Raw genomic sequence first — 72,089 nt, 5'->3', positions numbered from 1 at the left:
TGGCTAATGTATTTGGGTAATTAACAGGGCCAATTCTATTGGTTAGTGTATGAGTCATGTGTTCGACAGGGCCAGAAATCTCTTGAGACTTATGATAGGCTTGATGCAGTGACATGCGAAAGCAAATTTAAATAAAGAAATGAACTCCGGGAAATATGCGGGTAGAAAAACAAATAGAACAATTATTTAATTGAGGCTAACATGTATTTTGACAATTAAAAGCGAATGTTTAAGCCGTACGTATTCTGCGGGTAAACACAAACACGGACATGAATAAAGTTTATTGCATTGTGTTAAAAAAAAAAAAAAAATTTAGCGAATTGATATATTGATTGGCATGATACGATTGAGGGAGGTAGGCAGAATAAACGAGCACTTAATCGAAATCTGACAGTCCAACTTCCTGGTAGTACTAGTGCGTGCGTTCCCTTCAAGCCACTTCGGGGATGTACGCTCGCTATGTGGCACGCTCGTTAGTTAGAGGAGGGGTCGCTTGAGTTTGGGGAGGATGTTTGTCTGCGTGCGAAAATACGAGCGTGTGCTTGAATTGAAATATTTTTTTACGTACGCCGAATGTACGAACGGTCACTTGCGTCCGGGTCTGAATGAGGGCCTTAGTCTAAATTGCCTTATACTGTAACAATCTGAATGAATGCCTTTCCTCATATTCTAATAGTAGAACTAATAAACTTTTGAGGTTAGAACATCTTACTACTAAGGAATTAACATTAAAAAGGACATTGAGTGGACCTAATTGAATAATACAATAAAAGGAAGGAGAGGGGGACAGCAGCATCAAACACGGTAAGGGGGACAGAGTCACACATGAGCAGTGGGTCCCCAAGCCACAATTGGGTATGAGGGTGCAGAATCACATATGGATAGGGGGTGGGCATAGTCACACATGGTCAGGGGAAGAAGAGTCACATATGGGCAAGGGAAGTCAGAGTCACACATGGACATGGGGGAGACATATATGGTCAAGGGAAGTTAGAGTCACACATGGACATGGGGAGAAGGGACACACACATATGGGCAAGGGAAGTCAGAGTCACACATGGACATGGGGAGAAGAGACACATATGGGCAAGGGAAGTTAGAGTCACACATGGACATGGGGAGAAGAGACACATATGGGCAAGGGAAGTCAGAGTCACACATGGAAATGGGGGAGAAGAGACACATATGGTCAGGGGAAGTTAGAGCCACACAGAGGAAGGGGGTGGGTAGAGACAATTATGGGCAGGAAGAAGAGCTTTCACAGAAGAAGAGTAGAGAAGAACATGTAGGAACTTAGGGCCTGATTCAGAGCCGGACGCTATTTGCGCTCGCTCGTCAAGAAAATAGGGGTGGCTATTCAAATGAACCGTTCGCTGTTTGCGGTCTGTTCACGCCTCTAGGTCTGAACGAGCGTACAAAACTTGCGGTAATTTTTTGGGAAACTACGCCCCCTGGCCGCTCGCATCCTACGTCATGTCCGCTGTTTATTAGATTAATCGAGTACATCGACCAGGGTATGAACTGCTCGCTATTCTTGTGGTTGGTTTTTGCTACCACAATTTTGCGAGCAGTTCTGGCTATAAAATAACCCAGTGATGTGGTCAATGACGCTGCTGTATTAATTATGCACACCCATAAAACGCCCGTTTTGACCTTTAAGCACGCCTGCGTTCGGATCTCCACTCCCCATTTTCAAGCACCTTCCCCTGTTATCACCCACAAACGCCTCATTCTGTCAATCAAAATAGCAGGCATTCGCAATTTAGCGAACAAACGATTTTCGGCCGCACTGACTGGTTCGCGCATGCGTATTATGATCCGTACGCATGCGCAGTTGGGCAAACATCGCTCGGAGCGAACAAGCAGCCACTTGCGTCCGGCTCTGAATCAGGCCCTTAATCCATACCACACCTTCCGGTTATTCAGAATCGCAACTTTTGGATGGCATGGCTTATCTCCCCTTCACAATATGGAGATTGGCTGAGATTAATGGTATTAGATCACTAGTATCTATTGACAACAAATGTCAATACACGGAACTATCTTCAAAATATGCTGGACTAAGGGCCTGATTCAGACCCGGATGCTAAGTTGCGCTCGCTTGCTCTGAGTGATGGTCGCCCGTCTGTGCATGTGTATAAGTCCCAGTGCGCTTGCGCAAACTAGTATGAGATATCTGATTTTGCTCGTTCGCCCTGATAAGACTGCCCAGTGGAATGAGTGACAGCGCCGTTTGTGGGTGATAACAGGGGAAGGTGCTTGTGAACGGGGGAGTGGTGCTGTGAACGGAGTTTAATGGGTGTGCATAATTAGCAAAGCTGCGTCGTTGAACATGTCACTTGGTTGTTTTTTACCCTGAACTGCTCGCAGTGCTTGTGGGAGGGTAAGGTCTACCTCAAACGCTGCGAGCAGGTCCTATGGCTCTTGATGTTAACGATTAATCCTTCAAATACCGGAGATGATGTGTGTTGCAAGTGGCAAGGGGGCGTCTTTATACACTAGCGAGCGCTTATTGCCGGAGCTCGCTAAGACATAGAGGGCATCCTTACGAGACGCAGTGAGAGCGCTTAATTTAAATATTCGGCCCCTTTTTGCCAGCGAGCGGCCGCCATTTTGCGAGCGGGTCTGAATCAGGCCCTAAGTCCATATCCCTTGGCATTTCTACAGGCCCACTTATGTGTAACTCATGTTCTTCGGCATTTTTCAGGAGGGGATTGGGAAAATTCATTGGATGGTCTTTTGATGCAAACAGCACCAAATTACAAGGCCATATCAGTACATTATACTCTCTTAATGGAGGTATGTCTAAGTGGCTAACTCATTTCCTTCTTTAACTATATGTATCTTGGAAAAAGCTCTTCTTCCTTCCAGGAAAACATACCGGCCAGCATGTATATGGAGCTTTTCCTAAACTTCTATTATAATACATACCTATCACCTCTTAGATTATTCCAAATGGGAACTTCATATAATCATTGCTGCCCCAGATGTCACCAAGAGCAAGCGGATACTTATCACTGACTCTGGGCTTGTCCCATTGTCTCCATTATTTTTGGCATCATATGCGCAGGTAGAGCTCATAGAACCATGTTGAATATTATGCAAACAAATATACCAGAAATTATTCTATATCCATATGTAGAGTTCTTTTTAGTGAAAGCAAATGTAAGTGTGATAACCACTATTTTGTTTGATGTCAGTACTATATATATATATATATATATATATATATTGCACAATTATCTAATTAGTATGTTACCTGCATTCCTGTAAAGAAGGCAATGATACTATGTACCTATGTTCATTATGTTGATCTGTAATGCCTCAATAAAAGAATTTATAAAAGAACATGTAGGGAAAAGTGGAGTCGGTGGGCAGTGCACTGCATAAAGACCAGGGTAAGCCAATGCAGAATGTGGGAAAGGCTGATTGACTGCCTGGCACCAGCAAAGATGGATAACAAGGCAAATTGAAAAATGGAGCCCCCCCCCCCTATGTGCGTGCGCCGAAAAATGGTCGTGGTCACAAGGGGCGTGGCCACTTAAAAATGGGCCATGTCAACATGACATACCCCTTTCTCGTCACTCTGAACAACATTCCTTTCCATTCCATATGCACCTTAATGCAGTGCCCCTTATACAGTCCCCCCTATGCAGTGCCCCTAGTAGTGGTCCCCCAGTAGTACCCCTTATACAGTACACCCAATATGCAATGTCCCCAGTAGTGGTCCCTCTTATGCAGGCCCCCAGTAGTGCCCCTTATACAGTACCCCCAGTAGTGGTCCCCCTTATGCAGGCCCCCAGTAGTGATCCCCCTTATGCAGTGCCCAATGCAGTGGTCCCCCCTATGCAGTGCCCCCAGTAGTGTCCCTTATACAGTGCCCCCAGTAGTGGTCCCCCTTATGCAGGACCCCAGTAGTGATCCCCCCTATCCACTGCCCCTTATGTAGTGCCCCCTGTAGTGGTCCTACCTATTCAGTGCCCCCAGTAGTGGTCCCCGCTATGCAGGGCCCCTTAGTGCCCCCAGTAGTAGTCCCCCCCCCGCAGTGCCCCCAGTAGTGGTACCCCCTATGCAGTGCCCTTTAGATAGTGCCCCCAGTAGTAGTCCCACCTATGCAGTGCCCCCAGTAGTGGTCCCCCGATGCAGTGCCCTCAGTAGTAGTCCACAGTAGAGGTCCCCCCCGATGCAGTGCCCCCAGCAGTATTCCCCCCCCCCAGTAGTAGTCCCCAGTCGATGCCCCCCACCAATGCAGTGCCCACAGTAGTAGTCCCCCCCCCAGTAGAGGTCCTCCCCCCCAGATGCAGTGCCCCCAGTTCTGCAATCACACAAGTAAAAAAAAAACACCTACCCGAATCCCTGCTCCTGCTCCTGCTCCTGCCACCGGCCGCAGTCTTCCGGAAGTGGACAGATCCTACCATCCACGTGGGCACAGAGTGGGAATATAACCTTGTAGCGAGCCACCAAGCCCGAAGCGTGACTGTCACAGCGTGCCGGACACCGGCGCGCTCTTACCGGCAGCGTCCGGCAGCACTGGTCCATGATAGGGCAGTGGGCGGGGAATTCCCAGTGCCCGCTACCGTGCAGTCCTTCTCCCCTGGTGGTGTAGTGCAGGCGGTCACGGCTCCCTGCTGGAGAGCGCCAACCTGAGAATATTTAAAGGCACACACACACATGTGGGTGACGTCACAATGGCGCCCTATTCAAGCCCTGCCTATATAAAGAAGTCCCTGGGAGCACTCCTGTGCCAGAGTATAGGCTCCATTACCATACTCCAGTGTTCTTGTGCATATCCTGATTATTGGTTCTGACCTTGGCTTGTTCGTGACTCCAATTCTGCCTGACCCCTGGTTCTGCGTTGTTATCTGGTTCTGACCCCGGCTATTCCCTGTGACCCGTTTACGCCTGCTCCCTGGTACCGTCTCGTCTGTTTGGTTTTTACCTGGCTTGTCGACTACGCTAAAAGTCTCTTGCACTCCAACCAAAGTTCACGCACACCTGTTTAGGGAAGCCTAACCTGTGGGCCGCGACCTGTGTGTCGGACGCAGCCAAGTCCATACCTTCTTGCGAGGGTCCCTGGTGAACACCGCAGGCACATTAGACTCTGCGTCTCAGGAATAGGTCTAAGATAATTCCCTGAATACGGGTTGCATCCACAAATCCGTCCAAGAAATCGTGACAGTGACAAGCGAAGGGCCAACTTTCTTTTTTTGGTGGACTGTGTTGGCAGGAAACTGCACTTCCGCCCTCAGTCCACGGCACTTCCAGGTACGGCTATTGAAGGGGAATTATACCTTTCCCTCAGTCTTCCCGGGCTGGCACGCTCTGCATTATAGGAGTGACGTCATGATGACTCTCCTATAACCCACTGCAGGAGCCGGAAGGCGGAGCTCATGAGTGAGCTCCAGCCTGGCTCTTGCAGTGGGCGCAGCAGCAGCCAATGAGAGTTTGGCTGACTCTCATTGGCTGCTGAAACACACACATCGCAGCCGCGTCGGCTAACTAGGATGGGCCGGTACTGTAGCCGGCGGCTCCCCACGCGCTGCTGGTTCCACGGCGTCAGGGCATGAGCCATAGTTACGCCACTGGATGGAGGGTTAAGGCATTCAGGGGCTAGGAAGCATGGAAAAAAACACTGCCTTGCTATGGTGCAGAATGGATAATGTGAAATTAATAGAGCTCCCCAAAAGGAAAGATCCTGATTCAGAGGCGCTCGCAAATATTTGCAAGCGCTTGCTCTGAATCAGGGCAAATTTTTTTTTTCAAAAAATCCGCCTTCAGGCCGCTCGCATAGCTGTGGGTGACCACCCACAGCTTGTGCGGGCGGCCTGGCGATGGTCACGATTATCGTCACCATCGGGCTTGCGACGAGACCCTTGTGGTAGGGTCTCGTCCACCGCATGCCCCAGTGAACTTCCTGCTCTAATAGAGCATGAAGTTCACTACTGACATCACATGTGATGTCAGTAGGACCGCCAACAAATGGCAGACGCCTCGGTTTGTGCAGCCACCCCCCGACCTGCCTACAAAACGGGGCGAGCTGTCGATCAACATCGACAGCCATCCAATTTTGCTGCGAGCCCCGAACGAGTGAAGTTTTCACTCGCTCCGGGGCTCGCGCAGGCGTGCGCACTGCCCGGCCATCGACCCGCTTGCGAGCGCTTTGCTCCTAAATCTAACAGGATGTTTTATTGAAAACAAAGAAGTTGAGGAGATTGATCAAGCTATTAGTTGAGGTGAAAAACCTCTATTAACAGCATATGTTACAAACAATATAAGCATCTTTCTCTTACAGGAAAAGAGAGTAAGCAAATAAGGTTATTTTAAAACGTAAAGTAGGGTACACACTGATAGATATATTGCCCGTTGCATTGAACGGGTGATATATCTATAGTGCATCTGTGTGGCTATGCCTGTGAACGGTGTCATTCACAGACGTATCTGATCTGCTGTGCTATCGTTTCATCAGCTGCTATGTACAGGCCACCTGCTGATCACCTGTACATAAGCTGCAGGTACCCGGAGATGAGTGACAGCTCAACTGTGCGGGCAAACTTAATTGCCTGCCTAGTTGTGACGTCAGGCCCGGCACATCGGGCAGACGATTGGTAAGTGTGTATACACTTAACAATCATTAGATAGTTTGGCGGGTCAACTAGAAGGCCGACCCGTCATCCTAGTGTGTACCCAGCTTAACATACCTTTAATTCCACAAATTATTATATAAATTGGCCTTCGAAAAAAGTGTTGATATTTTATGACATAATACTGTTTGTGTTGTAAAACTGGTGCACAAAACCCAGCAGATAACCTCCAGCTGACTCCCTTTGTTAAGCAGTGTTATAATTACAGGTCGCCACATTGTGATACAGTCTGGTGTTATCTAACTCTGAAATCAAATCAGATGGAGCAGAGCATTGTCTGTAACCTGATGCTAAGCCCCTCGCTATCAGATCCTCTAGCTAGGACGAACACTATAGGAAAATACCATCATCTGGAGGTTGAGTTTGCACATATTTATGTGTTATTCATTGGATATGTACCAAAACCATTATTTTACATGACTATCATGATCAATTTGATATATACACATAGACAGGTGAGAAGAGGTCCTGGTGAAAATGCTGATTATTATGTAGCTTGATATTTATGTTCTCCTCAGTTTTTCTCCATTAATCCCATAGGGCATTATGTTGAAGAACTCAAAAGAAATGTTTAACTTAAGAAAAGAAGAAGGAGTAAAAAATGAAACTGCTCAAGGAGAAGTAATGTTGCCTACTTTTGTTATTGTCTCAATATCTGCTTTGGTTATCAGCACAGTGATGGGATTTATCACCAATTCCTTAATCATTACGGCCATAGGAACGGACAGAGCTAAAAGTAGGAATATTAACCCAAGAGAACTGATACTTTTCACTCTAGGTCTCATCAACATAGCCTTTCAGTGTACCATGGTGGCCAATGACAGTCTTCTTTTTCTTTGGCGTGACCTGTATTTCTCCAACAATGTTTATACAATCTTCTCCATTCTTTTGCTCTTCACAATCTTCTCCAGCTTCTGGTTTACATTCTGTCTCTGTGGGTTCTACTATATAATGCTTGCTACAGAGGCTCAAACATTCTTCAAGCGTCTCAAGCAAAGCATCTCTAAAGTCGTCCCATGGATGCTGTTCTTCTCGGTGTTGCTGTCACTTGTCATCAGTGTACCGGTTGCATGGAACATTAGGAAAGAGGACTACGCTGGTCAATTAAATGACAATTTCATTGATAACTTAACAGACTATCATGGTATACCATATATGAATCTTCAATACCTACTGTTCGCCAGTATAATTGGCTGCTGTATTCCTCTCATCATGGTTGCCATTTCCAATGTCCTTATTATAAAGTCCCTCTATGACCATGCAAAGCACTTGAGAAAAAGTGCAGGAGGAATAAGTATGCAAAGTGTGGAAGCCAGTGTATCTGCGGCCCACACTGTCACCTCCTTACTACTGCTATACATCAGTTTTTATGTTTCTGAAACTTTGTTGATTATGGACATCTTAAAAGTGGACAGTCCATGGATCTCAGTGTGCTTGGTGATTGTTTATAGTTATGCTCCTATTCAATCGTTCATAATCATTATGGGCAGTCCAAGTCTTAAGGATATGATCAAGAGAACGTTATTTCCTTGTAAGCTTACAGAGACCACGTCTGCAAGTGTTATTACAGATTCAAGCTCCTCAGTTTCCAGGCTGAATATGTCACTTTCTATAAACATTAGACCATAAAGGAACCTAGAAACACTCTCAATGCTCCTGTGTCACACTTTTCCTGAAGCAATCCCAATTTGTCCCACTGGAAAAGCTTTAGACTGGAAAGAAGATTTTACCAGAAAGCAGATTCCTGATGTAACTTGAATGATGTAGTGGGATTAGATGTATATAATTTCTGAAACGAAATCCCTCATTGATACTCTTGACTAGTGAAAAAATATATTGTACTGCTTTTATGGTAATACTTTTAGAGATTGCAATATTATCAATCAGCATTTAATTTCTGAACACAATTCTGAGATAAACTCCCACTTTTTTGATTGTGATGTCTAAGAAGAGGTGGTGGCCTGTAGCCCATGGGGATTTTGTCTGCAAATGTGTTCTTTGTAGAGTTTTGGCAACAATCTGATGTGTTGCAAAACTATCTTTTCTCCCCAGTTAAATTAAAAGTCTGGTTTCTACAGGCATAGGTGGTTGGACTACCTAATAATAGTCACAGGAAGCACCCAATGGCTGGTGCACTGTACAATATAGAATAATTCAAAGAATGTGAGTGTAATCTGTTCAGTGGCAGAGTCAATAGTGACAACTATTCTAACTAACAGAAGCAGTATGAACAGACCAGTACTCCTGCAGAGTATGTTTAATAAATGGTAGATGCCCAGCCAAACAGTAGGCAGAGAAGAAATGCACTTGAGAGCATAAGGTTGTATTATAAGTGTAGTTTAATAAATCCGGTTTAGTACACTTGTGAGCAAGTAATGTACAAAGGGTTTAAGCAAAAGCAAAATCTGAGCTCAGTTCAGTGTCTGGTACAATGAGAGGCGAAATTAGGGATCAGGCACAATATTAGTGGCCGTCCCCCTTCACAACTGCCCACAGCCTCCACGGGTATAGCAGTTAAGCATAGCTGCAGTGCTGCCCAACAGCAGTGACAGGTGGCTCAGGCTCCACCACCTGGTCCCAAAGCTGTAGCCTCCCATCAATGAACAATTATACAGGCTGCCCCAAATCGCTACATATGACCCACCCTTCCCCCGCTGGTGCTATATAAAAAAGGATCAGAGGTGCCTGCTGTGCCACCCCCAGGTAGTGGCACCCCTAGGCATGTGCCTAGCAGAAAATCTGCCATTGGGTACAATTGCAGGTAACCTGTGACAGGCTAAAAGGTAGTAACCAGGAAGTTGTGGTCCGTACATGGGTATCCTAATCAAGAGAACACAGTGAGATATAACTTGCGGAAGAGCATCAGGGAGTGGGCTGGAAGCAGTGGTTGGTACACGGGTACCAGAGTCAAGAGAGCGCAACGTGATGTGCAAGAGCTAGACTTCGATAATAACCTAGAAAATGCTTGCCAGGTCCGAAAATCCTTTAACTCTGCTTGGAGGCAGAGAACAGAAGTTACAGTCAGCTGTCAGTTCTGCCACCACATATGCCTAAATCACATCCACAGATGCCAAGAACCAGTGTGGGTGAGTCTGTCTTCTCACTCTCTGGGCGATGTTAGCTTGCTGTTGTTACTCAAACCATCAGTTGGCCATAGTAGCTGGTACAGATTGCAATGCCGCAGGCTTGGACAAACTCCCTGAAAGTATCCATGAATGGGTATCTTAGCTTCAGGTGCTCTGATCTACATCTCTAATCTTATTAAGATAGATAGATAGATATATAGAGAGATAGATAGATAGATAGATAGATAGATAGATAGATAGATAGATAGATAGATAGATAGATAGATGCTTTATAATAATAATTGGTGACTCTTATTCCTCTGACAATCTACAAAGATAAATATTTTTCCAAGAAAGCAGACATTATTGTTTTCTCCACATTTAATTAATCCCATTTGTTATCAAGTAAACTCCCGTGAGTAACATTTAAACTAATCAAATAACATATATACCGATGATGCATGGGACTAAATATATATGTGAGGAATGGCTTATGCATGCATCACATTGGCATTTGTACACACATACAAGCAAATAAAGTGGCCGGCAAATGGTAAGAGATAGAGTAAAACCTGGTTAATTTAATTTAAAAAATACAAGCACATTTCAGTGTCTGGAAATGGAGGGGAAAATATACAATTCCCAAATGTGTTCAATGAATTGTTGTCTGGATGTATGCTGCAAATACACAGCAATTCATAGAATAATTATTTTTTATTTTATGGTTAAAAAAATATTACACTTTTTAATTTTAAGAGTAGTCATGTTTGCAGTTCATCTCAAATAATAATCTCATAACAAAAATACATATGTCTTAATATATTCTAGTACACTCTGGGCCTGATTCAGAGCCGGACGCAATTAGCGCTCGCTCGTCCTGAAAATAGGGGTGGCTATTCAAATGAACCGTTCGCTGTTTGCGGTCTGTTCACGCCTCTAGGTCTGAACGAGCGTACAAAACTTGCGGTCGTTTATTGGGAAACTACGCCCCCTGGCCGCTCGCATCCAACGTCATGTCCGCTATTTATTAGATTAATCGAGTACATCGAGCAGGGTATGAACTGCTCGCTATTCTTGTTGTTGGTTTTTGCTACCACAATTTAGCGAGCAGTTATGGCTTAAAAAAAACCCAGTGACGTGGTCAATGACGCTGCTGTTTTAAATATGCACACCCATAAAACGCCCGTTTTGACCTTTAAGCACGCCTGCGATCGGATCACCACTCCCTGTTTTCAAGCACCTTCCCCTGTTACCACCCACATACGCCTCATTCTGTCACTCAAATTAGCAGGCATTCGCTATTTTGTGAGCACATGAATTTCGGCCGCACTGACTGGTTCGCGCATGCGTATAACAATCCGTATGCATGCGCAGTTGGGCAAACATCGCTCGGAGCGAACGAGCTGCCGCTTATGAGTGGCTCTGAATCAGGCCCTCTATGCCAGTGATTCCCAACCTCGGTCCTCAAGACACACTAACAGTCCTGGTTTTAGTGATATCCATGCTTAGGCACAGATGGTTAAATAAAAAAAACCAAGGTACTAATTAAGTCACCTGTGCTCAACTATGGCTATCCTTAAAACCTGGACTGTTAGTGTGCCTTGAGGACCGTGGTTGGGAACCCCTGCTCTATGCTGATCTTAATTCAATTTTGTAATATTTCTAGGATTCCTTACACATGACAAATTATAATATAGTGTATTTTAGATAAAATGTTCTCCTGACCTTAAAAAATGCATAATCACAACTATGTCAATAGATTACTTGTAAATGTAACAAGAATGTAACTGAACTGATATTCAGCAAAGTATCGTCTTCCCAATCTATTACAGAGAGGTGATGCCCCTCCTGAGCAGGGAGATCCTCACCCGGCCCCATGTAGCCAAACAGCACAATTATTATAATATGACAGTAGCGTATTACTGTATATTTGCTTGCACTGCCGTGTCTTGCGTTGTGTGCGCGATGATCGCCACTGCGTGTAACTGCTAGCTAAACACACTATCTGGACACGATATTAGCGGCCGTGATCGCATTGCAGGTAGCGTAACAAAAAGCACATACAGGGACAGGGACTCTGAAAAGGGAACACTTCTGGCTTGGGGGGCCCATTACCCTTGCACACGCTGAGTCCACTGGTAACACGCCACTGCTCCTAAATATTATTTTCCTCTCTTTTTTCTATTTTTTATAGTAGCTAGTCTAACATGCCAGACTGTGTCTATGATATCTAAAAAGTAAACTGCTTCAAATCAATAAGATTCACATTAATGTCTTATATTTGATTCCATTAATTAATTATACAGTATTGTGAAATTACTATTATATATTTACATAATAGCTTTATCTGACAAAAGTGTTCATTTCTGATCACACTACTGTAGTGGGTAAGAAACTGACCCTTAAAGCACAGTCAGATTCTGACTGACCATACTTTGATGGGCCCCAAAGTTCACAGTACGGGAACTACATTATGCCATAAAATGGCTTCTTTTATTTTATTATGGTTAAAATATAAATTGATGTAACTATGTACTTAGGCTAAACACTTCTATAATAAACAATATTTTATGTGCTACCTCACAGTATTATTCTAGGCAATGCTGACAGTATATATAAACTATAAACCATTTGACATGTCATTGGGTCTGATTTGGGAATAAAGGGCCTGATTCAGCAGCGGATGCAATGTCTATGTTTATGTGGTTCCAGCAATGATTTGCCACTGCGCGTGCGTGTAAGTCGCACTGAGCACGGATTGCCCTTGCATTGCGAATATGGATCCATTTGCAAAGTGAGTGTCATGTGGTCAGCGTTTGGGGGAGAAAAAGGGGGGCTTATGTAAACGCAGGTGTGTCTGACCATTTTAAGGCCTTTCATGGACATGCATAAATTAACCATAGAATTTGCATTCTCAGCATGAGAACTCTCTGCAGGTAGATGCTGTATGACTGCTTGATGTACGTTGTTAGTACAGATGTTTACGCAGGAGTGCAACATTGGACAGATATGAGAAGGCAGCGGTGGGCGTCCCTATGCTTCGCTGTGCTTTGGCAGGCATTAGCATATTTTAGCAACTGCGATCCATAAGCGATTGCAGTTGCATTTGTGTCTGCTACTGAATCAAGCCCAAAGTAACAAACCATGTTGCAATGCAAGGGGTGCAATACATACATATTTTTGCATGCTGGGTAAATACTGGCTGCTTCTGCATGTAGCCGACAAATGCTGGACAGCTTTATTTTTACACAGAAATTTAGATTTGAACTAGGACAAATCCCTCCCAAATCTAAATCCCTCAGCGCTTTTTAAATTTGCCTCACCTGCAGTGCAACATTGTTTTACCAGGATGCACAGTTACTTGCTCTATCTTACTCCAGTGGTTCCCAAACTGGGTGCCGTGGCAGCCTGGGGTGCCTCAGGACACTTGCAGGGGTGCCTCGGGTTGGTGGTCCAGTACCAAGTAAAATCATATTTAGTCATTGTGATAGGCAAAACCAGTGCTAATGGCTGCCAATCAAAAATTGTGTGGACAAAAACGCAGCCCTGTCAACCACCACATAACTGACCCTAAGGGTGACATATAAGCACAATTTACTTCATGTAATTGTTACTGAATTTCTCAATAAGAAACTTTTGGCTTAGGGGTACCGTGAAAAAATGCTGATACTCTAGGGCGCCGTGATTCGAAAAACTTTGGGACCACTGACTCCAAAACCTGAATCAGGCCCATAGTTGACAAGTCAGATTAAATATATTTTCTGGAAATTTTTCACATGTGATTTAAGAAAAGACACTTATTTGATAATATAATCAAGCACATGTCGCTATAATACACATTATGTTAGTGGTTCTTATGGTACTGGGTTATAACAAACGCAAATTTTGGGGTAAATGTAATAGAGTGAGCCCTGGTTGTGGAATTATGGGGGACAAAATGAGTAGGGGTTACCTGTATTTTCTATAGCCAGCACCGGACTCTTTCTAGTGGGGGTGTAATGCCACAGCTGGGAGACCCTTTCACCGGGTCCCCCGGCCAAAGCAATGACAGCTGACCGCTAGTCAGACCAGGCTGGGGATCCCTGGGGAGGTGGGGATGCCCATAATAAAGGGGTTCCCCCTCTCAAGGGCACCCCAGGCCTGAACTGATAGCCCGGGGCTATCCCCGGCACCCCTGGGCAGTGTGTACCAGGTTGATTATGTTTAAAACATAGATTAATAATATCTTTTACTGGAGAACTAGAGATCCCACCAAGAACCACAAGTACCAGCACACGGGGCATTAAGGGCCCGCTGGTACCTCTAGTTCACCTGCAAAAAAATATTAAAATAACCAAAAGACAAACACATTGTGAAAGTATAATTTTATTTAAACATACATGCACACTCACATTCACACTCACGCATACTCACCTAGAATCCCTGTAGCCAATCACGTCCACTTGTCCTGTAGCTTCCATGTAACCTATAAGAAAAAAATCCATATTCCCCTAACCCTTCTGTCACTGTAGGCATCCACGTATTTGGAAAATAAAAAAACACTATTACCCGAGCCCACGGACAGGTACCATCCTCTAAGGACGGTAGCTCGCAAATGAGGGCTCAGCCACTGCATTTCCCAAATAAATGCTTTGGCTGAGCATTCATTGGCTGAAAGAGGTGGGCCTACCACTGACTTCAATGATGAGAACTGCTATGTTACTAAAGGTTACCTAGTGGTTCCCCGAATTGTAGTCAGTGATGGGAACCGCTAATTGGCTGAAAGCCGGAGGCCCGTCTCTCTCAGCCTATGCATGTTTCTGTGTAACTTGGACCTGTTCAGGCTAGACTCGCTAGCCTGAAGCAGGTCTGGGTATTTTTTTTAAGTTTTCAGACAGTAATAGTGTGCGAGTTACACACTCATACTCTATTACATTGCCGAGTTGTATCCTCACCATGGCAAAACATCTGGATACGTGTTTTGCCATTGCATGTTGCAGGGGTGTGAGAAAAATGCGAGTTTGCATGTACTCACACCCTATTACATTGGGTGAGTTCTAAAAATGTGCAAGTATAGCTCTTTACACATTTTCAAAACTCAGCCTCTATGACATTTAGCCCTTTATCTCCAATCAGATTACAATTATGGTCGTAACTAGGAGAAGAGGGATGTGGAATACATAAAAGGGAAGTAAGTAGGGAACAAGTACAAAATAGCATTTGCTTTATTACAAGGCACCGTTTACAAGCACTTTTCAGACAACTCAACTATTATCTGCACTATATTGTTTGCAACAATAATATAAACTACCTTGAGAAATGAAACTTCCATCATTTATCTTTTAATTAATGCAAATATTTGCAGGTATAAGACAGCCTTAAACATACTATACAAAAGGCAAATCAGGAGAGCCAGCACATTAGTAGACAGGTGGGCGCAGTCATATTAGCTGCCAAGTGATGGTGACCTAATGACTGTAGGGGAGCGTTCTGCTATCATTTTATTTGTTTTGTTATACATCGCAATTTTGCTTTGCAGACAACTGGATCAGTAAGAAAACAAAATGTCAGTCTTAAATGCAACTACCATTTTGGAATTCAGAATGTTGGGCTTTCCTGAAATAGCCAAGATCAGGATATTGTTATTTGTGTCATTGTTTATCATATATATAATTACGTTATCTGGCAACCTTCTGATATTAATGATCACAAAGCTGGACTCTCGGTTTCAGAATCCAATGTACTTCTTCTTGGGTTACTTGTCTGTTGTTGATACCTGCTATATCTCAGTTACTGTGCCCCAAATGTTAGTCATTTTGTTGTCACATCGTAATAATATTTTGTTTGGGGCCTGTGTTGTACAGCTATATTCTGTAGTCCTCCTGGAGGGGGCTGAGTGTATTCTTCTAGCTATTATGGCCTATGATCGCTATGCTGCCATCTGCCGCCCCTTACATTATAATATAATCATGAGCAGGGGAGTGTGTTACAAGATGCTTTGTGGGGCGTTATTGTGGAGTGCATTACACTCATCTCTTCACACTGCTCTGATCAGCCGCTTGCCCTTCTGTGATAATGTCATTAACCACTTGTTTTGTGACATTCCGCCGCTACTGAAGCTGTCATGTACAGACACTTATCTAAATGAGATCATACTCTATGCAGTGAGTGGAGTATTTGTTGGACTTGGGCCACTTTTGTTTATCTCCATCTCTTACGTATATATTGTTCTTACTATATTTAAAATAACATCTGCAGCAGGAAGAAGGAAGATGTTTTCTACCTGTGCCGCACATTTAATTGTAGTTAACATATTCTATGGAACTGGGAGCTTTACCTATGTACGACCCAAATCCAGTTACTCATTGGAGCGTGACAAATTGGTGTCTGTAATCTACAATGTTGCCACGCCTTTGTTGAACCCCATTGTCTACAGTTTCAGGAATAATGAAATGAGAAGGTCTCTGTTGAGTGGTTGTAAGAGGTACACATTTATATGGCATGCCAACTGATTACTTCTTCCCACGACTGTCTCCAAGATTTTGCACATGCTGCTCCCTACCTCTGGGATTCTCTACCTCTCCCTGTCAGACGCTCCACCTTACTGCAAAACTTCAAACGGGCTCTCAAGACCCACTTTTTCATCAAAGCCTTCCATCTCTCATCCTAACAATCTGTCCCATGCTCACTATCTACCCCATCTGTGTCACCCCTGTCTGTCTTACTCCTACCCTTTAGAATGTAAGTTCTCACAGCAAGGCCCTCTTCCTCCATGTGCTTTTCCTTCCCTTACTATTACCTTCGGCACCTAGCCCTTGACTTCTGCCACAGTACTATCTATTTGAGGTTTATGAACGCTGTTGCAGCAATGTTTATATATGCATTTAACCTGCATTGTCTTTTACTGTAAGTCACTGTTCTCTTGTTCTGCTCAATTGTTTATGTACTTTGTAAGGCACTGCGGAAACTTTGTGGTGCCATGGAAATAAAGGATAATAATAATAGTATCGGAACCTCACACTCTTCATCTAGAACCTCTGGCACTAATTGAACTATTTCCTGTTTTGTTTGCATTCCTGTTTGACTAAGTAAAATGTCTCACAGCTATGCTCAGTCTTAATTTTCTATCACAGAAAGATACTGGGATAACAACCATTGCTGAGTTTCGTAAACCTCAACTATTCACAACTCTTAACACCAAGCCCATGCTCCTGATGGAATGTGAAAGAGGAGGTCGTCATCGTGGATTCATTACTTCAATAAAACAATTGCTTGTTAAATCACCAGTTTGGTGTGCCATAGCTGTGCTGTCTTCATTTTCTGGATCACCCTAGGCACAGCACCAAATGTACTTGACAACACCCTAATATTTCAAAGTTATAACTTTTTTGGCTTCCCAGATAAAAAATTTAACATTTGGAGGTTATGTCCAAGAGGTGTAACAGGAGATGGCTCAGTAGGTGCTTACTGCCTGTGACTCAAATTAGAAGGAAACGTATGGTGGGGGCTAGTTCATAATTTCTTTCATAGTATGACATACTAAAAGTTTTATTTAACTTACTCCATATTGTAAGTTGTTTAATAATAAAGATAACTTGTGGAAATAAAATATCAAACAAATACCTTGTACTTACTATTGGAAAACATGAAAATGATCTAGTGTTTAAAATGAATGATTACCTGAAGGATTCCCATACTCTATTATATTAGACAGTTTCTAACAATACAAATGTATTTATTTCAAGTATAGGATATGCAAATTTAGGTAATTAATAACAATGCAAAAATAATTCATATAAAAAAGTGATCAGGTAGTAGATGGGTACAAACTATCCCTTCTTTATCATGTGATAAACACTTCATCAATCACGAAAACCTACTCCCAGCTATTCAATATCAGGAAATGTTCTTGAATATATTTCATAAAGCATACTTCTCCCCTCATCGCCAGTTCCTTGCAGGTATGTCTTCCTCTGCCTCTTGCCCTTGCTGTCATTACCCTGTGGTGGATCTATACCATTATTTTTGGAATTGCCCCTTACTGAGGGAGGAAATATGCCCTAGAGCACTAGGTGAAGTATTTACCATTAACGGATGTATGGGCAATATTCGGAGTACTCCAGGTGGTCCAGCAGGTGGCGATGGGTTGCCAAAGACTCTTACTTATTAATAGTGCTATAGCCCGCAAAGCTATAATTCAGACATGGATCAATACAACATTTAAGGAAAAGCTTTTCCATGTATTCAACATGAACTGGATTGAAACTTTGTTAGAAAAGGAAACACGAGTTTCAAAGTGTTTTCAAACTTGGTAGAGTTATATTGGGACCTTAACTGTTGAACAGAGGCGTAAAATTCAAGAATCACTGAAATTAACCCAGTGGTACTGTCTCCAATTCAGCTGGATAATTGAAGAGATCTTCCCTGCTCCCCCCCCCCTCCTTTTTGGTTTGGGCATCCTGGTCCAGTGGCTGTGCTCCCTTACTAATTTTCTTGGAGTTCTAACGATGTTGATTATAGAGAGGTAGTGTCACAAACTCGCACCATTATGTTTTTGCCTATGATGAGTGCATAGCTGTCTACAGTTTTTTGTGTATTCTCTTTACTATAATTGGAAGTGTATATATATATATATATATATATATATATATATATAGTACCAATCGAAAGTTTGGACACACCTTCTCATTCAATGCTTTTTGTTAATTTAAATTATTTTAACATAGTCTATTAATACTGAAGACAACAATACTATGAAAGAACACATGGAATTATGTTGTAAACAAAAAATTGTTAAACAAATCAAAATGTGTTTTATATTTTAGCCCCCTTTTGCTTTGATGACAGCTTTGCACATTCTTGGCATTCTCTCAATCAGCTTCATGAGGTAGTCTCCTGGAATGGTTTTGAATTAACAGGTGTGCCTTGTCAAGGGTCAATCTGTGGAATTGCTTGCCTTCTTAATGTGTTTGAGACCATCAGTTGTGTTGTGCAGAGGTAGGGTTAGTACACAGTGGACACCACTATTTGACTACTGTTGTAATCCATATTATGGCACCAACCACTCAACTCAGTAAAGAGAAACAACAGTCCATCATTACTTTAAGACATGAAGGTCAGTTGATACGGAAAATTTCAAGAACTTTGAATGTATCCTCAAGTGCAGGTGCAAAAACCATCAAACGCTATCTTATCCTTTTGCATGTAAATTGACATCTTACTTTCATGGTGTTTCAATAAAAATTTTCTTTAAAAAAAAAGTGATCAGGTAAAATATGTCATACTAAACTTTAAGTTCTTCCAAGCAGTGTCTCCACCAACTATCTCATATCTGCACAATCTCCACTAGTCTCATTGTATTTCTTCTGTTTTATCTGCAATGTGTATTATTTGTACCTCTGACTGCCTGTCAGTGCAGAGTTTTGTGGCACTTCACAAATAAGAACGATGATCATTAGCCCACTTGATGATATGAAACTTCACTTAACTTGCAATGGACCAGTGCTTGATGACTACATGCTGTGTTTACAATATCTGAGCCACTTATATACAGTTTCCTGTTAAAGATACAGTAAACACTATAAAACGGAGTAGTTCAAGATATTTGTATGTGCAAATGCAGATAATATAGCACTTAAAATGTAATCAGTGTATCAGGGTTGGTACTAGACTATGTGGAGCTAAGGGCGAAAATTTTATTTGGCAGGAAATTGTAGTGCACTTCATTGCTGCTATGAAAGAGGCATGGTCATGCATTATGGTGTCAGGGTGCACAGGGCCGGATTAAGGGGCGGGTGACGGGTGGTCATCCCAGGGCCTCCACACAGAGGGGCCCCCACACAGGGTCTATGTGACCCTGCCAAGAACAGGTGTCCAGTGGCACCTGTTCCCGGATGGGGGCCGGGCCCAGAAGCCGCGGCTGCTCTATTGCATGCAGCACAGACTCGGAATGGCTCCCGAGTCCCCTCATCAGCGTCATGTGACACATGTCCGTAATGCAGAGGAGGGAACGCTGGAGCAGCTCTGCCAGCCGGGACACATCAGGATTCAGGTGAGAGAGGCTCCGTATGGGGCTGGAGGGGGGGATGGGATGTAGGCACAGGCGCCATGTGTCTGGGTAGGGGGGTGGGGGAAGGCACAGGCATCATGTGGCTTTGAGGGGGGCCCCCACAACCTAGTTGCTCTGGGGCCCCACAAGCCTTAATCCGGCCCTGAGGGTGCATATCCAGTGCTTCCAAAGTGTTGGGCCACCATCAGCCTGATTCACTCTGCTAAAGACATGCCTACTGTATGCACAACACCAGTGAAAGGGGGTCGGCACATACCTTCCAAATCTCAACAAAAAGGGTTTAGTGGCTTCCTCACTGATGTTTGGTCCGCCACATCAGCTGCAGACACGCAGGATACCAAAGTGGGGCTGAGCAGCTCTTCTTCCTCATTGTGGTCATCCCAGAATGCCGGGTGTGTGACATCATCATGCCCAGCATTCTGGGAGGAGAGAGGAGGAGTTCGGACTGGCGGTGGAAGTGGCAGGCGTGGCTTTAAGCCAGGTACACACTAGACGATATGTCGTCCGATCCGGCTGATTGCAGTGACATATCGGGCACATCTTCTCATGTGTACCCGCTATGTCTCTGATGATGCACGGGAGCGTGCATCATCCTCCGTCGCAAGTGTGTATGTACTTGCTGATGCCGGCTCCCCATCGGGTCCTGTCGCTGACAAGGTCTGGCACAATAGACATCATGCCTTTAGCAATCACTGACTGCAAAGTTCAGCTACACCCCCGGCAGCAGCAGGGTGACTGCAGATGCATCCCTAGGCCTCAGCGCCCTCGGCATTGGCCTTTCCAGCTAGCCCCTTGAGCAGCCCATGCAGTGCACACCGCAAGCACCCAATAATATTGTGCATAGGGTCGGCTTGAACCTTAATTTTGCCCCTGATGGCAGACCACTGATTAAAATAAACAGTAATTGCTCATTTAATTTACAAGGACACAACCATCAGGTGCACATCAGTCGATGGTTGGCAATCTGGTTAAATATACAAGTAAAAAGAGCAGAAAGAGCAAGGCAGGATTATAGGAACAAACTATAATAATCAGGAACTGGAAATGTGATGCTGCTAGGTTTATATATAGTTGCAATTCTTTTGATATGGTACTGATAGGTAAAAGGTGAAACTCATAGAGCAATTCCAAATTCCTGAAAATAGTCTCTTAAGAAGAACTGTCTCAGTGTCAGGCAAATAAATCAATAGCATCATAGATTCTAAAAGGTCCTGGCAGGTTCGGCTCCCCCTCTCAAGGGACATCCTCCAAAAACATTTTCCTGGTTTGTCAAGATAACATTGATGGAATTCTCCAGTCTTGGAACATGGACATTTTGTTCAGGCTCCCAAATTCTCTTCTGTGTATGTGATTTGGTGGATGATGAGTCTTCAGTACCTCCTAGGGAACATCCTCGTCCCTTTTATAGTTCTTCATTAACTTTTCAGTACTTTGTAACCTAATAAAGGAGTTGTTAACTTCTTGACAACCCCAATTACTTGTAACACCCTCTAAGGGATGGTATTTGTAAATACGCCCCTCTCAGTGTTAGAGCTTGCTTCCTGTTGTAGATATTACATGCCTGAGACCCTGGGATCAGTTTTCAGGTAAAGGAGGGGCTGGAGAGATAGACACGCATGGGTGGGAAGACTGGGTGTGTAGCTGGCAGAGCAGAGGGAGGAGGGGGAGAGAACAAAGGGGGTTGAGAAGAAGAATTTGGGGAGAGCAGACATCTTTGGGAAGCTTCAGAGCTGGAAGCAGAAATGTAGCCCTTGTGCTCCCCTGGCAGGGGGAGATTGGCGGGGCCATGGTGACTGCCACGATGCCCATCTAACGCCAAAGGAGAAATAGGTCTGGAGTGAGACCACTGAGATAAAGTCTGTGAGAGACCAGAGAAAGAGCTGGAAGGTTGCAGTGTGAGCCGCTCAGTGAAGTATTCAGCACCCATGAGAGGGGTAAGAGACACAAGTATATGTGTTGAAGAGATGGGGAAGATGAATTTCCCAGGAGCTTTTACTGTTAAGGTACCAGAGGAGTCCCTTATGCATAAAAGCCCCCCAGCAGCCATTAAAGGGGGGGGTCACTGTGGTAGCAGTGTGGCTATAGGAGCCATTCCTGTAGGATAGGGATGGACGGCAGCTGAGAGTCTGATAGCTGCAATAGAAAAGTCTGTATATTGCTGTCCCATGTGATAGAGAAGGGGAGCAGAGAGAGGCAGACTGTGTATGAGACACTCTGTATATTGTCTTAGAAGAGACAAAGGAGAGGCAGAGTGCAAAAGAAGTTATGTGAGATGTGTGTGAAGCTGTGGAACTACAGGCACCAGCCAGCATAGGGCCAGGTGGACCTGCATGTATGAAGTGGAGAACTACAGGCACCAGCCAGCAAAGGGCTAGGTGGACCTGCACGTATGAAGTGGAGAACTACAGGCACCAGCCAGCAAAGGGCTAGGTGGACCTGCATGTATGAAGTGGAGAACTACAGGCACCAGCCAGCAAAGGGCTAGGTGGACCTGCATGTATGAAGTGGAGAACTACAGGCACCAGCCAGCGAAGGGCTAGGTGGACCTGCACATATGAAGTGGAGAACTACAGGCACCAGCCAGCAAAGGGCCAGGTGGACCTGTGTGGGTAAAATGCAAAGCATTCATTGTGACTGTGCTTAAAGACTGTGCTGGTGAAGAAGAGTGTGATGTAATGTAACCATATCCATAAGATTGTCATACACCATCTGACATGCCAAGTATATGAGCTGGAGGGAGAGGAGAAGCTGCTGTCATGTGCAGGAGGAGAGAAATAAATTGTTTTATTTTTATAAGAGAAGGTCTGGCGCCCAAGTTATTCAATAGAACTGTTGCTGCATGTGTCTATCTATACCTGTATCTATATGTGTGACAGTTATAAAGCCTGCATGGGCAGGGACCCCCTTCTCAGGTATTGTCCACACCCTGGAGAGCTAGCCTGAGGCAATAGGAGGTGTATCACTCCAAATGCACCTATGTACCACACCGCACACTGAAGGGGGGTTACAAAATGGCACCCAACGTGGGGCTCGAGCACAGTAAGATGGAAGAAGTGCTCGCAGGATACAGACACTAAATGCAGTAAATCCAGCCGGAGCAAACCCCTTGGTAGACACCGTGTCTGATCTTCTCTGGGTGTCCCAGCGAGACCAAGGGTTCAGGAGATGGAGATTGACCCCATTGTTTAAAGTTACCAGAGTAAATCTGCAGTAGGACAAAGTGTCAAGTACAAAGTGGTGGTAGTGCCAAAGTGTTTCAGAGACTGTTTAAAAGCAGAAGCACATGTGTGAAGTATTCCTGGGACTTGTAGTGTTGTTCATCCCATATGCGTGGGAAGCGAGCTCAGAGGAATTGTTGTATGTTCCTCCAGGAGTTGGGAGGAGCACATGTAAAAAGTTGCCCAGCATGAGAGAAGAGCTGGGGGGAGTGCACCCTGCACCCGCAAAAGTTTGGGGGTATTGGGAGGGGCCACGAGAGCCACCTGTCTCCTTTTGACCCGAGGAGGGGAGGAGACTCAACGGGCAGGCCTGGCAGGTACTTCGTTGTATGACATTAAAATTGTCATTTATAACTCATGTATGAACAAACGTGTTTGAGGACACCCGTGACTCTTGTGTTATTATACACATTGGGGGTAGTGGGATATATTGTTGGAAATGTGAATTTTTTTTGCATACTGTTCACTGCTAATGTTTTTTTCCATGCAAATGTGATCTAATGTGATTTTCACCACTGAGATTTTTGTTTTATTATGTGGTGTGACGTACGAAATTGCAAGGTTTTACATGTGTGCACCAGTGTAAGTCGGGTGTGCCTGCATGTGCAAGTGATTAGCCAGGTAAACCAAAATAATGTATATATTTTAAAGCATACCTACCTAATGGGGGGAGTATGTAACACCCTCTAAGGGATGGTATTTGTAAATACGCCCCTCTCAGTGTTAGAGCTTGCTTCCTGTTGTAGATATTACATGCCTGAGACCCTGGGATCAGTTTTCAGGTAAAGGAGGGGCTGGAGAGATAGACACGCATGGGTGGGAAGACTGGGTGTGTAGCTGGCAGAGCAGAGGGAGGAGGGGGAGAGAACAAAGGGGGTTGAGAAGAAGAATTTGGGAGAGAGCAGACATCTTTGGGAAGCTTCAGAGCTGGAAGCAGAAATGTAGCCCTTGTGCTCCCCTGGCAGGGGGAGATTGGCAGGGCCATGGTGACTGCCACGATGCCCATCTAACGCCAAAGGAGAAATAGGTCTGGAGTGAGACCACTGAGATAAAGTCTGTGAGAGACCAGAGAAAGAGCTGGAAGGTTGCAGTGTGAGCCGCTCAGTGAAGTATTCAGCACCCATGAGAGGGGTAAGAGACACAAGTATATGTGTTGAAGAGATGGGGAAGATGAATTTCCCAGGAGCTTTTACTGTTAAGGTACCAGAGGAGTCCCTTATGCATAAAAGCCCCCCAGCAGCCATTAAAGGGGGGGTCACTGTGGTAGCAGTGTGGCTATAGGAGCCATTCCTGTAGGATAGGGATGGACGGCAGCTGAGAGTCTGATAGCTGCAATAGAAAAGTCTGTATATTGCTGTCCCATGTGATAGAGAAGGGGAGCAGAGAGAGGCAGACTGTGTATGAGACACTCTGTATATTGTCTTAGAAGAGACAAAGGAGAGGCAGAGTGCAAAAGAAGTTATGTGAGATGTGTGTGAAGCTGTGGAACTACAGGCACCAGCCAGCATAGGGCCAGGTGGACCTGCATGTATGAAGTGGAGAACTACAGGCACCAGCCAGCAAAGGGCTAGGTGGACCTGCACGTATGAAGTGGAGAACTACAGGCACCAGCCAGCAAAGGGCTAGGTGGACCTGCATGTATGAAGTGGAGAACTACAGGCACCAGCCAGCGATGGGCTAGGTGGACCTGCACATATGAAGTGGAGAACTACAGGCACCAGCCAGCAAAGGGCCAGGTGGACCTGTGTGGGTAAAATGCAAAGCATTCATTGTGACTGTGCTTAAAGACTGTGCTGGTGAAGAAGAGTGTGATGTAATGTAACCATATCCATAAGATTGTCATACACCATCTGACATGCCAAGTATATGAGCTGGAGGGAGAGGAGAAGCTGCTGTAACCATATTCTTGTCCTGTAAAGTCATGTGCAGGAGGAGAGAAATAAATTGTTTTATTTTTATAAGAGAAGGTCTGGCGCCCAAGTTATTCAATAGAACTGTTGCTGCATGTGTCTATCTATACCTGTATCTATATGTGTGACAGTTATAAAGCCTGCATGGGCAGGGACCCCCTTCTCAGGTATTGCCCACACCCTGGAGAGCTAGCCTGAGGCAATAGGAGGTGTATCACTCCAAATGCACCTATGTACCACACCGCACACTGAAGGGGGGTTACATACTGATACTGGTCCATTTAGAAAATGTTACCTGAAGCCAGCAGCCATATCAAGGTAAAACCCACTCCGTTTAGTTGTATGAAAACTGGAATTTATAGCGGTGTACTACACACAGAGGGGGATGTTGGATATTTAATAAAGGGAGAAAGTGTCACGGCCAGGGTATTTCAGCATGGCGCTAGGCGAGTGTTACCTGTGAGGTCATTGTGGCGCGGGCTGTCTGGTGGCGGAGCTGGTGTCTGGCGGGGGGCTTTGGCTGCGCGCGTTGTTGTGCGGGCCTGTTGTCACTCTGCGCTGGTAAGGCCTGGCGGCGACTCCATTCCGTTTGGCATGGGCGCCGCCATCTTGCCTTCTGGCCATGTGATGCGGCTGACCAATCCTGGTGAGTCACATGTTCCCTCCGGCCAGTAACAGCACGGCATGGGGTATTTAGGAAGGGTCAGTGCCTTCCTTCTTTGCCAGTGCAACGTGTATCTCAGCCTAGCTGAGAGGGAGTTCTCTGTGCTTTCCTGTTCCTGTGAATTCGCTGTCTGCCAGTCTGCCTGTCGGCTCCTAGCTCCCACTGGACTACCCCGCTTCCTCCATCACCCTTGCCCATACCTGAGTGCCTGAGCCTGCTGACATCCTGCGCTTCAGTTCACTACCTGTATACCTGGCTTGTTTATTTTCAGTTCACTACCTGCATACCTGGTTTGATTATTTTCAGATTCACTACCTGCACACCTGGACAGCTCTAATTGTTTCTACTTGGACATTAACCCTTTTACTCCCACCACAGAACTCTTGTGCACATTTATGTATTCCTGGACTTTTATTTACTGCCATTATATGTCTACTCAAGCACTTATTAAAAATCCTAGCATTATTTTCAAATCTGCTTCTGTGATCGCTCCTGCTACCACCCCGGGTCCACAAACAACCCAGATCATCACAGTTTGTACTGGCCCCATGGAGCAGGCCACGGATCAGGAGTCAGGAGTGGATTTGTTCCAGTGCATTTCTGGTCATTTAGAAAATCTGGAAAACATGCAGCATCAGATGGCTCAATTTCTGCAAGAGATGTCCAAGCGACAGGATAGTTTGCAAACTTCCTTTTCTACCCCTGAAGTACCAGCATCTACATCCGCATCAGCATCTGGGAATACAGGAGGCAGATCATCTCCCCGCTTACATCTTCCTTTACCAAATAAATTTGATGGCAATCCTAAACTCTGCCGAGGATTCCTAAATCAGTGTGACATACATTTTACCCTGCAGCCTGACAACTTTCTAACTGCAAGAACTAAAGTGGCTTATATAGTCTCTCTGTTATCCGGCCAGGCCTTGGAATTGGCTTCCCCACTCTGGGAGCACTCAGATCCGCTGCTGGATAATTATGCAGGCTTTGTGTCATCCTTCAGGAGGATTTTCGATGAACCTGGGCAGTATCAGCATCATCAAACATCATGACACTGAGACAAGGGGTCCGTCCTGTCAGTAAATATGCAGTGCAATTTCAAATTTTAGCATCAGAGCTCAAATGGAATGAGGAAGCCCTCACCTTGACCTTCTGGCATGGGTTGTCAGACCGACTAAAGGATGATCTAGTCACTCGAGAGATTCCTACTAATCTGAACGACATGATTTCGTTGTGTATCAAAGTTGACCTACGCTTCAGGGAACGTCAGGCTGAAAAAAACAAAACTGACCGGCAAAGGTCATTTACCCCCTCCATTTCTACCCATCCCATTCCTTCTCCTACTGAAGAGGAGCCTATGCAGGTGAATCATACACACCTCTCCAAAGAAGAACGTCAGAGAAGAATGCAAAAGAACCTCTGTCTGTACTGCGGAGAGTCCGGTCACCTGCTGATCTCCTGCCCCCGTAAACCGGGAAATGTCAAATCCTAACTGACCCTGGAGACATCAAGTTAGGAGTTATGAACCCGTCTCCAAAAATGAAAGATTTCACGATTACCCTAGCCTTGGATCTTAAACCCAAACCTGTCTTTGCTACTGCTCTACTCGACTCGGGAGCAGCCGGAAATTTCATAACGTCTAGTTTCATAGATACATTTCAGATTCCTTGTTTGTCTCTCAACCATGCCATCTCTCTGACCTCTATAGACGGACGCCCTCTAACTAACGGGATAGTCACCAAAGAGACTCAACCACTATTGGTCCGAATTGGGGCACTTCATTCTGAGTCCTTAAAATTCCTGGTGATATCAGAGGCCTCTCAAGAAATTGTTCTTGGTCTACCCTGGTTACGTCAACATAATCCCAGGATTGATTGGAGTTCTATGCAGATTCTGTCATGGGGTATGGACTGTCAGAAATCCTGTCTTCCAAAAATTCGACCTGTGAGAAAGACAGTTCCATTAGTTTCTTCTGCCATTCTCAAGGAATATCAGATGTTCGCCGACATTTTCTCTGAACAACAAGCAAATATCTTACCCCCTCATAGGGAAAGGGACTGTCCAATTGAATTGATACCTGATAAGATACCACCTCGTGGTCGTACCTATCCGCTGTCCTTGCCTGAGACTCAAGCCATGACCGAGTACATCCGGGACAACCTGGCAAAGGGGTTCATTCGCCCCTCTACTTCACCTGCCGGAGCTGGGTTTTTCTTCGTTGGCAAGAAGGACGGTGGTCTAAGGCCATGTATCGATTATCGAGGCCTTAATGACATTACTGTAAAGAATCGATACCCTCTTCCCCTGATTACTGAGTTGTTTGATAGGGTCAAGGGCTCTGTAATTTTTTCTAAATTAGATATAAGAGGGGCTTACAACCTCATTCGTATCCGAGCTGGCGATGAATGGAAGACCGCTTTTAATACCAGAGATGGACATTTCGAGTATTTAGTAATGCCTTTTGGATTGTGTAACGCCCCTGCTGTCTTTCAAAGTTTTGTTAATGAGATTTTCCGGGATCTGTTATATGTTTCGGTTGTTGTCTATCTGGATGACATACTGATTTTTTCACCCTCTGTGGCTAAACATCAAGAACATGTTAAAGAAGTTCTGACCCGTTTGAGAGAAAACCACCTTTACTGCAAACTGGAGAAGTGTGTCTTTGGAGTGCCCAGTGTACCTTTTCTCGGCTATGTAATATCTGGCTCCAGTTTAGAAATGGACCCCAAGAAGGTACAAGCAATTCTGGATTCGACCCGACCTCAAACACTGAAGGCCATCCAGAAATTGTTGGGCTTTGCCAATTATTATAGACGCTTCATTAAGGGATTTTCTACTCTGCTGGCTCCCATTACAGCCTTGACCCGCAAAGGTGCTAATCCTGCCCAATGGTCACCTGAGGCAGAGTCTGCCTTTCATCTTCTAAAACAGGCCTTTATCTCAGCACCAGTTCTTCGACAACCAGATCTGGACAGGCCTTTTTTGTTGGAAGTAGACACATCATCTGAAGCTGTGGGAGCAGTCTTGTCTCAACGTTATGAGGACAACCGAGTCCATCCGTGTGGGTTCTTTTCTAAAAAATTCTCACCTGCCGAAAGGAACTACGCCATAGGTGAGCAAGAACTACTAGCTGTAAAGTTGGCGTTGAAGGAATGGAGATATTTGCTAGAAGGCGCCAAGTTTCCATTTACTGTATTTACAGACCATAGAAATCTCCTATTTCTCGAAAACCACCAATGTGTGAGTCCTCGTTTGGCCCGCTGGGCAATATTCTTTGCCAGGTTTCAGTTTACCCTGACCTTCCGGTCTGGAGCACTTAATCAGAAGGCTGATGCCCTATCAAGATCTCTCCTCTGTGATGATCAATCTGAAAATCAAAGCAATACCCCTGTCTTGGAATCAAGAGTTTTCGCCACATTACAACTTCAGCCTCCTACGGGAAAATCATTTGTGGCCCCGGAATTAAGGAAGCAGCTTCTCACGTGGGCACATTCCTCTCGCTTCGCAGGGCACTCAGGCACTCGGAAGACCTTGGAGTTCCTGAAAAGACACTATTGGTGGCCTTCTATGAAGGCAGATATAATGGAGTTTATCTTTTCCTGCTCCTCTTGTGCCCAGCATAAATCATCACGACAAGCTCCAGCTGGGGAATTGCTTCCATTACCTACTCCATCACGTCCATGGACGCATCTCTCCATGGATTTCGTCACAGACCAGCCAGTCTCTCAAGGTTTCAACACTATCTGGGTTGTAATAGACCGATTTTCTAAGATGGTCCACTATATACCATTGAAGAAGTTACCTTCTGCCGCTGACCTGGCACAGTTGTTTGTCCAACACATATTTTGTCTACATGGCCTTCCTGCTGAAATTATCTCTCACCGTGGTGTGCAGTTTACTGCAAAATTCTGGAGGGCTTTGTGTTCTGTTCTTCAAGTGAAGTTAAACTTTTCCACGGCCTACCATCCGCAAAGCAATGGCTCCACCGAGAGAGTTAATCAAGATCTTGAGACTTTCTTAAGAATTTTTATGTCATCTTCCCAGGACAATTGGGCTGCCTTACTGCCGTGAGCTGAGTTTGCACATAATGCTTCCTACCACTCATCAACTAACCAAACGCCATTTCAGGTTGTATATGGCCTTCATCCTCGTGTTCCCGAATTCCGAAGCCTGCCTGTTTTCGATGTTCCGGCCGTGGAGGACACGGTGCGGAATTTTGCTGCCATCTGGACTCAAGTACGGTCTGATTTGTTGAAGGCATCCTCTCGCTATAAGACCCATGCCGATAAGAAGCGTAGAATAGTTCCACGCATGCAAGTTGGAAGCCAGGTCTGGTTATCCACCCGGAATCTTCATCTGAGGGTTCCTTCTATGAAATTTGCACCACGCTTCATCGGTCCCTTCTCCATAACAGAAGTCATTAATCCAGTGGCCTATTGTCTACAGTTACCCCCATACCTAAAAATCCCTAATTCCTTCCATAGTTCCTTATTGAAGCCCCTGGTCCTGAATAAATTCCATAGTGCTCTACCTGCTTCTCCTCGAGTCCAGACGGAGAGAGGAGTTGAGTTTGAGGTTGCCCAGATCTTGGACTCTGGTCTACGCAGAGGTCATCTACAGTATTTGCTGGTCTACGCAGAGGTCATCTACAGGTTACGGTCCAGAGGAACGTTGCTGGACCGATGCTCGTGATGTCCACGCTCCCACGCTCATCAGGAGATTCCATTCTGCCCATCCGCAGAAGCCTGGTGAGTGTCCTGAGGCCACCCCAAAAGGGGGGGGTACTGTCACGGTCAGGGTATTTCAGCATGGCGCTAGGCGAGTGTTACCTGTGAGGTCATTGTGGCGCGGGCTATCTGGTGGCGGAGCTGGTGTCTGGCGGGGGGCTTTAGCTGCGCGCGTTGTTGTGCGGGCCTGTTGTTACTCTGCGCTGGTAATGCCTGGCGGCGTCTCTATTCCGTTTGGCATGGGCGCCGCCATCTTGCCTTCTTGCCATGTGATGCGGCTGGCCAATCCTGGTGAGTCACATGTTCCCTCCGGCCAGTAACAGCACGGCATGGGGTATTTAGGAAGGGTCAGTGCCTTCCTTCTTTGCCAGTGCAACGTGTATCTCAGCCTAGCTGAGAGGGAGTTCTCTGTGCTTTCCTGTTCCTGTGAATTCGCTGTCTGCCAGTCTGCCTGTTGGCTCCTAGCTCCCACTGGACTACCCTGCTTCTTCCATCACCCTTGCCCATACCTGAGTGCCTGAGCCTGCTGACATCCTGCGCTTCAGTTCACTACCTGTATACCTGGCTTGTTTATTTTCAGTTCACTACCTGCATACCTGGTTTGATTATTTTTAGATTCACTACCTGCACACCTGGACAGCTCTAATTGTTTCTACTTGGACATTAACCCTTTTACTCCCACCACAGAACTCTTGTGCACATTTATATATTCCTGGACTTTTATTTATTGCCATTATATGTCTACTCAAGCACTTATTAAAAATCCTAGTTTTATTTTCAAATCTGCTTCTGTGATCGCTCCTGCTACCACCCCGGGTCCACAAACAACCCAGAACATCACAGAAAAAGGATAGGTCCATAAGAAGTTTACCACTTTAAGATATGAGTATATTGTTGCAAACCTATAATGTTTTAGATGTCACAGTGGGGTACATGTATCAAGCAGTGATAACCCCTTTTTGACACTATTACCTATTCCCTAAATGTGAATTCTTCCCTTGTGACTGCCATCCTCATAGCCCTGCGCTGGACATACAAAATACTACCTCAGACTCTGAGGTATGTCCAATCAGGTCTGTCGTTTTGTAATGCGAGAGCTATAAGAAACAAGACTGCTGCATTTACTGGCCTTTTTTTTTAAAACAAAATATTTTATTGGAGGACATCATAAAAATGCAAAAAAAACCCAGAATACATTGTGTTTCAATCTATTTCATATTCAAGACAATCAAAATGTATAATTTTACAGCATAAACATCTCGGTAGTTAATATATTAGCCGAAATTAGCAAAAGTAACACCGATAATTTACTGAATACTATAATCCATGTCGCCCCCAAAATTTTATATTATAACAGAGAAGAGAAGAAGAAAAGAAAGAGAAACAAATAGAAAAAAAAAAAACGAGAGAGGGGGGGGGGGGGGGGAATTCAGAGTGAGAGGAAGGAAGAGGGTTTTAGGTAGAGTAATCAACGGACTCCAGGAGTAGAGCGGGCCTGAGAATGGAACCATGGTGACCAAATCAAATGATATTTCGTCACTGAGTTATTTTGTAAACTGGAAATATATTCCATTGATGCAATATAGTTAATTTTAGCTATAAGATCATCTTTTGAAGGTGGGCGGTGTTTGGCTATAAGGGTTTTAGCGGCATTACAAATATGTGTAATCAGTTTATCCTGGGTTTTGGAGACACCAATGAGTGGTGCATTCAATAATGTTGAGACTAGATCTAATGTAAATCCTGTACCAAGAGCCTGATTAATCACTTGGTGGACATGGGACCAAAAAAGGCGGATAGAGGGACAAGACCACCAAATTTGGAAAAATTACCACAGAGACTCCAACACATTTTGAACGTAGCAGGAAAGATGGAACGGAGTTTACTAGGGACTAAATACCGACTGGTATATACTTTATAGCAAGTTTCGCGTAGTGAAACACTGATAGAGGCTTTGGCAGTACGTAGTCTAATTTCTTTCCATTGATCATCAACCAAAATCACAGCAAGATCAGATTCCCACAATAAGTCATGCGATTCACATGGAGGACGATCAGGGGCCAAAACTGAATTGTAAATTGTTGAAATATTCCCTCTCCTCCCAATTGAATATAAACACAAACGTTCAAATGAGGTAGGTTTGCGTAGTGAAGAAGATTTAGAATGGGAGCAGATAAAACTAATAATATGAAAATATTGGAATAAACAAGAGGAGGGGAAGCTTAGGCGATCTTCGAAGTCCTGGAATGAAGAAGGAGCAAAGTCACCTTTGATATGGAATGGATAAATCTATCTACACTTCGAGCCTGCCATGGAGCTACCGTTTTCCTATCACACCCTGAAGAGAATTGTGGATGGTCCCATATTGGGGTTAGTGGGGACAGACAAGGAGAGAGATCATAAGTGATGCGTACTTTGTCCCACAGCTGGAGAGAAAAATTGATAGTAGGGACAGAGTACACTGACGCCAGCCTACAATTTTTGGGAAGCCAAACCAAAGTATTAAGCGTACCACATTGAGTCAAGGAATTCTCAATAGCAACCCATTTTTTAACTTCTGGGTCAGAATGCCATGATAGGATATGATTAAGATGACATGCTTCATAGTAGGACTGTATAATAGGGAGTCCCAAGACCCCTGTGATTGTACTTTTGCTTAGAATTGATCTCTTGATACGGAGCCTACAGCCCGCCCATACAAATCTGTTACAGAGTTTTTGTAAAGAAGTGAGGTACCGAGATTGGAAGGGTCTGGAAAAGATATAATAAATGGGGGAGAAGGTTCATTTTGAGAGCATTTACCAAACCACAAGATATACATCTGATCCCAGTTCTGAAGATCATGTATCAAAATATTAATCAAAGGGACAAAATTAGCCTGATACAGAGAAGAGTAAGTTTTAGTGATGGATATCCCAAGATATTTTATAGCGGATGGTCTCCAAAGAAAAGTAAATGTAGACGTTAACATGGTCTGCAGTTGGGAAGAGATATGTAAAGCGAAAGCTTCCGATTTAGAATGACTAATTTTGTAACCCGATAAGGAACCATAAATGGAAAGTTCCTTTTGAAGATTAGGAAGGGATATTAACGGATTGGAAAGGGTCAGGAGGACATCATCCGCGAAGGGGGATATTTTATAATGGTTTTGACCGACTGTAATGCCCTGAATATCAGTATTAGCTCGAATTTGGGCTGCTAGTGGTTTGATACACAGGGCAAATATAAGGGGTGATAATGGGCACCCTTGTCGTGTACCGTTTGTAAGAGTGAATTGGGGAGAACAGATCCCATTTGTCAGAACCATAGAAGAGGGACAGGAATAGAGGGCTTTAATAGCTGTAATAAAGTGGCCCCTGAATCCAAATGAGGAGAGAGTAGAGAATAAGAAGGGCCATGAAATGCGATCAACCGCCTTCTCAGCGTCGAGTGCTAGAACTACATAAGGTATTTTGGAAACAATAATATGATGGATCAAATTGATAGTGCGTCTTGTGTTGTCTGAGGCCTGGCATCCTGGCATAAAGCCCACTTGATCAGAATCGATGATCAACACAGAATTTAATCTAGTAGCAAGTACCTTGGTAAATAATTTAAGATCGGTATTTATTAAAGAAATGGGCCTATAGTTGGTACAAAGGGAAGGGTCCTTACCGTGTTTGGGAATAACTATAATGCGAGAAGCCAAAGAGTCAGTATGGAACGGGGTTCAGTTTATGACTCCATTAAATAGTTGAACCATGTATGGTAACAGCTGAGGGACAAACGTTTTGTAGTACTGTAGGCCATTGAATATCCTTCTGGGCCTGGAGCCTTGGGTGGTTTCTGGACTTTAAGTGCCGCTTCAATTTCCTCAACTGAGATATCATTATTTAGGAGCTGACGAGCAGATGTATCAATTTGAGGGAGGGCACAGGAGTCTAAATGCAGTTGGGACTCGGTGGCATGAGAGGATGGGTCAGCAGGTGGGTTCAAGTTATATAGAGCTCTATAATAATCCATGAAAACCTTGTTGATACATTTAGGGTGATAGGTTAAACAGCCAGTGTGGTCTCTAATTGAGTAGATGGCCTTGGCAGCTTTTTTAGTACGAAGTTTATTAGCCGACAAGGTATGAGCCTTATTGCTTTTGTCATAGAATTTTTATTTAGCCCAGTGCAGAGATCACTCAACCTCTTCAGCTTGGAGAGATTGCAGTTCAGATCTTGCTTTAGAAAGTTGGGCAAGAGTTTTCTTGGAATGAGTGTGCTTATGTTCCCTGTCTAGATCTGCAATGGAATTAGTCAGGAGGATGATCTGTTGTTCCTGTTCTCTTTTCCTACGAGAGGCATATTAGATAATCGATCCTCGTATGACTGCTTTATGGGCCACCCAGATCGTCGAAACAGTACAATCCCTTTGTTCATTAAGGACGAAGTAATCCTGAATTTTTGATTTTATCAATTCTTGACACTGGGGGATTTTTAATAAAGTCTCCTTGGAGATCTACCATTCTTAGATTCTAATAGGTCAAATGTTACTGACAAAATTGAGTGATCTGACCAAGTGTTAGAAATTATCTCGGAATGAATTGCAGTTTGTGAGAGAGGTACAACAAAGAAATAAATCAATACAGGAGTACACATCATGGGGTATGGAATAAAAGGTATAATCTCGGGTGGTAGGGTTAAGAAAACGCCATAAATCGAATAGCCCAGTTTCGGCTATATTTTTTTGTAGTGCTAAGGATGGGGTTGATATATCTCTACGAGAGGGGGAGCCTGATTTGTCCAGATGAGGAGCGAGAGTCATCTTAAAATCTCCGCCCACCAGTGTTTGCCTTTACGATAGAGACTCAGATTATGAAAAAATTTACGGAAAAATATGGTTTGGCCAGTGTTAGGGGCATATATGTTAGCTAATGTAATCTTCTCATGACCAATCTTACCTAGTAGCATAATATACCTGTTCTCAGAGTCACATTTGGAATCTAAAAATTGAAAAGGGAGGGAATTTCTGAGCAAATTTGCCACGCCATTATGTTTAGAGGTATGCTTGGAGTACCATACCATTGGGAAGGTTTTGGAGGATAATGACGGGTGCGAATCATTTTTCAAATGGGTGTCTTGTAAAAAAATAATATCTCCTCTCAGTTTACGGAGGGTCCTGTGAAGATGTGAGCGCTTTTGGGGTGTATTAAGACCTTTTGTGTTAATGGATAAACTCGTTAGATGCATCGCAGCGAGGATTCAAACAACGACTAGATAATTAGCAAAAAAAAACTCCAGTATCCGTTGAAAGGGAGAGGTTGGAGCAGGAAGGGTAAGAGAAGAGAAAAGAAAAAAATAAAGAGAAGAAAAGGAAAATAAAGTCTAAATAAGCGGACGGAAATATCCTACAGAACTGGATAGTCGGCCACAAAGGTAGAGCTCCGCAGGGGTGGGAGCTCACAGGTGGGATTGAATAATATAGTTAATAAGAGGCCTACTAAAAAGCCCAATTAGTATATTTAACTATAATCTCTAGATTGGGGGGTGGAGTGACAAGTGGGAGTACCACCGCTCCCCCCTAAGAGCTACATATAGTAATTATTGATTAATACTGAACAACAGATAATAATAGGAACGAAAAGATGTTAGGTCCAATGATAGGGCCATAATAGACACTAAAACTGTGAAACATTATATTAACAGGTAAAGAGGCATAGCTAGTAGCAATAGAAAAAAAACATATAGTGTACATGTCATAGGCAAACGCAGGGAGGGTTTCCGTCTGCCTGGAAACCCCCTCTCCCCAGCCCACACCATGACTACAATAGAAATAGTAATATAATATAATTTTACAAGTGCTGCATGTTATTCTCAATATCACAAATAAAATAATTAGCACTACCTGTGGATCTTTTAACATGTATCAGCTAGTAATAAATAACCTGTGCATCAACTAGGAGATCTGGAAAACATTCACTATTAAGGATGTGCTGCTATAGAGCCCAATATGTACATATATGTCCAGGGCAGTGCTAGGTTGCTCCCAGACTCCCGCACTTGCACTAATACTGTGGAATGGTGCCCACATCTAAAATAAAAACATTCAGCTTAGGCAGGATAGCCCTACTGCCACATTTAATGGCTTACTGTGATCACTGGTCCTGTACATGCATTCAATTATGACACACAATACACTTTGTATGATGCATATTAAAGCTGGTTAAGTGCTAATACTACCCTCTTCATGGACTGGCCACACTCACTCTAAAATCAAGCATTTGGAAACCCCCCTCTAGAAATCCTGCGTTTGCCACTGCATGTACAGGTATAAACACAACATACACAGATAATATTATGAGTGTGTTCCAGTACACAATAAATCAGGATGAAAAACATCAATACTGGTAGGACTAAACTAAGCTCTTTAGTAAAATATCTTTACCTGTATGCTAGGCAAGGCCACAGCAATAAAAGATAACGACATACAAAACATTTTGTAAACTTCCAGTTATCAGTTAAGACATAGGAAAAATTAGAGAATAGCTTGTAAAGAGCAGTTAAAAAAAATTAACTTTAGACATATAAAAGGCAACAAAAGATATTCAAACCCAAGTCGGTAGTAGGTCAGGTTGGTGATGATGCTCCAGAACGACCAGGAACAGGACCAGGGGTAGGTGCCAAGTGAAGTTTTCTAAGCAGTTGAGTCCCCTCTTCCACAGAGCGAATAGAATGAAGGCGGCCTTCAATGTTCACAAGAGACGAAAGGGGAATCCCTATCTGTATTTATAGCCGTGGTCCTGAAGTGTAGCTCTGACTGCCTGGAGGTTACGACGTTTAGCTAAAGTAGCCAGAGCCAAGTTTTGAAATATTTGTATATGGGAGCTATCAAACAAAAAGGAGGTGGTATTCCTGCTGGCCATAGTGATGCTGTTCTTTGATCTGGAATGACAGCAATTTAAGAATAACATCCCTAGGAGGGTCAGTGTCTTTAGGTTTGGGTCGCAATGTCCGATGAGCTCTCTCTGGACCTCATTCAGACCCGCTCGCTAGATGCGATCGCTCGCATCCAGCGTATGCAAATTTGTCAAAGTGACGACATGGGAAGCGATCGCTCGCCAAGGCACAAGCACACCCACATTGGTTGTGCGAACGATCGCTCTGTGTATGCAGAAATCCATTAGCATATGTTGAGACTCCCACTAGCGCACGTCATCTCCAGGAAGTGTATTAAAACATTGGTACATCGAGTACCATCGTTATCGATCGCAGCGCTTGTGGTTGCCTTACCTTTCCGCAAGCACTGCGAGGACTTCAGTGTAAAAAACAGGCATGTGACGTGTACTATGACGCTTCCTGTTAATTATGCACGCCTTAAAAACGGCGTTGAAACACCGAGGCACGCCTGCGTTCGCACCTCCACACCCCTGTTATTAGTGTCCTGCCCCTGTTACCATGCACACACGGACTCTCCTGTCACTCATTCACTGGGCTGTCTTTGCTGGGCGAGCGAGCAGGCTGTGATTGCACAGAGTAGTTTGCACACGCACAGAACGAAGCGTGCGCATGCGTGTTCACAAACGATCGGGCCGCTTGCGAGCGCACAGCACTAGTGAGCGGGTCTGAATCAGGCCCTCTATCTGTATGGAATCAGCAGTCAATGAAGGAGCTATTGAAGTAAATAATCTCTTGAGATAGGCTTCCAAGTCAGAAGCTGCAATTGTTTCCGGGATATTACAGATTCGCAGATTGTTCCGTCTATCGCGGTTTTCGAGATCCTCCGTCTTATCTCAGAGAAACTCTAGTTCGCTGTGTAGGCAGTCCATGTTGTTGCCTGTTTTTTCTTGGAAATCCCGTTGGGTGCCTGCTTGTGATTATAACAGGGAAGTACGAAATTCCAGATCGGCGATGTCAGAGTTCAATTCACCAATAGCCGATTGAAGAGCAGTCGTGAATGAGGTTTTAAGGTCCAAAATCATAGACTGAAGGGATTGTATGTCCTCTTTCGTTGAGGGGGCTGACATGGGATCCATCATTGGTTGAGGTATGGAGATAACAGGTGAAGTAACTGAGGTCTTTGACCCACGACGGGAGAAATGTTGTGAGATATCTTGTGAAGCAGTTTTTCTTGTTCTATTTTCTGATCTGCTCATAGTACCATATTAACAAGGATAGTATAGCAATGTGTGGATACATAAAGGGAAGTAATGAACATGCTGGTAGCTCAGGAGCGGGGGGAGCAATGGATCACATATTACACCAGTAACAACATGGGTCCTTGTCAAGAGCGTTCACATGGTCTACGGTCCTTATGACAGCCGGGACCAAATATATGTCAAGAATGCTGGTGACAGCAAGATATGGAATCTTCCCCATGATTTCTGATTAGAAATAACTATTCCAATAACCAGTGTTCAATAATGCAGCAGCAATAGCGAAGATACCATACACAACAGAGGGTTTCCTACCTCAGAGGCAATCATCCAAGATGGTGTCTGTGAAAGTACTGTGCATCACATTACAATTACTGACCTTTTGAATCATCAGATCTAGCCTGTATTAGAGCACTGCTTATCTTGGAAGACGCAGTCCCAACAAATTACTCTGTGATCCACAGCTCAAGATAGAACTGTAGGTTAGGTGGAGATGCTATCTGATTCAAAAAGGCTCTCAAAACTTAGGATCTACCAAGTGGAAATTACTAACTAATTTGAGTGTATCGCTGAGGAGGGGAAGTTATTTTTACAAGAAATTGCAGATGTTGTTGCTGGAGTTCTGGAGCCTCAAGAATTACTTATCTTGGTGGATTGCAATGCATGGGTTGATGGTAAACTCTCACACTTTGGCCAAGATCTCCAAAGCAAAATAAATGCCCTGGGCCTCACACAAGTTATTGCTTTTGCTACACATAAAAATTGGTCACACTTTTGATATAGTCTTGTCCTATTGGAGAACAGCGCTATATAAATATGATGATGATTATTAGTATTATTTTTGATCTTGTATTTCAGATAGCAATAGGAGTCTCTGACCTAATAATAAATCCAGTTACATGGTCAGATCATCACCCCTTTGGTTCTCGGGGGGTCATTCAGACCCGGTCGTTAGCGCCGATGCGCTCGGACCTGGTCGAAGGCCCCCCACAGAGCATGCGCATGACGGTGCCGGTGCCGTCGTGCGCATGCGTGAGACCCGCTACGACCGACAGCGCCGGTCGTAGCGGGTCTCAATCCAAAGGGGGCGAGCTGTCGATGTTGATTGACAGCTCGCCCCGTTTGGAAGGTGGCCCGGGGGGGTGGCAGCCCAATCGGGGGCGTTCCCATGGGAACGCCTACCATTTGAGGGGAGGCCCCACTGACATCACTAGTGATGTCAGTGGAGAGCTTCCGGCTCAGACAGAGCCAGAAGCTCTCCGGGGCTTACGACAAGGGAGACCCTACCCTAGGGTCTCGTCGTAAGCCCCGATGGTCGCGATGGTCTCTGACCATCGCGACCATCACCGGAGCGGTCGTTAGAGCTGTGGGTGTTAACCCACAGCCTAACGACCGCAACAGAGGCAGGCGGTCAGGATGCAAGCGGCCGCCCAGTTTCTGAGCGACCGCTTGCATCCTCCGACCGCCTCTGAATGAGGCCCTCAGTGTCAACACCTCTAAAAATTTCACTCACATACCTTCGCTCAGGTATTGTCCAATGAGGGTTGTTACTCCTCAGGCTCTGACAGCAAATTTGGATTCCCTCTGCTATATGTAGTGCCTGTAAAGATTCTTGCTCCCGTACATGAGCTTTTGTTGTAACCAGTCCAGTTTGACACTAATTAACCTGGGGTTGCAGGGCTAATAGGGGTCAGGTCTTTACCAGGACCACTGCAAGGATGTTTGGGCTTCACTGCTGACTTACCACAGGCCACGACCCCCTGGGTAAGAACTGGATGTAGTTGGTTAGGTTTGGGTAGGACACTGGAAGGTGAACTCGAGTCAACAGGTGCAAGGTAACAGACAAGGACTGAGACAGAAGCATAATACAGGGATAGGCAAGTAGTCTGAGCTGGCTAAACAGTCCAAGTTCTGGGCAGACAGCAGGCAGAAGGGTATCTGGTAAACATTCCAAGGGCAAAAGGCAAAAAACATGGTCAGTCTAGGTCAATAACATCTATCAGGCAGAAGCAAGGTGTGCTGGACAAGTATCTTTCAGGTAACAGAAATATCACCAACACTGGATGTCTTCACTTCCTGCCTTATATACTTATAGCCTGCAGGAGAGTGGCTGTGGCCAGGAGGTGGGTAGAGAGCAGGGACTGCTGAGAAAGATCATACTTACCATAAGCTAAACCTAAACAAACTGCCTCTGCTATAGTTAAAGTGGCAGAAGTGGTAATCTCAAGTCCACAAGGTCCCGCAAACACATCAGTGCTTTTATTGCAAGATTGTGGTACACAGCTTCTAACAGTTCCCTTGTCTGCTACGATAATGGGGATGTGAAGGATGAAATGTATGTTATCGCTTCTATTTGTATACGACCCAGCATATCACACAGCCAAGCTCCTTAGTTTGATAACAGTGTTAAGAAGCTCAAGAAGAGGGGTTATAGGCTTGGATAATGATGGTTAAGAATAACTTGGTAGAGGTTAAGTAATTGAAGAATAGAATACACAACAACCCATAAGAAAACAGAGTTCCTGGCAATTAAGACAAAATCTGCATGTTTTCAGTCTGGTGCAACCTTCTCCCAGACAAGATGCAATGAAATTTCAAACCTTTTTACAGGTAAACGTCCGGTTTCAATTAGCCGTGCTAATTAACTGCAGGTTAATTGGTTGGCCCGGGTACTTATCCTAGAACCTATGGGTTAACGAGCGTTATCTGCAATGCTACAACGCAAGGAAAAAGGTAAATTTCCGTGGCTAATTGAATCCAGCCCAAAGTGTCCTTCATCTGGGCTGGAATCCCAACCGTGCTGTCAAAGAGTTGTTGATTGTAAAGAAATTGTCTTGTGCAAAGTTTACTGGCAGAGGGCCTGATTCTGACCCGCTCGCGAGCGCTGTACGCTCGCAAGCGGGTCGATGGTGCCTAAGTGCACAGGCGCACGATCGAGTGAGCTCCGTCGTGCGCATGCGCGAGACCCGGCGAGCGACGGGGAATCCGTCGCTCGGGGTCTCGCACCAAAGGGCGCGTGCTGTCGATGGTGAGTGACAGCACGCTCCCTTTGGTAGGCGTGCCGGGGGCGTGGCTGCCAAACGGAGGCGTTCCCATGGGAACGCCTACCGTCTGGGTCCGCCCCACTGACATCACTAGTGATGTCAGTGGGAGTGATTTTGGCTCTGATAGAGCCAAAATCACTCCTGGGCTTGCGGCAGCGAGGCCCTACCGCAGGGTATCGTCGCAAGCCCGATGGTCGCGATGGTCTTGACCATCGCGACCATCATCATGGACGCTCGCATAAGCTGTGGGTGGTAACCCACAGCTATGCGAGCGTCCAAGAGGCCGCTCCAAGAATAGGTAGGAGGGCCCAGATTCAGAGCGAGTGCTCTGGTCAGAGCGTCCGGCTCTGAATCAGGCCCAGAGTCTTAGAGGGACTTTCTCTTATGATTTCACTAACATGCACACATGCATATTATATAACTCTCACTAATGGAAGGTGAAAGGAACATATTTTTAACTCATACTTGTTTCTATCCTGGGGAAGATCTGCCCCTTTTACTAGTCTGTTATTTGATATCACAATTTTGGTAGCTCAATCTTGTCAAGGACAATACTTGATGATGAACTTCCCTCCCTGTAATTATCTCATTACAATATTTCTTGATCAGAATGATAAATCTTCTTGTTCTTTCATCTTCGTCTTCTTCATCTTCTTCGTCATTATTATAATTATCCTTTATATATGAACCACAAGGGCTAAGCAGTGCCTTATAAAGTACATAGACAGAAACAGAATGCACAAAACAAGAAATATTTACTTACAGTACAGAACATTCTGGTCATGGTATAAACATTGCTGCATCAGCGGTCAAAATACTCAAATAGGCAACAGGGCGCCAGAACCCAAGGGTTGGGTGCCAGTGCAGGCATAGCGAGTAGATGTTATAAGGGAAGTATGGAAGAAGGCCCTGCTCGTGAGAGCTTACATCCTAAAGGGAGGGTCAGATAGACAGGGGTGACACAGATAGGGAAGACAGTGAGCAAAGAGCATGGAGCAGTAGGTTATGGTGAGAACTGGATGACTTTGATAAAGAAGTGGGTCTTTAGAGCCCTTTGAAGTTTTGTAGAGAGGTGGAGAGTCTGATAGGCAGAGGGAGAGAGTTCCATAGGTATGGAGCAGCTTGGGTAAAATCTTGGAGATGGTAGTTGGAAGAAGTAATTATTTTGGAGAAGAGGTGGCATTCATTTGTGGAGTGAAGTGGGCTGGAGGGAGTATGAATGGAGATAAGGTCAGAGATGTAAAAAGGAGTGGATTAAGTGAGGGCTTTGCAAGTGAGTGTGAGAAATTTGAATTGGGTTGTAAAGGGAAAGGGGAACCAGTGTAGGGCTTGTAGGAGAGGGGAGGCAGATGTAGTACATTTGGAGAGGAAGATGATACGGGCAGCAGAATTGAGAACAGACTGGAGTGGAGAGAGATAGGAGACAGGAATGCCAGAAAGGAGGAGGTTACAGTAGTCTAATTTTAAAATGACCAGTGAGTGGATGAGGGTCTTAGTTATCAATGTTACTAATGATAATAAACTTTACACAATCCACAATATTTGCAGTTACAGTAACATGCACTTATACACAAAGGTGTACCTACTATAGCAGCAGGGAGTACACCTGCTGCAGAGTTCAAAGTGAAGGGCGCAAACTCACGTGTCAAAGCTCTATGTGCATACGTGGTTTGTTGTTGAAGAACTGAAGCACTACGTGAGATCATTGCTCCTCAATAATCCTTGTGTGAACAGGTATGTGGCACATCATGTACATGGAGACCATTCTAAACATTTTCTATGGTGCTCACAAATGTCTAGTTACACCCCTGCATAAAGCTCAACAATGTTATCATGCTTTGTGGTTTATACTTGGCAAATGCATTACAAGAAACTTTACTGACTCATGCTGTAAGAGAAATGTTAAAATCAGCATACAGCATGTTTAGCTTTACAATGAAAATATGTGGCACTGGGAAGGTGCAACAGTTATCATTCTTCTAGCGACAAATGTATATGGAATTTTAACAATAAAAGATAAATACCTATGTTATACATTAACATATGTAAGATAATTTGATCCACAGTTGCTTCGGGTTTTCCTTTTACCTCGCTGGAGCCTCTGTAGAATAAGTTATTGACACAACCAACTATTATTTCCTATACCATGCATTTTGTACACACTAGGGAAGCTAAGTAATAATTAAATCAACTATGTTAAACACATGAAGCTTCCCCTTTAATTATAGGTGTGAGATGACCCAACTACTTAAAATGGGTAAGGAAGGCAACATTTCAGACATTTCTGCGCCATGACATTTGAGGAACATCTATAGCATTCTGCAGATGATCATCTTTGGAGTCCAAAATTCATACAAATTATTAGCTCATGGTAAGGTACACTAAAGCTTGTCCCAGTTTCGAAAGAGGATTGCAGTTTTTATTAATTACTGTAGTTAGAAACTATCATAATGTCAATACCGTCATACAAAACACTAATGATGCACGCTAACTTCCATGTAAAGTACATTTATTTGCGTTATGAATACTTTCTCTACACTAAAATGTTCTATGAAATCAATGCAGACACATAATACTAAATATAAACAAAAATAGCAAGATTTATCTTTAATTACACAATTATAAACCTCGTTAAAGCTAGGTACATTATTCCTAATGTGTGGGTTTAGAATTTTGTATACATTTTAGATTGCATATATGATGAATCTGGACTTAAGTTAACAAATGAAAAGTAGGATTTACAAAATACAAAGTGTTGGTATAAATTATTACCAGAATCATGTTTAAAATATTGAAGCATTGAGCTAATCGCATCATGTTTGCTTTAGTTTATGTAGGCTTATTGAGACAAACCACAGAAGTTTGTCATTTTGTAAATATTGTCCAGAAATGTTTTGTCTGTACACTTGTTTGAAATTCCAAAACCAACAAAAATGCATTTACTGTATGCTGCCATGTCCCCTATATACAATGACTACTAGTACATAAGAACACAGCACAGTATTGAAGTTTATTTGTGGAACTATCCTAAATATCAGGATGTAGTTAGCGGACTGGCGGATGGGAGGCCACTGGTCTAAATCCCGACGGTGCAAGCCCGACACGGGATTTAAGATAGGCATCGAAATACCAACGCCTACCATAATCCCGATGACAGAATCTAGACAGGCACCATCCCGAATGAGGTAAGCTGTTAGCCACGGGGCAACCTTCATGCTGTATGTCTTTGGAATATGCTTTTTAAGTCTGCTACAGTACCTGACAGGATCTACAGATGCTGAGTAGGATAAACTATTGTTATATAATAGTTTCACAAAACAGACGTCCCTGCAGTGCAGAGCTGTCATTTTATTTCCCTGTTTTTATATTGAGTCATTTGGTGTTTCTCACACAAGAGCTCATTCAGACCCGCTCGCTAGATGCGTTTGCTCGCACCCAGCGTATGCAAATCCGGCACACACCCAGCAAGGCAGGCGATCGCACAGCAAGGCATAAGCACGCCCACTATGTCTTGGCGTGCGATCACTTTGTGTATGCAGGCACCCACCAACCTGTCTTAAGGCGCCCACTTGCGCACGTCATCTCCAGGAAGTGTCTGTAACCATCGGTACATCGGGTACCATCGGATGCAATCGCAGCGCTTGAGGTTGACTATACCCTGCCGCAAGCACTGCGATCACTTTAGAGTGAAATACAACAAGGTGACGTGCACAATGACGCTGCTTGTAATTATGCACGCCTCTGAAACGGCTTTAAGACGCTCAGGTACGCCTGCGTTCGCACCTCCATTCCCCCGTTTCTAGTGGCCTGCCCATGTTACCACCGACAAACAGCATCTCCTGTCACTCATTCAGATGGGCGGTCTATGTGCAGTGAGTGAATGCTTCCTGATCTTCCGCACTGGTTCACGCACACGCACTGCGATGCATGCGCAGAATGTGAACATCGGCCAGCTACGAGCGAACACTTCTTAGCGTCCGGGTCTGAATCAGGTCCTCAGTCCTCACGAACCACTAACCGTTCAAATTTTCCAGACCATGTAGCTGGGCCACAGGTGCACTCTTTCCTAATGGACACATTCAAAAGTTTCATAGGAAAACATGAACTCTTAGGGTTCCTGAGGACTGAATTTCACAAACTCTGCAGTAATCTTTAGAATATTTGATAGTGTAAATATTTATCTTCTGTATGTAACCTATTGACAGAACTATTATTTCTACGTGCTAATGTATTAATTTATGCAGACCATATTTCCAGGCAATACCTTAACACCAGGTGTTGCAAACTATTGCAACCATTGTATTTAATACACACAGAGGCCAATACTGCTGTTAGAAAACTATTTGGTAATAACCTACATGTGTATATGTTTTCTTGCAGCACGCCTATACATCTGTATGCAGTCTGCATGTGCTGGGACTGACCAGTGACCTGCATGTATGAAACGAGGCATGACATCAGATCGCCATCTTGACCCTTTAAGCAAATTCTGTAGACTGTGGATTTGTCCAATGTTATCAGCATGTGTGATATTTTTCGTTGCTGTTGAGCCAGAGCCATCACAAGACATTTTATCCAGAAATAAAAGTCTATACATAAGAAACAAAACATTGCCAGACTTTGTAAGACCTGGTTATGAATATGTCAAATACGGTGCTAATATTCTTTTTTACCTAAGGTGAGTTGATGTTAAATATTTCACAAATCAGTAATGAAATGGACAAATAAAAATACTAAAACATGTAATATAATATATAAGCCTGTGAAAATAAGAGCCTCTAATACAATGTGTCTAGCTAGAATAATGATTTCCATCTCCAGTCCTTAGAGCACCCTAACTAGAGCCGGCTCGAGACACGTTCCATTCATGTGGCCATGAATGGAACGTGCCTCGAGCCAGGGGAGGGAAGGGGCGGATGGTGAGGGAAGGGGCGACGGTGCAGCCCAGGACACATTGCCATCCTGATACGGGTCTGGGTACCAGGGGCGTATGTTCCTATTGGCCAAGTTGACACTCGCCAGGGGCGCTGGGGGGCGCCGGCACCACCTGGCAGTTCCACCCACGGCCAACAGTAGCGGAACACCCCTGACAGACCAAATTTTTTTCTTAGAGACGGAGACAACTGTCTCCATCTCTCCACAGGCCATCCACCATGATCAGAGCTGCCCGGCCAATGCCTGTTTAGCTGTCAGCACTTCCGCGTCATACCACCTGATGCAGAAGCGCTGACAGCTGAACAGGCAGCGCGCCTGTACTGCAGTTAAAGACCTTTTAGAAGGAGCATATAATTGTGGGAGAAGGCGGATCACGCCCACACAGCATCCCGGCACCTAGTAGGAGGTCCAAGCAGCAGAGCCCCACGCGTGTGTGTGTGTAAGTATGCTCTGTGTGTGTGTGTTTGTAAGTATGCCTTGTTAATGCTATGTGTGTTGTTTGTCATATATATATATATATATACACAGTCAGGTGCATAAATATTGGGACATTGACAGAATTTTCATATTTTGGCCTCTATTCACCACCACAATGGATTTGAAATGAAACAAACAAGATGTGCTTTAACTGCAGACTTTCAGATTTACTTTGAGGGTAATTACATCCAAATCAGGTGAACGGTGTAGGAATTACAACGGTTTCTAAATGTGCCTCCCACTTTTTAAGGGGCCAAAAGTAATGGGACTATCAACTCAAAAGCTATTTCATGGACAGGTGTGGGCCATTCCCTCGTTATTTCATTATCAATTAAGCAGGTAAAAGGTCTAGAGTTGATTGTAGGTGTGACATTTGCATTTGGAATCAGTTGCTGTCGACTCTCAATATGAGATCCAAAGAGCTGTCACTATCAGTGAAGCAAGCCATCATTAGGCTGAAAAATCAAAACAAACCCATCAGAGAGATAGCAAAAACATTAGGTGTGGCCAAATCAACTGTTTGGAACATTCTTAAAAAGAAAGAATGCACCGGAGAGCTCAGCAACACCAAAAGACCTGGAAGACCACAGAAAACAACTGTGGTGGATGACAGAAGAATTATTTCCCTGGTGAAGAAAAACCCCTTCACAACAGTTGGCCAAATCAAGAACACTCTCCAGGAGGTAGGTGTATATGTGTCAAAGTCAACAATCAAGAGAAGACTTCACAAGAGTGAATATAGAGGGTTCACCACAAGATGTAAACCATTGGTGAGCCTCAAAAACAGGAAGACCAGATTAGAGTTTGCCAAACAACATCTAAAAAAGCCATTACAGTTCTGGAACAACATCCTATGGACAGATGAGACAAAGATCAACTTGTACCAGAGTGATGGGAAGAGAGGAGTATGGAGAAGGAAAGGAACTGCTCATGATCCAAAACATACCACCTCATCAGTGAAGCATGGTGGTGGTAGTGTCATGGCGTGGGCATGTATGACTGCCAATGCAACTGGTTCCCTTGTATTTATTGATGATGTGACTGCTGACAAAAGCAGCAGAATGAATTCTGAAGTGTTTCGGGCAATATTATATGCTCATATTCAGTCAAATGCTTCAGAACTCATTGGACGGAGCTTCACAGTGCAGATGGACAATGACCTGAAGCATACTGCAAAAGCAACCAAAGAGTTTTTAAGGCTAAAAAGTGGAATGTTATGCAATGGCCAAGTCAATCCCTTGACCTGAATCCGATTGAGCATGCTTTTCGCTTGATGAAGACAAAACTGAAGGGAAAATGCCCCAGGAACAATCAGGAACTGAAGACATTTGCAGTATAGGCCTGGCAGAGCATCACCAGGGATGAAACCCAGCATCTGGTGATGTCTATGCGTTCCAGACTTAAGGCTGTAATTGCCTGCAAAGGACTTGCAACAAAGTATTAAAAAGTGAAAGTTAGATTTAGGATTGTTTAGTTTGTCCCATTACTTTTGACCCCTTAAAAAGTGGGAGGCACATATAGAAACCGTTGTAATTCCTACACCGTTCACCTGATTTGGATGTAAGTACCCTCAAATTAAAAGTCTGCAGTTAAATCACATCTTGTTTGTTTCATTTCAAAGCCATTGTGGTGGTGAATAGAGGCCAAAATATGAAAATTCTGTCAATATCCCAATATTTTTGCACCTGACTGTATATATATATAATGTGCTTTTCCTCCTTATTAATACTCGCCTGATTGTGGCAGCAGCAAGTCTGCAGGTTGTGAGAGGGAGAAGGTGTACAGGTTGTGTAGCCCAGTACGGGACTTAGCACGGCTTCTAGCATTTTTAGTTAATATACGGCACGGCTGACAGTATGTGTTATCTGTAACTAAGGGAAGATGCATTTCTATCTCCCAGCATTGTGATTTATAACCCATGCCAGACACACTGCAGGGCTCGGCAGCATCTGAAATTGAACAAGACCAGCCCTGTGAATGATAGTATTTAACTAAGCTAAGTCTGAATTAAAATCGGCTTCTGGCATTTTTTAGTTAAATACACGGTACGGTTGATAATATGTGTTATCTATAACTAAGGGAAGATAAACCCTCATCTCCCAGTGTTATTATTTATATCCCATGCCACACACACCAGAGGGTTTGGCAGTACCTAAAACTGAATAAGACGAGCCTGTGAATGATAGTATTTAACTATTTAACTAGTAATTGACACTCGTACAGCCATTACGGTGTCTGTTTACTAACTGCCAATTGGGTGGGGGGCGCCAGGCCCCTATTTTGCCACGGGTGCTCAGACCTTTAGATACACCCCTGCTGGGTACTGAAAAATCTAACCCCTACTCAGTGCATGTTTTCCATACTCTATGCTGGAACACAGGCATATTCTTTACTGACTGAGGCATTTTGAAAGATCCACAGGTGGTACAAATGATTTCACTTGTAATTCTGGGATGACAACTGGAAAACATGCACTGTCAGGGTTCTCTGAGAACTGGAGTTGTGAAACACTGAGTTAAGCCGCATATCCAGTAGACCAGTGGTTCCCAAACTTTTTTGAATCACGGCGCCCTAGAGTTTCAGCATTGATTTCACGGCACCCCTAAGCCAAAAATTTCTTATTGAGAAATTCTGAAAAACATTTAGTAAAGTGAAGTAGATTGTGCTTACCTGTCATCCTTAGGCTCCGTCATGTGGTGGGTGACAATTTTATTGCCGGTATCTATCCGATAAGTGGTGGAATGTACAGCATCGTGTATGCGATGCTTAGTATATCCCGCTTAATGTCTTTTAAAAAGAAAACAAGGTATAACTTGTAGGTACCGAATAAAAATATCAGTAATATGGATGTCGGAATGTGATGAACGTAAACATTGAAAAATGGTCCCAGCACAAGAGTGAGTGAACCCTCAGCAGCAAAGGGGTTAAAATGAGCAACTTAGGAGACATGAATTGTTGAACAAATCTGTGTAATTACAGGCCATCACAGCCTTATAGTGCCTCATTTTATTTATCCCTGGAAGTAAATGGACTATTATTCATCATCAATGTCAAACCATCATATGGCTCACATATTGCTGCTTCCGGTAAACAGGAGCCTTCAGCCCATCATATTCTAGGAACGGAATTTCAACAAACTGCACAACGATTAGAGTTACCCGGAAGGGTATCACCAGGCTGCTTTTCTCTCTTGCCTACCGAAAACCTGTCAACAAGCACACATTGTTTACTTGTCATCTCTATTTTCATCTTCAGCAGGTACAAGCTGGTAAGTGATCACAAAGCCTATTTATAAAATGTACATATGTAAATGTGATAACTGTCATTATTTAAGCAATAAATGTTATATATGATGTATGTGTACAGATGTTGTTATTTGCAGAGTAGTTAGGCAGACACCAGTGGATGACTCAAACGATGAATAGCCCAGTTACATAACCAGTGGTGTTGGTTTATTGAAAGATAGCAAGTACGTATAGCCGTACTCACTGTTATATACACACTGGTGATAGAGCGGAGCAGGCTTCATACAACTCATCAGCTGGTAAGTGTATGACACTTGCGGGTAGTAGTACAAGACACTGGAACAGCCTTTAATGCAGGCAATAGCCTGGTCTCTCATTAACTAAGAAGGAGACGTCCATCTCCCACTATGTCACTCCACACAGTGGCAAGATGGCGCTGTGCATGAGCAGTACTACCTATGGTGGCCATCTTGGTAGAGAAGTTGAAGCCTTCCCTGGAAGGATAGGAAAATAGAGTCACTTTCAACAATAAGGGTTGCTTATCCCTCTGGAGCCCTTGTTCTACTATACTGAGAATACTGCTACATCAAAAATGAAAATATATGGAAACATTCTGAGCTTCCGAGGCAATGGGTCGGGTATAAGAAACCTCACACTTGTATATGTATCTGAATGGGTGTAAGGAAGATGTGACACTATTATATAGTCATAGTACTGCTAAATTAGTACGATTGCTAAATTAGTTCAAATATCTATAAGATCACCCCAAAGCAGAGGAAATTGTTACTGGCTGAAAATATATTAGTTTGTGAAATTAATAAAACAATTACTGAAATATGTGGTCTACAAAAAAGGGGTAAAGCTGTTTAGAAAATATACTTCAATGAGTCAGAAGGTCCCAGGTATACAGGGTGTGAGAACTGCACAGGCGGATATCCCAGCTCTTTTTCAAGCCCTCGGGGCATTTGCTGTGGCCGCTGGTGTAAGTGCATGCATCCATTGGTTTCTTTAGCATGACCGTAAATAGGACACAGCAGAGGATAATAAAGCTTGCTTACATATATTATATAGATTATGTATACAGTACTTGTCAAAAGTCTGAGCACACGCCCTGAAATCGAAAAGAAGCTTGTTTATCGTACATTCTGCTACTTGTGTATGAATGGAGTATGATAAAAATAATAAAATATATTATTTCCGTACCGATGCAACCCGGAAAATCGATGGAAATGTGTAAAAAAATTAGTATACTATAATCAGCGCCGGATTAAGGTCTGTGGGGGCCCCAGGGCAACAAACATGTGGGGGCCCCTATTAAATGTGACAAACTGGGGGTATGCGCAATGGGGACCTTATGCAGAGCCCCCAGTAGTGTCAGTGCCCACAGAGGTAGTGCCCCGTATGCAGTGCACCCAGTAGTAGTGCCCCTTATGCAGTGCCCCCTATGCAATACTCCCATTAGTAGTGCCCCCTGTAGTAAGGCCCGCTGTATAAATTCCCCCAGTAGTAATACCCCTGTAGTTGTGCCCCAAATAGTAATGCCCCCCAATAGTAATTGGGCGTGTGCCCAATAGTAATGCCCCCTGGTATAAATCCCCCAGTAGTAATACCCATGTAGTTGTGCCCCAAATAGTAATGCCCCCCAATAGTAATTGGGCGTGTGCCCAATAGTAATTCCCTAGTAGTAATGCCCCCTTTATAAAACACCCAGTAGTAATACCCATGTAGTTGTGCCCCCAATAGTAATGCCCCCAGTAGTCATTCCCCCTTTAGTAGAGCCCTCTGTAGAAATGCCCCCAATACTAATGCTCCCTCTCTAGTAGAGCCCCCAATAGTAATGCCCCCAGTAGTAATGCCTCCCCCCTGAGTAATGCCCCCAGTAGTAATTCCCCCCCAGTAATGCCCCCAGTAGTAATGCCCCCCCAGTATTGCCCCCAGTAGTAATGCCTCCCTCCTCCCTGAGTAATGCCCCCTGTAGTAATACCCCCCGCCAGTAATGCCCCCAGTAGTAATGCCCCCCAGTAATACCCCCAGTAGTAATGCCTCCCCCCTCCCCGAGTAATGCCCCCTGTAGGCCGCTTGCAAAAAAATAAAGCTCATACTTACCTTAAGCTAAGCCCCGCATCTGCTGCAGTCCGCTCGGCTGCTCCTCTGCACTATGGCAGAGACGTCATGACGTCTCTGCCATAGTGCACTGTGTGAGCCGGAAGCTGGAGCTCACGTGAGCTCAAGCCTCCGACTCAGGCTGCCCCTGCAGGGAGGGAGCCGGGCGCCCGCTGGTTACAGTGGGCGCCTGGTAAATGGAGCCTCCCTCCAGCGCCGGGGTTAGGTTGGCCGGAGGAGGCGGAACTGGTTCCGTCTCCTGCGGTCCACTTTAATCCCGATGGGTGTGGGGGTCCTTAACGTGTGGGGGCCCAGGGACGATCACCCCTGTTGCCGCCCCGTTGATCTGGCCCTGACTATAATAATGGCCACAGTAATCGTGCCGCTTATATTCATAATAAATACATAATAAATGCCCATGGTGGCAGTGCCACTTATACACATAATAATGCTACACACATGCAGTACACACACACACCACCACATATACACATACACACACAGGACACACTACACACACTCCGGAAATAGAAGGGGAGTTGCGGAAAAGTCGTTCCCAGCCTGTGTCCGACAGGTGGCCAGGGGCTTTCAGGAATATGGCCTTAGTGCTAGGGTTGCTGTAAGAAAACCACTTCTACGTGCTACAAACATAGCAAAAAGGTATGCATTGGCTAAGAAGCATAAGGATTGGACTGAGGAACAGTGGAAGAGGGTGCTTTGGACCGACGAATCAAAATTTTTACTTTTTGGCTCGCATCGCCAGGCTTTTGTGTGTTGTCAGAATGAACACCAAAATACACAGGCGCCTGATCAGAATAAGGAAATGTCAAACTTATTACCATATCTGCGCTGCAGCTTCTTAATAGAGGTAATTGCCACAGCTCTTAGCAGTGAGAACCAAGAAAAAAGAATAATAATAAAAAGCGCTGCTGATTAGAGACCTTCTATAATGATAAATGCAGTTTTATATAACATACAAATGGCCATGTATAAAATACACATAATTAAAACACAAGACAAATTACAGAAATGACAATGTATAAGTGTAAATACTTCTAGAATAACAGTGAAGCTGATCCAACAGAGCGCCACTATCATCCACCAAAACAGGGCGCTCTGTTGGATCAGCTTCACTGTGAGTAATCATACCAAACAACTGTCAGTGAATATCATTACCTGGGCAATAATAAGATTCTTGCCAAATATCTCTGCCTACAAAGTGGGTGAATGAGAGCTGAGATTACGGGTACCTGGCTGAACATATAGATCCCACTAAGGGGGATGGGAAGAACCCTATCTCTCCATGAGCAATTTCTCAACTATTAAATGGATATAAAACATACGAGATCGTGTATTCACATATATCTATGACCAAGTCCTTCCAACCATTAAGGAACAAAAAGTACTGTTATACAATTGGTCCCTGACCCAACAAAATGGTATACAGTAATATATATTTGGAATCTTGAAGTGTCATTTTTTTTGGATAAAATCCAGAGGAACATCCAGTGGACTGTGGAGCTGTTTCATGTATATTATATTATTTTGTTTTTATATGTTCAATTCCACAACATAGCAACATATGTGGAGGTGTCGGCGGCTGGCTATATATTTTTTGGCTGCTTTATAACCACATGCTCAGATATTACCTGATATTCTAGAAGTATTTACACTTATACATTGTCATTTATGTAATTTGTCTTGTGTTTTAATTATGTGTATTTTATACATGGCTATTTGTATGTTATATTAAACTGCATTTATCATTATAGAAGGTCTCCTATCAGCAGTGCTTTTTATTATTATTCTTTTTTACTTTGTCGTCCAGGTGAGCGCTTTCTCCCAGACTGTGTAGTGCCAACAGTTAAGCACGGAGAAGGGAATGTGATGGTTTGGGGATGTTTCGCGGGCAACCAAGTTTGTGACTTAGGGCCTGATTCAGAGTTGTGAATAGAGAGAGATCTCTCTCTCAACTGATCATCTTGGTGAAACCATGCTGCACTGCAGGGGGGGCAGATTTAAAATGTGCAGAGAGATTTTGATTTGGAAGGGAGGTGTCCAAATTGACATCTAAAATGCAGTGTAATAATAAAACTGTGCAGTATTTGTGAGCTACATGCAAAAGCAGCCAGTATTTACACTACATGCAAAACAATTTATGTTTTTACACCCCTTGCATTGCAACATCGCGCCAACTGTGAATAAGGCCCTTAGTCAGAATCAATGGAATAATGGATCAAAATGTGTACCACAACCTATTAGTGCATCATGTGATTCCCTCACTTGTGGGTCAGAACTTCATTTTCCAACAAGATAACTATCCAAAACATACGTCCAAGTTGTGTACTAATTATTTACAAAAGAAAGAAGACGCTTAAGTCGTAACAAAAATGGAGTGGCCACATCAATCACCAGATGTTTCGCCCTCGAGCTTTTGTGGCAAAAACTAGACAGGGAAGTCCGAAAACAGATGCCTACCAACACTGAGGGTCTCTGGGAGGCTCTTCAAAGCTGCTGGAGTCGAATGGATCACCAAAAGCTGGAAAAATTAGTAAATAGGATGCCAAGGATAGGCAAAGCGCTTATCAAAGCTAAAGGTCGTCACTTCAATAAAAGCAGACTACCTAAAACTACCTAAATAAACTTGCCTAAAAGTCAAAACAAGTTGTTTTTTTTGTTTCCTTATTGTTCAAACAATTGTTTATTTTGTAAACAAAGCCAATAAAACAGGTTTTATTTCATTACTGTGCAGTTAAATTGAAAATTCCTTAAAATATACTGGTTTGCTCAGATTTTTGACAAGTACTGTAGATAATATACTTTTATTGCAACTGCAGCTAAGCTTTTATATATTATATTATATATAGCTCGATTGATATGTAATAACAGGTAGGCAGGCTGACTTACTTAATTGGCTGGTCTTGGGAGGATAGCAGGTCAGTTCCGGCTCTTATGCTCATGTGCTGTGCTGTATGTGTGCAGGCCAGGCAACGGAGAGGGGACGGGCCGTGGACGAGCTGTAGGGACTCCACAATGGTTTATGGGAGGAGCTGCCCAATCGGAGCTGAGCTCCTATCCCGGCAGCCCGACCAGCATTAGTGGAGAAGGGTGTCAGCCCGAAAAGGGAACAAAAGGGACCGGCCCAGCATGAACCGGACCGGAATCCTGACGTCCCGGTGCTGGTCACTTAATTCCCAGCACATCGCAGGGACGGGATCCTTTCGGAGACCCGTGTCCCTGTATGTGCTTTTTCATACATTCCGGTGCTATGATCGCATCCTGGATGGGCACTAATATCGTGCTCAGATCGCATTGTAAATGAGATTATTAATAAATGGGCTCCTACATAGTTCATGTTTACCCAGAAAGCTTTTGCCTACTACTGCCTCAAGTGGTCAAAATTAATATAATGAATGTTTTTAACTTTGTGAAACTGACACTAAATTGTGCTCTCATTCCTTTTGTTTTTACTTCCCAAAATACTGTTTTAGTGATATTTTCCCATTGTCTAATGATTGTCTAATGATTGAAAAACATTTACTCATACTAGCTTTCTGCAGCAAAGCCTCATCACAGAGCTGCAACATTATTGCAACACAGTAATACCCCTTTTCCACCCAAAATCCGGGTCTGACCCCGAGTTGGAACAGGGTTCCTATCCGGATCAGACCCGGAAGTTAGCCGGAGCCGACTCGGGATATTCCCGAGTCGGCGCCGCTCACACCGCAGTCGGGTCTGCATAGACCCGGCTTTTCCGGCATGAAAGTGGACGCTTGGAGATGACGTCATCTCCAAGTACCACTGAAGCCGGACCAATCGGCCGGCTTGCGGCGCACTGCAGGTCATCAAGACACGGAGTGCGCCGTACACACAGCATGGTTTCAAGGGCTACGCCCATGTTAAACCCTGCTATTTACCTGGGTTGGATTGCCGGGTCACTCGACCCGGTGATCCAACCCTCACCCCTTTTACACCAAGGAGCTGCCCGGGTTAACCCTGCAATAACCCGGGTTTTAGCTCCGGTGTAAAAGGGGTATAAGACAGTGACAGGGGAATTCAATTATGACGATGTCTGGTCACGATAAGGGCTGCCGAGAGCTGAACAGGGCCCAGTTAATGGGGGTGTGGCCAAATCCAGGAGGCATGGCCATGTCCCCTTAGAAAATAAAATAGCAAACAGTACTATGTACAGAACTGCACGCTGCAAAGCAGGGCATTTGTCCCACTCAGCAGCTGACCCAGACTGCCTCTAACAAACCCTGGCCCATGTAATCAGCCTCCCTCATCTCTGCACCAATGAGCACACAAAAAATAATGGTATAAGTGACTAATTGACTGAATAACACACATAGCTACTGATAAACTCACTCAGACGATTCGGGATCACTTAATTAATGAATCATGGGACAAGGATGACTGCTGCAGATAACTGGGTATATTAACTTAGCATTATGAAGGGAGAATATTAAGCGGAATAACATTACTAATATGTGAAAGTGAAATTATTAACAAATCTTGTCCTAAGCTTCAGGGCCGTCTCTTCCATTGGGCTTTTTGGGCAGCTGCCCGCCAGCCCCTATGCAGCCGCCGCCATTTGTTAAATGTTTTGTTTTTTAAATCATTGTCGTTCGATCCGCCAGACCCACAAAGCTCCCTCCCCCCCGACCTTCCGGGAGCACTTACTTGGCTATGACAGCTGCACCCTCCCAACCCGCGCTCCACCTCCCCTGCCCGCTTCCTCAAATCAAATAGCTCTCTGCAGATGACGCGCAGCCTGTGCGGCGCAGGTGACATGATTATGTCACGCCGTGTATGAGTGGAGGAGCCGGAGCTGCGCGCAATCAACAGAACGCCGAATCTTCTCAGTGAGTGATTTATGCAGAAAGAACTTTGTTATGCGGGGAAATTATTTAGTTTGATCGACTGAGTTCTTGTTCCGGGGGTCGGGTGTTATGTGTATACTGTGTGTGTATAAGTTATGTGTATACTGTGTGTATATGTTATGTGTATACTGCGTGTATGTTATGTGTATACTGTGTGTATGTTATCTCTATACTGTCTGGTTGTTATGTGTATACTGTGTGTGTATGTTATGTGTATATGTTATGTGTATACTGTGTGTATATGTTATGTGTATACTGCGTGTATGTTATGTGTATACTGTGTGTATGTTATCTCTATACTGTCTGGTTGTTATGTGTATACTGTGTGTGTATGTTATGTGTATATGTTATGTGTATGTTACGTGTATACTGTGTGTGTATGTTATGTGTATATGTTATGTGTATACTGTGTGTGTATGTTATGTGTATACTGTGTGTGTATATGTTATGTGTATACTGTGTGTATGTTATGTGTATACTGTGTGTATGTGTTATGTTTATACTGCGTGTATGTTATGTGTATACTGTGTGTATGTTATCTCTATACTGTCTGGTTGTTATGTGTATACTGTGTGTGTATGTTATGTGTATATGTTATGTGTATACTGTGTGTAAGTTATGTGTATACTGTGTGTATATGTTATGTGTATACTGCGTGTATGTTATGTGTATACTGTGTGTATGTTATCTCTATACTGTCTGGTTGTTATGTGTATACTGTGTGTGTATGTTATGTGTATATGTTATGTGTATGTTACGTGTATACTGTGTGTGTATGTTATGTGTATATGTTATGTGTATACTGTGTGTGTATGTTATGTGTATACTGTGTGTGTATATGTTATGTGTATACTGTGTGTATGTTATGTGTATACTGTGTGTATATGTTATGTGTATACTGCGTGTATGTTATGTGTATACTGTGTGTATGTTATCTCTATACTGTCTGGTTGTTATGTGTATACTGTGTGTGTATGTTATGTGTATATGTTATGTGTATGTTATAGGGGTGAGCGGGTTCGGATTTCTGAAATCCGAACCCCCCCGATCCGAGTCCGATCCGAGTCAGGCTCGACTTTTCCCGCCTGACTCGGATCTGAAATCGAGGCAAAACGTCATCATCCCGCCTTCCGAGTCTCGCGGGTTTTGGATCCTATATAAGGTACCCGCGTCGGCGCCATTTTCTCACTCGGCTGTGGACAGTGAAGAGGGAGGGTGGGAGTTAGGGCTGTGTAGTGTAGTGTAGTGTAGTGCTGCTGTTGTCCACTACTTCAAAGTCCATAGGGGCTGGCTGTGTTGTGCTGTGCTGCTGTTGTTAATAGGGGCTGTGTCCACTACTTCAAAGTCCATAGGGGCTGGCTGGACTGTGTTGTGCAGTCAGTTCTCCATAGGGGCTGTGTCCACTCCAAAGTCCTGTGCAGTGTCCCAGTCCTAAAGGGGTGCTGTAGTGTTGTCCAGGGGGTGCTCTGTCCATCAGGGGTGCTCCCCCCAAGTGCTAAAAAAATAATATTTTTTTTGTGTTTGTGAATTGTGTGCGCAGTAGCCGCACGTGCATCAACAAAGTAGTGCCAAGCGTGCGCCTGTGTCATAAGTAAAGGGCCGGCTGGCTTGACCGTTAAAGGGTGCTGTAACCCCCAAAGTACACTCCAGTCCAAACCAAAAAAAAAATTATTTTCTGTGTTTGTGAATTGTGTGCGCAGTAGCCGCACGTGCATCAACAAAGTAGTGCCAAGCGTGCGCCTGTGTCATAAGTAAAGGGCCGGCTGGCTTGACCGTTAAAGGGTGCTGTAACCCCCAAAGTACACTCCAGTCCAAACCAAAAAAAAAATTATTTTCTGTGTTTGTGAATTGTGTGCACTGTGGCTGCACGTGCATCAACAAAGGAGCAGCGCCAAGCGTGCGCCTGTGTCCCATAAGTAAAGAGCCGGCTGGCTCATTTCTTAAAGGTTGGTGTAACCCACAAAGTGCACTACTCTCCAGCAAAAATAAAAAAATATTTTCTGTGTTTGTGTGCGCTTTAGCCGCACGTATATATCAATATAACATAAATGGAGGACCAAACTTTTTCCGATAAAAATAAAATAGGGAAAGATCAAGAACCACTTCCTCCTAGTGCTGTTGCTGCTGCTGGGAGTTGTTCATCATCCCAGAGAGGAAGTAGGAACATCACTACTTTTACTAAACAATTGACCCTCCAACAGTCCCTAGCAAGGAGGATGAAGTACGACAGCAGTCATCCTGAAGCAAAACGTATAACTGAGGCCTTGACTGCTATGTTGGTGTTAGACGTGCGTCCGGTATCCGCCATTAGTGCAATGGGATTTAGACAATTGATGGAGGTAGTGTGTCCCCGGTTCCAAATCCCGTCTAGATTCCACCTGCATCCTCAAAGCAGCAGCGACAAGCATGCGTCTGTCTGTTAAAGGGTGGTGACACCCTCAAAGTGTGCTACACAAACAATAAAAATATTGTTCTTTTTTTTTCTGTCTTTGTGAAATGTGTGGGCTGTAGCCGCACCTGCACCCTTAAAGCAGCAGCGACAAGCGTGCGTCTGTCTGTTAAAGGGTGGTGACACCCTCAAAGTGTGCTACACAAACAATAAAAATATTGTTCTTTTTTTTTCTGTCTTTGTGAAATGTGTGGGTTGTAGCCGCACCTGCATCCTTAAAGCAGCAGTGACAAGCGTGCGTCTGTCTGTTAAAGGGTGGTGACACCCTCAAAGTGTGCTACACAAACAATAAAAATATTGTTCTTTTTTTTTCTGTCTTTGTGAAATGTGTGGGCTGTAGCCGCACCTGCATCCTTAAAGCAGCAGCGACAAGCGTGCATCTGTCTGTTAAAGGGTGGTGACATCCTCAGAGTGTGCTACACAAACAATAAAAATATTGTTCTTTTTTTTCTGTCTTTGTGAAATGTGTGGGCTGTAGCCGCACCTGCATCCTTAAAGCAGCAGCGACAAGCGTGCATCTGTCTGTTAAAGGGTGGTGACACCCTCAAAGTGTGCTACACAAACAATAAAAATATTGTTCTTTTTTTTTCTGTCTTTGTGAAATGTGTGGGCTGTAGCCGCACCTGCATCCTTAAAGCAGCAGCGACAAGCGTGCATCTGTCTGTTAAAGGGTGGTGACACCCTCAGAGTGTGCTACACAAACAATAAAAATATTGTTCTTTTTTTTTCTGTCTTTGTGAAATGTGTGGGCTGTAGCCGCACCTGCATCCTTAAAGCAGCAGCGACAAGCGTGCATCTGTCTGTTAAAGGCTGGTGACACCCTCAGAGTGTGCTACACAAACAATAAAAATATTGTTCTTTTTTTTCTGTCTTTGTGAAATGTGTGGGCTGTAGCCGCACCTGCATCCTTAAAGCAGCAGCGACAAGCGTGCGTCTGTCTGTTAAAGGGTGGTGACACCCTCAAAGTGTGCTACACAAACAATAAAAATATTGTTCTTTTTTTTTCTGTCTTTGTGAATTGTGTGGGCTGTAGCCGCACTTGCATCCTCAAAGCAGCAGCGACAAGCGTGCGTCTGTCTGTTAAAGGGTGGTGACACCCTCAAAGTGTGCTACACAAACAATAAAAATATTCTTCTTTTTTCTGTCTTTGTGAATTGTGTGGGCTGTAGCCGCACTTGCATCCTCAAAGCAGCAGCGACAAGCGTGCGTCTGTCTGTTAAAGGGTGGTGACACCCTCAAAGTGTGCTACACAAACAATAAAAATATTCTTCTTTTTTCTGTCTTTGTGAATTGTGTGGGCTGTAGCCGCACTTGTATCCTCAAAGCAGCAGTGACAAGCGTGCGTCTGTCTGTTAAAGGGTGGTCTAACCCTCAAAGTGCTCCAAAAAATAAAAAACTATTTTTTTTATGTGTTTGTGACTTGTGTGCGATGTAGCCGCACGTGCATCAACATAGTAGCAGCGCCAAGCGTGCACCTGTGTCATAAGTCAAGGGCTGGTTTGGACATCTGGTCCGGACTGAAGGACGTGCCAACAATTTCTGACAAGTCTACTGTCACTGCATATGATACTGTCCTCAAAGCAGCAGCGACAAGCGTGCGTCTGTCTGTTAAAGGGTGGTGACACCCTCAAAGTGTGCTACACAAACAATAAAAATATTGTTCTTTTTTTTCTGTCTTTGTGAATTGTGTGGGCTGTAGCCACACTTGCATCCTCAAAGCAGCAGCGACAAGCGTGCGTCTGTCTGTTAAAGGGTGGTGTAACTCTCAAAGTGCTCCAAAAAATAAAAAACTATTTTTTTAATGTGTTTGTGACTTGTGTGCGATGTAGCCGCACTTGCATCTTCAAAGCAGCAGCGACAAGCGTGCGTCTGTCTGTTAAAGGGCGGTGACACCCTCAAAGTGTGCTACACAAACAATAAAAATATTCTTCTTCTTTTTTCTGTCTTTGTGAATTGTGTGGGCTGTAGCCGCACTTGCATCCTCAAAGCAGCAGCGACAAGCGTGCGTCTGTCTGTTAAAGGGTGGTGTAACCCTCAAAGTGCGCTCCACAAACAATAAAAATATTCTTTTTTTTTTCTGTCTTTGTGAATTGTGTGGGCTGTAGCCGCACTTGCATCCTCAAAGCAGCAGCGACAAGCGTGCGTCTGTCTGTTAAAGGATTACATCGGTAACAGCATCCAAGTAGGCATGTCATACAGTCCGTACCTGTACTGGCAGGAAAAAGAAGCAATTTGGAGGTCCCTGTACAAACTGGCTCTATTTTACCTGAGTTGCCCCCCCTCCAGTGTGTACTCCGAAAGAGTGTTTAGTGCAGCCGGGAACCTTGTCAGCGAAAGGCGTAGGAGGTTGCTTCCACAAAATGTGGAGAAGATGATGTTCATAAAATGAATTATCAACTCTTCCAGGGAGACGAGCCTCCAGAACGTACAGAGGGACCTGTGGTTCCAGCGGGGATGAATTAATACTCTGTGAGGATGAGGATGTACACACTGAAGAGGGTGAGGAATCGGTGGATGAGGAGGATGAGGATGACATCTTGCCTCCGTAGAGCCAGTTTGTGCAGGGACAGATTAATTGCCAGCTTGTTTTGTGGGGGCCCAAACGAACCAATCATTTCAGCCACAGTTATGTGGCAGACCCTGGCGCTGAAATGATTGGTTTGTTAAAGTGTGCATGTCCTGTTTATACAACATAAGGGTGGGTGGGAGGGCCCAAGGACAATTCCATCTTGCACCTCTTTTTTTTCTTTGCATTATGTACAGTTTGGGGCCTAGTTTTTCAAACTGCCATCCTGTCTGCCACTGCAGTTTCACGCCTAGATGGGTCACGTGTTTGTGCTGCCCACTCGTGTCGCTTAGCATAGTCATCCAGCTACCTCGGTGCAACCTTTTGGACATAAAAACACTATTGTGAGGTGTGAGGTGTTCAGAATAGACTGGAAATGAGTGGAAATTAAGGTTATTGAGGTTAATAATAGCATAGGAGCAGAAAAACCTACAAATTCTGTGATTTTAGCTGTTTTTATGCTTTTTTTCAAAAAAATACAGATCCAAAACACAAAACCCAGAACCCAAAACACGGAAGGGTGGTTTTGGCAAAACCAATCCAGATCCAAAACACGAAGAAAGATCCAGATCCAAAACCAAAACACAAAACACGAAAAGTGGCCGGTGCACACCCCTAGTATGTTATGTGTATACTGTGTGTGTATGTTATGTGTATATGTTCTGTGTATACTGTGTGTGTATGTTATGTGTATACTGTGTGTGTATATGTTATGTGTATACTGTGTGTATGTTATGTGTATACTGCGTGTATGTGTTATGTTTATACTGCGTGTATGTGTTATGTGTATACTGTGTGTATGTTAGGTGTATACTTTGTGTATATGTTATGTGTATACTGTGTGTCTATACTGTGTGTGTGTGTTCTGTGTATACTGTGTGTGTGTGTGTGTTTTCAGCCTGTCCCTGAATGAGAGCAGAGGGGGCACTGCTCAAAACTAATATCAGTAAACGGACAGTCGAGATTTAAAAAAGAGATGGGGTTGGGGGTATGGTACTGCATAGCATATGGGGGATGATTCAGAGATGGACGCAGTTACAGTAGCGTCTGCGACTTTTGTCACAGCTGCTACTGCGTCTTTATTTTAATGCCGTGGCCATTGGGCAATCTATTGATACACCCACCAGCAGCAACGTGAATCCGCCGATATGCGTACAATAATGCACTATCAGCGGACCAACGGCATCACCAACAGATATTGCACCTGCCTATGACAGGTGCAGAATATCCGAGGGGATGGCAGGGAACGGCGGTCACTTCCCAGGATACTGCAGTGAGTGAGAGAGGGTACTCATCACAGCGCACCTATTACACCTGTCAGGGAGAATTTTGCAGTATGCAGCAGCAGTCCTAGCCCAATCTCCAGCCAGCCCACACCTCTCCCCAACACCCACGGTTCCACCAGCCATCCCCCCTGAGGGGGGCCCTGTCTATTTTGTCAGTGCCGGGCCCCACAATTTCTGATGGCAGCCCTGCTGAGGAGTCAGGAGACTCCTCTGCCAGGCGAGCCACTGTCTCCCGACCCGGCAGGTAAGAGCCTGTTTTCCACGACAGGGTCTGACTGGGCATTTATTATACTTTACGTCCTTCAATACGGCTTGGGAATGGATGTTACATGATCTCCTACAAGAAGCTCTCTTCTGTACTATATGGTGGCTGTGTCATATTATTGTTCTGGGCAGCATATACACAGTACTGTAGGTACTAGTACTGCGCATAATTATTGTGTCATACTGAATATTATATATCTCCTATTACTATATACTGAGTGTATGAGAGCTGCTCTTACAGTGCATTGAGGAGACCCTCACACATTACTGTGCATTATTTTGACTGCAACTCCACTCCTCTGGTTATTTCATACTGTACGGTTTGCCAATTATTTTAATTTTTTATATATATATATATATTTAAACTGATTTTGTTGAAAGTACTTCTAACTCTGAAGGTGTAATTTTGTTGACCATTTACATTTTGTTCCCGTGAACAGGTGGGTAGGGGCCCCAGAGCATTGCTTTGCCCAGGGCCCTCATTGCTGTTAAGACAGCCCTGCTAAGCTTACCTCCATGGACCATGGATAGAGTTATTGAAATGAGCAATACATGCACATGATATAGTAATTTACAAAAAATACAACAAAGAAGAACATTACTTCCCTGAGCATTGAGACTTGCTCTAAAGGTTTACATTTTTGGGGGTAAACCAAACAATAGGAAAAGTTATTATCAGTAAAACTGATTGAAACTCTAAAGCAGTGAAATTGGTCTAATTCTGAAAAAGATGATAGTTTGTACCGCGCTCTCCCTTTTTATTGTGTGTAATAAAGAGTGATCTTATGCTGTATAGTGCTGCCGGCAAGAAGTTTTGTCTCTTTCCAAAGACACAGGAATTTGTTATGGAAAAAAGTCATGATTATGCTGGCGCAAATATATAGAAATTATGCTTCTATGTGAATGTGGATTACATTCCACTGTGCCACTGGTTGTGTGACTAATGGATATACTAGGAGGTATTTAAAAAGAAGGGAATAATTAGGGTATATTGATTGTATTTATTCTAGTGTGATAAAACATATAAATTAAAAATCACATCGTCAGTAATAAGACAATCATGCGGTTTTGAAGTTTTGTTAGTGTGAGCCTGCGCTGTATTGAAGAGATACACTGACGCTCCGGCTCTTACCTGAATCCAGTTAAGGCGGCCGCCTGTTGTTATGGATGCCTCCGGCGTGTGAGTAAATGTGATGTGAGCAGGGACTGAGGATGCCGCGGCTGTTCAGGTAATGGTGCATACACATGGTCAGATTTTTCCTTCAGATCTGAATGATAACGATTTCAAAATCGTTCAGTCGTTAATATCTGAAGGAAAATCTGACATCGTTCATCTGATACAGATCTGTCAGATGAACGATTTGAACGATGCGCGTTCCCGATGGTCAGAAAACGATATCTGACATCTGATGTGTTTGCAGTCAGACTTGGACGATTTCCATTCATTTTAATGCAGTCAAAAATCGTTCAATCGTTCAAATCTTTGGTAAAAATCGTTCAAATCGTTCATCTGACAGATCTGACAAATCTGACCGTGTGTATGCACCATAAGCTTCTCCAAGAGGTGGGTGTTGTAAATCTTCTGAACTGCAGTCAGTCTATGTGACGCCCAGCGTCCCCGTAACTCGGCTGAGCTCCAAGCCGGACAGGTCTCCTGGGGCGAGTTTGTATAGTACTGTAAGAGCCGGAGCGTCAGTGTATCTCTTCAATACAGCGCAGGCTCACACTAACAAAACTTCAAAACCGCATGATTGTCTTATTACTGACGAGAAGAGTCCCTATTTTTAGGACATTTAAAAATATTGTACTTTACGGCACAGGCAATAAGTGAACTTTAAAATCATTGCACTTCACACTACAGGAAATAAGTGAACCTTTTTTTCATGAACCAAATACAAACCTGCAATTTTTATTTTGCTTTTATTCATCTTGATTTATGTCATACAGAATATATAACAGTTTCATGTCAATTTTTTATGTCAATCATATGTGATTTTTAATTTATATGACTTATCACACTAGAATAAATACAATCAATATACCCTATTTATTCCCTTCTTTTCAAATACCTCCTAATATATCCATTAGTCACACAACGAATGGCACAGTGGAATGTAATCCACATTCACATAGAAGCATAATTTGTATATATTTGCGCCAGCATAATCATAACTTTTTTCCAGTAAAAATGGTCTGTCTATGAAGAGCTATATTCTGTGGGGAATCGGTGTGATATCTCGACAGTTGGGATGCCAGCTGTCAATAGACTGACAGCGGCATCCCGATACTTACAATCCCGACAGGAGAACGGTAAGTAGTGTTCCCCTGTCGTATTCACCCCCTAACCTTAACCCTCATTTCCTGCACCCTAACACTAACCCTCCCCACCCCGCATCCTAACCCCGCAGTAAGTGCCTAAACCTAACCATCCCCCCCTTGTACCTAACCCTCCCCAATAGTGCCTAACCTCCTCCCGGTGGTGCCTAACCCTAACCCCCCCTGTCTGGAGCCTAACCCTAATCTTCCCCCTCCTGCAGACTATCCCTAACTCCCCCCGGGGTGCCTAAACCTAACCCCCACCCCCCACCCCGCAGCTAACACCTACCTGACCCCGCTATACCTACGATCTAGATGTCAGCTGTCGGGATTCTGGAGTCGGTATCTCCAGCCATGTCGGGATTCCCGCATCAGTCTCCTAACGCTGATCTGGATTCTGGCAGCTGGCCGTAGGTATATTAACCGCATCCCCTCAGGGGTGTATCAGTGCTTTTACAGCAGAATTCATCTTGTAATAGAACAAAACACAGATAATTACATATTTTTACCCAACTAACTTTGTTTAAAGTCCAAGGGCCAAATGTAATAGTGTGAGAGTTTAGAACATGTGAGAGTTTACTGTTAAACTCTCATATTATCTAAACTCTCACCCTATTACATTTGGCCCCAAGTATCTGACTGCATTTTTATACATTTTAATAGATACTTTTTTAGGTTAGCAGAATGGCATTTAGGTGTACATTGGTTTTGTTACTTCATTTTACATCACCCAGAATTCTTTCAATGTATATTACTTCAGATTTTCACTAGACCAATGTATTCTAAAAGTCTATTTATTAGCCGAAAATAACATACATAACAACATATATGATATACATTGTAAAATCAAAATAAAAAATCTTTATAACCATTAACAATTATTATTTTGAATGACCATCTATATATTTGTTATGTATATTATTTTCAGCTCAGGCGCTGAGTTGATTATTTATTCAGATTTTCTTATGCCTGATTCTTAGTAATCCATCTGTAACCCATCCGTTCCATATATTGTCCAACAGACAGCTGCATTTGCCAGAGAAGCACGTCAGCCGAATTGGAAAAGTAAAGAGGCAGAAAAAGTTCAACACGCAATGCTACCTTCATTTGTTATTCTCTCGCTAACTGCTTTGGGCATCAGCACTGTGATTGGATTTTGTACTAATTCATTTATCATTGCTGTAAATGGAATGGACAGAGCTAAAGGGAGAAATATTAACCCACGAGAACTGATCCTATTTACACTAGGACTTTTTAATATTGCTTACCAATTCAGCATGGCTGCCAATGACTCTGTATTATACCTTTGGAGTGACCTGTATTTCTCAGACAATGTTTATACCATCTTCTCCATTCTTCTGCTCTTCACAATCTTCTCCAGCTTCTGGTTTACATTCTGCCTCTGTGGGTTCTACTATATAATGCTTGTTACTTTTGATCAAAAGTTCTTTATGCGTCTCAAGCAAAGCATCTCAGAGGTTGTACCCTGGATGCTGTTATCCTCGGTGTTGCTGTCAATCATTATCAGTGTCCCGGTTGCATGGAACATTAAAAAAGAGGACGACCTTGGTCAATTAGATGGGAATGTTACTTACAACTCCACAATACAATACAGCACACCACATATGAGTCTGCAATACCTGCTGGTCACCAGTATAATTGGCTGCTGCATTCCTCTTATTTTGGTTGCTATTGCTAATGTTCTTATTGTAAAGTCTCTCTGTGTCCATGCAAATCACCTTGGGAAAAGCACGGGAGGAATGAGTGTACAAAGTGTGGAAGCGAGTGTATCTGCTGCCCACACTGTCACCTCCCTACTTCTCCTATACATCAGTTTTTATGTCTCACAGATATTACTGATCATGGCTGTCTTTGATGTTGATAGTCTATGGTTTTCTGTCTGTTTGGTTGTTATATATGCCTACTCCCCAGTACAGTCAATCATTTTGATTCTTGGAAGTCCAAAATTGAAAAGTACCTTAGTAAGGTTTTTAGGCTCTTATATATGTAGAACAATCAATCCTCCAAGTGAGAAAGTAAGAGTAATAAGCTGACAAACTACTTGTATGTTCAGGTATTCAATTGAATATTTATAATTAACTGTCTACAAACACAAAAACAGCATGGGGAACCAAATATGGGTAGATGTAAGATTGTGTTTTTTAAAAGTTATGTGAAAATAAAATTCAGGCATGAGAATGCACAGAATTAGCTGTGTTAAGCAGCTTCTCCAGTGCTAAGTGCCGGGCGCATTGCAGTTATGGCCTGCCCGGCACATGTTAACCTAAATTCCCATGTAAGAATTTAATCGCCCTCAGGAAATGCAAGGTCAAATGGTCTTTCCACCACACTCACTCTGGCTGTGACATATTTTCGGCAACTCCCAGTTCATCGTGGCTCACCCCTTCGCTATTTCCCAAGCAGTGTGTGTGCCATTGGCAGGGAAAGGTGCCGTAGAAAAATGTTGTATTAAAATGTAATAAACTTGTGAAATATTGACTAGTGTTGATAAAGAGATAATAAAAACATTATACTTATTATTATAAATGTATGTTTATTTGTATTCCAAGTACAGTAGCAATATATTGGGAATTGGTATGATTTACCCGACACCAGCACCCCGGCAGCAGTGGAAATCCTGATCGTCCTCGGGTATTAGCTAACCTAATTCTACCCCCTAACCCTCCCTTAGTGGTGCCTAACCCTATCCTCTCCCCCCCAGTACCTAACCCTAATCCCCCCTCTAAGTGCATAAACCTAACCCTCCCTTTCCCGCTGCCTAAACCGGGCGTCAGGCTCAGGCATATGTCTAATGACAGGCGTTGGCATATCGAAGCCTGTCTTTAGACCCTTGCCAGGATATGACAGTCGGGAAGCTTGCTGTCGGGATTCGGTCCGCCGTCTCCCCGTCTGCATACCATATATTGTATTGTATATGATCTTATTTACTTTATCATGATTCATTACTAATGTTCATGATGGGCTTTATTATTTGCAAATTTTATTTTTAGCCAAACATTTGTCTGACAGTAAATCTCAACATCATTCACATGGACCTTCAAGTAAGCCTGGGTAAACACTTGAACGACTGGCAATTTTGCCGATGGTCGGGTCGATTTACCATTGCCCCGAACCATGCAAGATTGCTGGTACACATTAAGAAGATTTAGTGAGCGTTGGAATGATGTGTTGTTCTGTCCTTCAGTAATATAAACTGCACCGCATGTGATATCATGTTATTGGCCATGTAGCATGGCCAATCACACGATATTGCATGCAAACTACGGGAGGGCGCAATCGGGCATACACACTGCACAATCAGGGGTGCTGAGAGGGAGGGGGGCAGGTACTAATTACCTGGGCTTGCTGGAAGGGTCCAGTGGAGGCCCGAGTCCGATGCCACCCCCCCTCGCCTCATACCTGTTAGCAGCCCAGCACACTCTACTGTGTGCTGGGCTGCAGTGGGAGACTGCTCGCTTGTATTTGCCCCCCCCCTGTACTCGCACCGGGGTGAGGGGGGCTCACAGCAATAAGGTATTTTATTTCCCCTAAAAGAGCTTGGCCACACCTCCCATGATTAGGCCACGGCCCCTTCCCCTGGGTCCGGGTCGGCTCTCTATGGCCCTGTGCACAATATACCCGATTTGTCTTTGAAATTTGCCCGGAAACGACAAATCGGGCCAACATCATGTAAGTGTGTAACCAGCCTTAAAGTAAAATTTAAAATATAACAATATTAAAAAAATTTATATAAATAATTATTTTAAAATAATAATAATTTTATTTTGCTGAGCGCATCAAAAAATTACAAAAATAAAGCATCATCAAGCTACAGGTAATACTTCAGGCCTAAATATAGTTTCATATTTTTCAAAATCAAACTGATAGGATTCCACTTTTAAGTTTAAATAATAGGTGGCGATATATTTATATTTTTATCCCTGCATCTAGCAATGACTATTGGAATTAAATTGCAGGTGAATGACAGGACAGTGTATGCTAAAGACGGAAAGGTTTTATCATGTCTACATTGCTGACAATGGTGACTATATTGCTAGCTCCATCTATAGATGGTGTTAGCATGTTGAATAAAGAAAGCTGTAAGCAGAGATTACAGCTTCTTGGTAAATATAAATAATGTTTTGTCCCATAAATTTTATGTTGCCATGTAAATTAACCAAAAGCATATATACCTCTCCCCCTCTCTCCTCACCCGTATCTCCAGCTGTCTCAATGCTATCTCTTCCTGGATGTCCCAGCACTTCTTAAACTTAACATGTCTAAAACTGAGCTGATCATCTTCCCACCCTCCCACATAACCTCACTTCCCCCAATTTCATTATCAATTGATGGCACAACTATCTCCTCTAGCCCGAAAGTGCGCTGTCTTGGAGTTATACTGAACTCCTCCATCTCCTTCAAAGCACACATTCAGCACCTCTCGCAGTCCTGCCGTTTCCATCTCAAAAATATTTCCAGGATTAGACCCTTTCTCACCCTGGATGCTACTAAAACCCTCATCCACTCACTGATCATCTCCAGATTGGATTACTGTAACCCCCTCCTATCTGGCCTCCCAGACTCCCACCTTTCTCCACTCCAATCTGCCCTCAATGCTGCAGCTCGGCTCATCTTCCTCTCCAAACGTTCTACATCTGCCTCCCTTCTCCTTGAAGCCCAACACTGGCTCCCCTTCCCTTTCAGAACCCAATACATGGTTCTTACACTCACCTACAAAGCCCTCACCCAATCCTCTCCCATCTTTGACCTCATTTCTCTTCCCTCTCCCGCCCATCCACTTCGCTCAACAAATGCATGCCATCTCTCCTGCTAACTGATTACTTCCCACTTTTTGCCTCCAGGATTTTGCCTTTGCTGCTCCCTACCTATGGAACTCTCTCCCTCGCCCTATCAGACTCTCCACCTCTCCACAAATCTTCAAACAGGCTCTCAAGACCCACTTCTTCATCATGGCCTTCCAGCTCTTACCCTAACCCACTACATGCTCTCTGTGTACCCCATCTTTGTTATGCCTGTTTGTCTGCCCCTCCCCTTTAGAATGTAAGCTCTCGCGAGCAGGACCATCTTCCCTCATGTGCTTCTCCTTATACTTTCTTCCACTCCTTTCGCCCCACAAGGGCACCTAACACTTAATTGCTGACTCCCTGCTGCTCATTCAGAATTTTTTAATCGCTAACGCAGCAATGTGTATAAACTATGGGGGTCATTCAGACCCGGTCGCAAGCACCGATGTGCTCGCAACCGGGTCGATGGGTAGCCCTGCATACGCGCAGCGGCCGTACTGAGCGTGCGCAAGCCCCGGAGCGAGAGAGAAACTCTCTCGCTCCGGAGCTCGCTACAAAAGGGGCGGCTGTCGATGTTGATCGACATCGCATCCCTTTTTGTAGGCGGGCCGGGGGGGTGGTTTCCAAGATGGAGGCGTTCCTTAAGGAACGCCTACCATTTTGTGGGCGGCCGAACTGACATCATCAGTGATGTCAGTGGGGAGCTCCTGCTTCATCAGAGCAGAAAGCTCCCTGGGGATTGCAAGTGCCCAGACCGAACCTTAGGGTCTGGTCACAAGCCCTGATGGTTGCTATAGTGATCACCATCGCAACCATCACCCTGGTCGCTAGCTAAGCTGTGTGTGGTAACCCACAGCTTAGCTTGCGACCAGGAGGCCGCACCAAAAAAAAAGAAGCGCCCGCCCTCATTCAGAGAGAGTGATCGCTTCTTGCAACCGCCTCTGAATGAGGTCCTATGTCTTTGTCCTGCACTGTATTGTACTGTAAGTCACTGGATTCTTGTTCACTTATTTGTTTATGTACTTTGTAAGGCGCTGTGGAACACTTTTGGCGCTATATAAATAAAGGATAATAATAATATACGAGGGTTGAATGAAAAGTAATGAGACTGATTTTTTTTTTATTCAGAATCAGATGACTCCACAGGATCTGAACATTTTTCTTTTTCAAAATAGCGTCCTTCACATTCAATAAATTTTAGGACCAAAGGCGCAGAGTCTAAGTTACTGGAAGGTGTTCACCAGTGACCCCTCCAATTGGTATTTGGGTTTAAGCTACACCCAGCAAGCAGGTCATGGCCCTTTGGTCAGGTATCTGGCACTAGTGG

General features: G+C 44.0%; 2 protein-coding genes across 2 annotated transcripts; both read left to right on the top strand.

Moving 5' to 3' along the window:
• The first annotated feature begins 15,249 nt into the window (after nucleotides 1–15,249).
• On the top strand, nucleotides 15,250–16,197 carry LOC148526519 (olfactory receptor 5V1-like). The gene has a single exon (XM_088470162.1). It carries the CDS (start codon nucleotides 15,250–15,252, stop codon nucleotides 16,195–16,197), a length of 948 nt encoding a protein of 315 aa, XP_088326288.1.
• A 27,529-nt stretch (nucleotides 16,198–43,726) lies between these two features.
• LOC148526518 (taste receptor type 2 member 40-like) lies at nucleotides 43,727–68,467 on the top strand. The gene is made up of 4 exons (XM_088470206.1): nucleotides 43,727–43,804; nucleotides 45,814–46,111; nucleotides 49,825–50,113; nucleotides 66,980–68,467. The coding sequence occupies exons 2-4, from the start codon at nucleotides 45,873–45,875 to the stop codon at nucleotides 68,009–68,011; spliced, it is 1,560 nt and encodes a 519-aa protein (XP_088326332.1). The 5' UTR covers nucleotides 43,727–43,804; nucleotides 45,814–45,872; the 3' UTR covers nucleotides 68,012–68,467.
• Nucleotides 68,468–72,089: the final 3,622 nt, after the last annotated feature.

Source organism: Taudactylus pleione, unplaced genomic scaffold (assembly GCF_031769625.1).
Source record: "Taudactylus pleione unplaced genomic scaffold, aTauple2 ptg000095l, whole genome shotgun sequence".
NCBI classification, from domain to species: Eukaryota; Metazoa; Chordata; class Amphibia; order Anura; family Myobatrachidae; genus Taudactylus; species Taudactylus pleione.
This window is presented reverse-complemented; position numbering and strand designations above follow the sequence as displayed.

Coding starts and splice junctions, on each gene's coding strand:
- LOC148526519 (XM_088470162.1), top strand. CDS start 15,250: ATGTCAGTCTTAAATGCAACTACCATTTTGGAATTCAGAATGTTGGGC.
- LOC148526518 (XM_088470206.1), top strand. CDS start 45,873: ATGAAACGAGGCATGACATCAGATCGCCATCTTGACCCTTTAAGCAAA. Junction 46,112..49,824: donor AATATTCTTTTTTACCTAAG/GTGAGTTGATGT, acceptor GTGTAATTACAG/GCCATCACAGCCTTATAGTG. Junction 50,114..66,979: donor TCTTCAGCAGGTACAAGCTG/GTAAGTGATCAC, acceptor ATTGTCCAACAG/ACAGCTGCATTTGCCAGAGA.